The sequence below is a fragment of the Chenopodium quinoa genome, unplaced genomic scaffold (assembly GCF_001683475.1).
Source record: "Chenopodium quinoa cultivar QQ74 unplaced genomic scaffold, ASM168347v1, whole genome shotgun sequence".
Classification (NCBI taxonomy): domain Eukaryota; kingdom Viridiplantae; phylum Streptophyta; class Magnoliopsida; order Caryophyllales; family Amaranthaceae; genus Chenopodium; species Chenopodium quinoa.
In genome coordinates this window covers 2,962,696-3,034,784 of record NW_018743136.1, presented here as the reverse complement: position 1 = coordinate 3,034,784, position 72,089 = coordinate 2,962,696, and the positions used below count along the sequence as shown (strand labels likewise).

The window sequence follows — 72,089 nt, the reverse complement described above, 5'->3', positions numbered from 1 at the left end:
TGATAATTGGTTTTCCCAAATGTTTTAAGAGTATTACTCTTCATAAAACATTTATAGAAATCACACCATATCTAATATGCTTGATTTCTTTCACGCAATTTGTGAATGTTGTCGTTCACTTATTGCATAGGTTTAGTTATAATTACTTTGCAAATCTTAGCATCTTCATTATCCACCATTTTCATAATAATTTGATAAAACTTTGAGAGTGTTAATGGATTACATGTGATTTAGGATTTATTTTCCAAGCAATGGCTCCCACTCATTTTTTCATGATTTGTGACCTTCAGCTTGACAACCTACAATCATCAACGTTCAAAAACAAACTTTCCATTTAACATCTTCTTTATTATTGCCTTTTAAGGCAACAATATTCTCATCATATAACTTAGTAGACTTCTTGATGATGCTTTGCTTGGGTTTCACTCCCAACGGCTCACAATGATTTGGAATACCCTAATTACTTGTGATCATGGAAATTTACCTTAACTTTCCGCATATTATACATGGATGCACATCCATGTTACCATTTCTCAAGCCACGACGCTTTTCACCTCGTGCTTACAAATGACTTCCTTATTAAGGATTTCATCCTTATTTAAGGTTTGTGTTTGCATCATCAATGCTCAAATTATATTTGTTTCCATGCGTCAAGAACTCATCCTCTAACTCATCCAAGTGTTTTGGATGTTCTTGACTATAATGTAATACTTAGATTCAAGTTGATTGGTACTATATACGTACTTCACATGCTCTAAGCAAGTAAGTCGTGTGACAATTCCATATCATAGCTTTACATGATGGATTTAATTGTAGAATGATTCTAAATCTTTATCCCATAAATTTGACATTTTAGCTCATTCAGTTTCACTGAGTCTTTGCTAAATTGTTCGCTATGGGATATGGTTGAAAGTCTCTTACTAGAGTCTTTCTTGTTTGACTTAGTATTTAGCCTAGCTTATACTTAGTTCAAACATTTACTTAGTTTTATACATATGGGTCGAAAGCCTTTCAAAGTCCTTCATGTTTAATATGGTAAATTCCTTTACTCGTTTAAACATTTAATTAAGTCAATACCATAGAACTTAATTCCCAATATGTATAATAAGTATCGCCTTTAGCTTGGTTCATTGTCAAAATACTTTCAAATCTAAACATTTAGCATTAGATAGTTGTTTCATAATAGAGTTCGTAAACTTCTCGGTGGACCTTTACTTTTTCTCCCACTAAACTTCTTATTCATCAGAATTTCTATATTTCTCCATAAGCCAATCCTCTTATTAAATTTATGAGAAAACACGTTCCAATTCCTATATGCAATGCTTCCTTTAATCCCATGACGGATTCCTTGAGCTTGCTTTCAAATCTAGCATTATTTAGATTTTCAAAACCCTTAGACTATTCCATAGTCACTTCCAAAATCCTATTTTGGGAAGGCGAATTTGGTATCTATTTTTCCATATGTCATATGTGCAATTTTGCTAGATCAATCACGAAAAGACTTAAGCATTCCGATTGGTGAATGGGTTATTGTTAAAATCAACTCCGTGAATTTAATTATATCCTTTTTCATCCAATCTTGCTATGTATGCATATACATTTCCACATTTGATAGTTTTCTCCTTGATAACTTATTTGCAATCGATGGGTCTTTCACCCTTCATGCAAATTAATCAAGTTTCAAACATGATTTTCAAACATGGGGTCTGTTTCGAATTTTCATGGCATCTAACCATTACTCGGAATTTGGTTTTGTCGTAGCTATCTTACAATACATTATTCCTTTACTATCTAATAGTAAATAGTATGCTTGTAAGTTTTAGGTTTATTTCTAACTTAATAGAAATTTATAGGATTCAATCCAAGCCTTTGGTGAATTCTATACCTATGCGGGGCAATTGCATTAAACACTGAGTTTCAAGGCGCTTCCAAAGCCCTTTTATTATGTTGATCTTACTCTAACATTTCTGATGTTTTGTGAGTAATGAATTCTCTTTTAAGGCACTTATAAAGTCATTTTGAGTATTCTTGATCAAGCATTCTCACGAAGTCCTTTTAAGGTTTTCCGAGATTCTCAATACTCTCAGTTTTAGTTTGTTGCTAAGCTCGATGGACATCGAGTTCATTTTCCTCCCACTTGTCATTTTGGAAATGTGTTACTTTTCAGAAAGACACCACTTAGAGCAACAAATATTATGTTCTCAATTAGGTTGTGGAGGTAATGCCCGTAGTCTCACTTAAATGCTTACAAAGAGACATGTATATTGTCTTTGGTTAGAAGTTCATTGTGAAACAAATAGTTAGCTCCCACTTGAGCTATCTTAGTCTTTATTGAGCCATTCAGCTCCCACTAATCCACCTAGCTTCACTTAGCTGGTGAACTCCCATTGAGTCACTTAACTCCCACTGAGCCAATGAGCTCCCACTGAGACTAAGAGCCTTAGACATATACTTGAAAAGACGTTTAGAAGTTATTTCTATCCATAACTGAATATGGCGTTCTTTCTTAGCTTCGACATTTCGTTTAGTGTAACATTAGTCATTTGTGCAAATCTTTAAGAACTTTATAGGAAGGGTTGTGAACCATCATTGTTCGAGTCATTTTCAAATGACATCGAGGTCTCCATAAGGACATACCATGTTCTTTGTGAAGTTGTTTTTGAAAAATTTCCATTCATAACTTTGAGATGGTCATGCTTGGCTCAAGCAAACATCGCTCTATCTAATCTAGACGTTTTGATATCTTGCCAAGTCGATTCTGTGCTTCACTGGACTCTTGAGCTACTCAGGTCAAGTTTGTTCACATTTGATGAATATATCCATATTCTTTCAAAATCTTTTGTGAAAATTTGAATTAATTGAATCCTCTTTAGCTTCCGGAGTCAATTGTCTATATCAAGAACAATATCTCTTTGCTTTGTCGGTTTCAACAAGTAAGACTTGCTTGTATTAGAACGATTTTGAATTGAGAAACTATCAAGAGCCTATCTAATAGAGCCTTGAGTACTTTCTTGTCGATGTGACATTGCTAAAGATGTTCGGAACGCAAATCATGCCCATGATTTGAACTTAGTGAGTTTATCATGTTTAGGGAAATGTTTGTTTATAATCAAGCATTTCTTGACTCAACGCTTGGATAACCATGCCATTCAAATAAATTTGCAACTATTACTTTTACTTTGAATGTGAGTCTTTCCGTGTGTAAACGGATCAATTGCTGATTATGGAACATAATAATAACCATTACTTGTTTCAACCTTTTGCTTAAAAGGTCTTTTAACAAAGAATACGACCTTACAACTTATGTAGCTCTCCTTGCTGCATTCTAAGCTTGTAAGTCGATAACTTAGCTTAACTTCAATAGTTTGAGGTCACTTTTAAAGTGGAACACTCAAGCAGTATCTGATACTTGTGAAGATAACGAATTGCTAAGTTAACTACAACAACATGAACTCATGGTTGAAATGGAATCTTATTCCATTTCTTCGTTCCTTGTTTCCAATATTTCTTATTGTATAATATCTCATAACCTTAGTTTAAGAACCATTTCTTTAAGTGCCTTGACTTTTACACTTTGTTAGGCATAATCAGGCACCTAGTGCCCCGTAAAAAAATTTCTATCTTTTCTTTCAATTCACACTTGAATTACTACAACAATGAGTCCTACTCATTTATGTATGAAGCGAAAAGATACGTTGGTTGTCAAACATTGACAATTTGAGTTTGCAACTCAATACTTCATGTTTTATCAAAAATACCTAGTATTTTGAATACATGATGTCCAACCGTCCTTTCGGACTTTGTTGTAAAAGTCATTTATGAGAATTGTATTTTAGAAATGCTTTTCCTTTCTTTGAGAACTATTGTCAAGGATTTCCTTTACCAATCATGGAAACAATATTATTTGATTTAGAGTACTATAAATATAAGTGAAAAGTATAACCATTTATCAAGAATATAATAAGTTTGAAATTTAAGAGCATTCATGCAAATTTCAATCTTATTAAACGTCTTATTCACGCATAAAATTGTCCCTATTTGGCGAGAATAAGGCGATTCCAAGATCCAAGGGATCAACGAGTAATTAGGCATGCTTTGGCTTGTCCTACCACTTGATAACCCAAGGTAAGAAATTCTTTGCTAATGGATCCAAGCCACTCTTGGTTAGATAATCGTCTCATCTAATGCGTCATGACGATATATCTCTTTTGCCACGACATGTATGGATTCCATCACTCATATCGTTGAGTACTACCAAAACCAACATGCACACCCGGTGTGCCTTACTTTCCTTGGAGTAGTAATGGTACCTCGCTTTGGCGTAGCCCACTATCACCCTCATTCGGTGTGCAAGTGTTGTTTTGGAAAGACAAGTTTTACTCAATATTATTAGGGACCTAGGTTTTTTATGTTGAATGATTTAAGTGAACTTAATTAATCATCACAACTTTTTGAAAATCTACACATGCATCTAACATATCATTCATATATAAGAACAAGCATAAATTTATAAAGCATAAGTATAAGATGCATATTGGCAACTAGCATGACCCCTTGAATTCTTCAAGTCTTCAAAAGGTCTTCTCTTGCAATTTCAAGGCTTTGTCTTCCAAGAACCTTCGTCTTCAAGACTTAACCAAATTATGCAATTACTAGTATCTACGATTAGGACTAATCTAAATATTAAGGTACACAAATACTTAACGGTACGCAGACCGTATTTAGATTTACAAAAATACATCACGGCACGTAGTCCGTATTTTCTATCCTAATCGGGTCCTACTAGTTGCCATTTCATAAAACCTGTGAGAGAATATACATTCCATTCATCCATTCACTATTTGTGAATGGCCCATGCATTTTACAACAAACAAGTAATAATGCATTAAACATACGCGCGCACTAGTAACTAATCTAGGTGGTTAATCCGATTAACACGCCTAATTAAAACTAGTCAAAGTTGTTTAACCAATTATGTAATTGACGTAATTAATAATCGAAGCTCCCACTAATTCCGCATCCATCTTAATTAATCCAATTAATTAAGTCAGTAGAACCCAAAATTTGTCAAAATAAATTTTGCCAATGCCGCTCAAAACCGAGGCCTAGCCTCAAAAATTTTAATAAAAAATAAACAAGATTAATTAAAATAAATAAAACGGCAAAATAAACAAAATAGCACTGCCTTAAAATCCGGGATTTAAGTGCCAAGTGTGGGGTTGTGCGCATCGTGCCTCGAGCACGTAGCACACCCACATGCATTCCTTTGCCGCACCAAGCAATACAAAATACACACATTTGCTCAAGCTCACAACAGCCGTGGCTAGCCAAGCATGGCAGCACACACAACGCGCACAACACCATGCTGCTGCTTGCTAGCTGGTGCGCCACGATGCTGGCAGCGAGTAGCAACCACGCAATGTACGCACGCAATAAGGGGGCAGCCTCCTTGGAAGCCACATGCGGGTTGCTATGCAGCCCAGCTAGCCAGGTGAGGTATTTGCCTTGTTTTGCGTGCCATAACCTTGGGATTTCAATCCCAATTTTGCGTGGAAAAATTATTAATTCTAAATTAGTTTTAGAATTAATTCAATGAGCAAAAAATGAAAAATTTAAACAAGTCTAACTTAAATAAAATTTATCAAAGTGCATCCAACCAAAATAATTTCCAAAAACCATTCTTAAATTAAATTGGTTTAACTTGGTGCAACAAAATAAATAAGGAAATTCTCATTATTAATTTAATCAATTTAAATTAATCTTGAGATTTTGACAAAGTAAGAAGCAGTTGGAAAATTATGAACTTTAATGTTCAAATGAAAAAATCCAACTACTAACACTTGTGGATCCTTGAAAAATTATATCTTCCAATATGAAGATAAACAAATTTTTATCACAAAGTTTGAAACTTTATGTTTCCAATCAACCAAAAATGATTAAAACAACAAAGTTCAACACAAAATTCATGGAATTTAGTAGCTTTTAAAGTTTCAATCACTTGACATAATTAAAGATTGAATCTTTAGCACTTTAGAAGCCTCAAAAACAAAAATTTCACACTTAATGCAATTAATTTGCAATTATGTGAAAAAATAAAACCAAGCTTTCAAACACAAATTACCAACAAGTAATCATGCCTAAAGGGGTTTAAAATTACATATAAAATATGCATTGAACCAATTACATAACCACCATAAATATGCAATTAATTTTCAAGGTTAGAAAGACTTAAAATTTTTCGTTAAAACGAAAAACCCCTCTAAAAATGCATTTCTGGTCGTTTTTTTTGGCTAAAAACCGAGTCCTTTAAGGAAAAAACCATTTCCAGAATGCCTTTTCCACCCAAAATTCACTATTTTTATGTCGAAATCTGGGTTTGGGAGCTGAAGTCAGCTCTAATACGAGGTTAAAATGGATAAAACGAGCTACTAATCTAATTAGCAACTTATAACCAGAAAAATTAAGCCATAAAAATACCTTGAAAAAAATATGATAATTAAAAATAAACGAGCGGGGCTCTGATACCACTGTTGGGGTTTGGTGAGTCCCACTCACCGCGGAAAAAACCCGAGCCAAGGATCACGCTCGCAATAAATAATATCACTAATGCATAAATAAACACAAAAGGGAAAAATAGGAAATTTACCTTTGTCGCGTGCTTCGCCCCACAAGTTGGGCTCTTACTTGAGAAGCTTAGCCCCGAAAATACGAGAGCCTCCGACGAAGATCCACCTGCAAAAACAACTACCGACTTTTAGGTCCGTTACCTCGAGGTTAGCGAGGTCTGACCAAAAACCCAAGTATTATATGAGTTTAAGAGTTTTTTCTAATGCAATGCTCTATTGAACTCCTACTCTAGCACTCACCCCAAAAACCCAAGGTGGGTATTTATAGGGAGTAGTGAGAGTTGGGATTTCTATCCCATCAATGTGGGATAATGAAATTCCACAATTTATTTTAAAGTTAAAAAAAAATAAATAAGAAAACTAATAATAAATCTACAAGTGTCATTAATAAATGCAAAGGGAAGTGAGGACCACTTGGAGAGGGGGGAGGGACAAAACTTGCTCCCAACTCCTTTCTCTCCTTGTGCCACATGTCCCTCACACTTAGAGCCTCCCTTCACCTGCTTCCCCTTAGCCCACGGCCCAGCTACCCGCACCAAGATGATGCGGGCTGCTGCTGCTTGGGGGCAGCAAGCCACGCACACCTTGTGCGGGTTACTGCTACTGCTTGCGGCCGTATCTGCCCTTGGCTGCTAGCATTGTTGCGCTAGCTGGCTAGCATGCACCAGCCAGCCTAGGCTTGGCTTGGTGCGCATGTTAGCCACCTATGCTAGTATATTATGCCCCTAGCACTCGGATGCTCGGGGCATTCCGATGCTAGGGATATTTTGGGAAATAATGTTGATTTATTATTATTTGCGCGTCTCGTCTTTTATTATTTTGACTCGACTTCCGACGCTCGGTTTTGACGCTCTAAGATCGAATTTCCGACGTTTAAATGTTTAATACTCAGACGACTCATTAATTTTTCGTGTTAGTTTGTTAATTGCTTGGGTGTGACCCGAAGGGATCAGTCAAGATTAAGCTGTAATATTAATTACGCATTAATATTACTGATCGGAAGCGGCCTCCACCTAGGCATTCCGATCACTTGACCTTACTGAATATATTAGCTTTCTAATAATTCTGAACCCACTATCAGAATAATACACTTGTTCGAAGGACACCGTTCCTTTCAGGATTCCACGAAACCCTAGAAGTGATAAGTGCCGCGGAAAAACCCTAACTGGCAATCGTGACACGGTAATGTCCACCATGGCACGCTACAACACATCGTGTTGCGGTGTACAATTCTGCCAAAAAAATGCGTTCAAATTAATTTTAGCGCTTGAGAGAAAATGCTGAATAAACACGTGAAAACACCGTGATGCGGTGAAGAATTCCATGTCACGGTACAAGGCATAGTGACACGTCAGCTTTTACTGCGACGCGGTGTTTAAGCTGCTGCATGGTAATTCTAGTTTTTTTTACACATTTTTAAAACTATGAAAACTTTTAGTCCGTAACTCGGAATAAGACATATAACATATAATTGGAAATTATAGCAAGTATAATTTCCAAAACAATCGTAATCAGGTCAAAATAATTTTTAGATTTTAAGATATGGCCGTTTTAGTGAAAGGGTATCGATTTTGGGACGAGCTTAGTGATTTGCTCATATCTTTTTCGTTTTAAATTGGAATTGGGCTTATGATATAATGTTGGAAAGATTATTGAAAGGCCTATCCAACTAAATAATATTTGGATTAAAATTATAGGACCACATAATCATATTAAGCTCGGTTTTTTGATGTGGGCATGAAAAGTGGAAAGTTATGGTATGGGGAAATGGGCTAAGAATTGAGTTGGTTTATTGAATGGAAATATGGATTAAGAACTCCAAAGGTTAAATGATCAACTTGATCAATAATGGTGGTGAAATGTTGTTCATCATCGGGTTTGGTTTTGGGGAGACATTTTTAGGTGTCTATAGTATTCTTATTGGTTGATATGAAAAAATTGGAAGTTTATCGAAAATAGAACTCTAAAATAATTTAAATCTATCTAAATTTCGTTGACTTAGCACTATGTGTGTCGTTGTGTCACATTAATGCTTATTTTTCTTGTGAATTCTTAGAATATAAGTACACTAACTCACTGAGAAGATGTACTCTCAAGAACGTTAATGTTCTACTACCTCTGTTTTGTTAATTGTAACAAAGGAATTTGTTGTGTTTCACAAATAATATCCTTTGATTTAACCAAAAAAAAAAGGATTAATTTTCAAAAATAATACAAACTTTGAGTGGTCCGCCAAAAAACAAGTCAAATTTTTAATTATTTCTGAATAATACAAACTTTGGGGGCATCCGCTTTAAACATGATAATTTACTACAACCTAAAGAACCGGTTACATTTTTTTTATATATAATAAATTGTGTTCCAGGTGTGGATCCAAGGGTTCTGCTGGTGTGAGCTGGGTCCCGTTGACAACCTGCACAGAGTAACGCATGTAAAATTCCCTTAGGGTTGGCTCGAGGAACCCCCCTCCGATGCCTAAGTTAGAGTGTGTTTAGAGAGAGAAAGTGTACTTAGAGAGATATAGAAAGTGTAATAACTTGTGTGTCTAACCTCTTTTCCGTTATACTTTGTCCTCTATTTATAGGTGTATGATCTCCTTTGTGGAGAGTCCTGCCTGGTCAACCTTGCGGACTAACTCTATCGGGCTGGTGATCCCCTCATTGTCGTTCTTTCGGCAATGAGTGCGCACCCCGGGAGCTGGGTGATAGTTCACCGGGAGCTGCCCTATAAAACTAGCTCCTCAAGAGGTGGTATGAGGCAACTCATGTCGACTCTTATTTGCGTAGTGAGGCCTTCCTTACTGAGCTCAGCTGGAAGGAATAGCTCAGCAGGAGCTATCCCCTATAACTAGCCCTTCAAGAGATGGCATGAGGTCATTCACGCCAGCTATTCTGAGTGTGTAGCCTTATCGGCCGTAGCTCATCGGGTTTTCTAGCCAAATTACCCCTTACACTCCTAGTCCCTCAAGTCTCTGGATTGGTTATGCGATCCTGAGGCTTGGGAGGTCAGGTTGTAATCTTGGTGATGACATGGTTGTGTTGCTGATTGTTGATGATGGCTCTTCTTCTGCCTATGATGTGCACTATGGCATGCCAAGACTGCCAGGAGGGATTTCAATCACTCTCGCTGGAGTTTGAGAAATGACGAGCTTGCAAAGAGGAATTTCGATCACTTCCGCTGAAGTTTAATAAATGACGGGCTTGCGGGGAGGAATTTCGATCACTCCCGCTGAAGTCTGAGAAATGACGAAATTGCGGAGAGGAATTTCGATCACTCCCGCCGAAGTCTGAGAAATGACAAACTTGGGGAGAGGAATTTCAATCACTCCCGCTGAGGTATGAGAAATGACGAACTTGCGAAGAGGAATTTCGATCACTCCCGCTAACTTTTTTTAGTTTGAAACAATGCTGCATGAGTGGGACACGTGTCGGTCATCCGAGCCGTTAGTTTGATTTTACCAAAGTGACATGGTGGTTTGGCTTTTACTTCTTGCCCAACCGCCCATTTACTCCGTATTAAATTCACTTTCCCCCATTTTCACTTCTTTTACCCTCATCATTTTTTCCTCATCCCTGCCTTCTTTATTTCACTTCAAAAATGTTTGCTCTTCATTTTCTTCTCAGATGCGCATCGCTCCTCCATTGTTGTGGTAAGTTCTTACTTTCTTCATCCTTATCCTTGCTTTACTTTCCTGTTGCATTTTCTTTTTCTTTCCTATATTCTTCTTCTTCACTGAATTGTTCTTCTTTTTTTATTGTAGTTTGAAACTCCATTCTCTATTTGGTTTCTTGGGTCATAATTATTGTGGTACTCTGTTGCGTTTACAACTTTTTGTTATAAAGGTACTAACTTTGTACCTCTTCTTGTATGTACGTGCCTAATTTTGCTTATTTTTTGCATTTTCCTTCATACAATTGCGTTCTTTGGTATGCTTTGATTGCCGCTGTCCAATTTCCATTATCCAATTTTATCTCCTAGTTGTTGTTGTACTTGTATTCTCAATTCTTTCTTCTTATTCTTCCATTGTCTTTGTCCATAAACTAATCTTTAATTTTTGGTTCCCCATCTTCTTCTTCTTCTTTGGGGTTTGTCTTTGTAGATTTTGTAATGTCTGGCGCTTCTAACAGTCAGAACATGAGTGAGCCTCGCGTGGCCACCAAGTCGGACTCTTCTTCTTCCGAGTCCTCTCGTTTAGGTGAGCGCTCTGCGCACATTTTTTTACTTCTCCTGCTTCTTCCCCCCTTCTTATTCAAATGGTTATGCCTTTTGATCATCCCCCCACTACGAGTAGGGCGGGTACTGCATTGGCTTCTTCTTCTCCTCCTAAGCTAGGTTGTAGTCGCCCTGCTGAAAGGAGCGCGTTCCGTCCTTTTTGGCCTGGTCCTCGTTTTGACTTCTTCGACCCTTATTATGAACGAGAACTGATCCAGGACAGGGTGTCCGTGCCCCACCTCGCTCGTTTGAGGAGGCGCGCGATGCGCTTTTAGATTTTGGATAACATGGTCAAGGCTAATCCCCTTGACATTTCCCTTGTTAGCCCCATTCCCCATGTTTAGCCTTTAAACTCTTTTGCTTGGCTTGATCACATGGATGACACGCTATAGTTTTGACCATTATGTAGTACGCGGTGGGAACGCTGTTACAGCTTCACTGTCTCCCTCTCCAGCTGCTGCCTTGGATAAAATGACTGAGTCTCCCAGTGAGCGTGCCTTTTATGATTGTCAGCCCACTTATGTGGTTGAGCCCGTTGAGAAGGGGATATATGAATTCTTTCTGGATGACAAATGCCATGGTCCCAAGAACTGCGTGCTGGATTCTAACTAGCGTAAGGATGCCAGGAGGTTGAATCTTGCATCTGTGGGGCGAAATTTATGGGTTTGGCCAAGGCTATGAGCTAGTCCTTCTTGCTAAAGGTGCAAAGCTGTCTGCTCCCCCTGCTGGTCATATTGCAGTGTTTGCCTCTCAGTTAGACTTAAATTTGAGGTTTCCCCTTGACCCCACTTTGGAGAAAGTGTTTCACGCTTTTAACCTCTGCATTGCTTTGTTGCACCCCGCTTCTCTGCATACTTTGATATACTTGCTGTGGTTTCTGCGGTTTCAAAGGTATCTTGAGTCTCTGCACCTATTCAAGTCTTTAATGAGCTTGAAAAGGTCTGGTTCCGAGTCCGGGTGATACTATGTGGCTCCCAAGGAGGGCAGAGTTCTATCCTACCCGAAGCTTGGTCGCTTTTGGGACTGGACTGACAAGTGTTTTTTTGGGTTAAGGTTCCTTCCTCTTTTGCCGTGCCATGCAACTTCTGGGAGATTCCCACTAATATGGCCAGGGTTACCGTTTCCTCCTCCGAGCTTGCTCGTGAGACTGAAGCTTTTGATTCTTTGCAGGGAGCGGGAACGGGTGATGCAAAGTTTCCGAGGTATGGCTGCCTAATCCCTGTACATTGTAGGCAATGGGCAGCTCTCTACCATGCGTTTGTGCTCCACACATGAGGCTGGCAAGCTTTGTTTTTCTTTTTATGCCTTTTATGAATGCTTTTCTTATTTTCTCTTTTCATTTTTCTTATGATTTTTTGTCTCTTAGCCCCCTGAATTTCAGGTTATGACAAGTTGGACAGGCGCATTCTTGGGTTGGCTGACAATTGGAAGGACCCCCTTACTGCCATCCCTGATAATCCTCTGGAGCTTTTTGATACCTTGGAGGTTTATGCTGGCTCTATGAAGAAGGTGGTGCGTTTAGCTTCAGCTGCGCTACATGCTGTCTTAAGTACAGTGACAGCTACTGACCGCGCAGGGTTTTACCGTGCTGAGACTCAACACTCCTCTTCCACTATTGGGAGTCACCGTGATAGTTGTCCTGCACCTCGGGAAGTTGCTTCAGGGTCTGAGGCGTTAGTGACGCCGGATGCTTCTCCTTGGAAGCAGGCTGCTGCGGCTTTCGGCCAGGAGGCACATCTTAACTCTGTGGCAAAACAACCATTTAGTCAAGCCTTGAATGATTCAAAAAATAATGCTGATGATTTTGCGGATAGTGTTCCTTAAGTTCCCATCCGAGGAGGATGAGACTACTGCCACTGCGGGTGAGAAGCCCACCACTTCTGCTGAGCATGTTATGCTCTTTTCTTATGACGCCGATGCTACTATTGTTACTAAGGATGCTACTGGTCCTTTTGTTGATGTCCTCGATTTTCAGCTCCCTAATGAAACTGCTATGGAGCTTCCCAAAATTCAACCTTGCCCTTTCGAGCTGCGAGGTCATCTGCGTAGTGCTATCAAGGGTGGGAATTCTTAGCCTAGGAGTACTCACAAGTAGGATCAACCGGTCATAGATTTGGAGGATGATCTTGTGACCTCTCCCAATGTCGATGATCCCGCTATTAAGAAGGCTCGTACTTCTTCTGCCCTTGATCCTTTTTCCTCTCACTTTGCATACACTGGGCTTCCAGGTGAGAATGATGGTGTAGGAACTCACACTCAGAACTCTAGTGAGCTTACTGCCGCGTCCATCAGTTTTTGGGCGATGCTTTTGATAACCCACTCTCTGCGACCTTAATCTCCGCTGGGGGTACCTTCCGCCCTACTGAGCCCATTGAGTTCTCTGAGGTGCGTATTAATGTTTCGTTCTGACCCCTGCTGTGCTCTGCTAGAGCTGAGAATTCCTTTTTGCCCTTTAATGAATGTTAGGGCTGATGAATCCTTGTTTGTGGACAATCCCCAAAATGGCGGCACTCTGGGGTATTGTCTTACGCAGGGAGTTCGTCTCCCCGCTGACTCTACTAGCAGCTCAGTTAGCCTTCTTGTGGCCACCGCATGCCATGATCTGCAGAAGGTTAGTTTCTACTCTTAAATTTTTCCTTTTTAGCTTTTGTTTCCCTTTAATGTTTATTCTCTTATTTTATGCCTTGGCTTACTTTCTGCCCTTTTTTGGCTTTAACCTTAGCTTGCTCTTTATCTTTACTTTTTTGAAGCTCGTCAAGTCTATTGGTGACTTGTCCAAGGCTCTACTTACCGTGGAGAAGGAGTACTAGAACCAAGGTCTGACCCTTACTTAGAAGAATTTGGAGGTCCAGCAAGCTCATTATGAGAGGGATGTGATGGCTAGTGAGGTGACTCCTCTGAGAGAGAGGGCAGACGCCCTATAGCTTTAGCTTGGAGAATTTTAATTCATCAAGACCAAGCTGACAGACTGCAAGGAGCAGTTACAGACCTCTCAGGCCAGAGTGCAGACGTTGGAGGCGGATATGGTCGATTTGCGGGCTGGGCAAGCGACTGAGCTTGAGACTGCTAAGAAGGAGGCACTTAGGTCCTTTGTGCTTTTGCTTTTGCCAAGATGCTTGCTGATTGCCATGATGGAGGCTGGGAGGTTGCAGCTTGCTGTGTGAGCAGTTTATATGGTGAGGATGGGGAGCAGCAGGCTCGCTTTACTACGTTTAGGCTAAAGTTGAGGCCGTTAGAGAAGCTGACCTGTTTGATTTTCTTGCTACCCATCCCCATGTTGCTGATTCCAAGGTTCCTGATCATGCTATGATGAATTTAGAGGTGATGTTGTGTCCTGAAGTTGCTGCAGCCATTAGGGTGGAGACCTTAGCTGGTGGGCAATAAAGGTTTTGGCGGCTGTCACCTTCCTTCTCCAGCGGTTCCTCCGAGTTGTCCTCACCCAGGTCTGTGGTCACTAGATAGTTTTTGTCACTATCTTTGGGGTGTATAGTCGTCAAAGATTATGTTTCCTTTATGCTCCCTTATAAAACTTTATCTTTTCACTGCTGGGTCTGTCCAACTTAACTTGAATTTGTATTTTCTTAACATATTCTGCTGAATGTTTCCTTGTCCTGGTGGACAAGGGTTTATCTTTACAGATATTGTAGTATAAGATAGCTCCCGCTGGACTATCACCCAGCTCTCGGGGTGCGCACTCATTGCCGAAGGAAAGACTAAGAGGGACTCCCTTGCCCGGTAGAGTCAGCCCGCAGAGCTGACCAGGTAGGACTCTCCATAAAGGAGATCGTACACCTATCAATAGAGGGTAAAGTACAATGGAAAGGGGTAAGAAAATCAAGTTATTACACTCTCTATCTTTCTTCAAGTACACTTTCTCTTTCTAAACACTCTCTAACTTAGGCATCGGAGGGGGTTCCTCGAGCCACCCCGAGGGCAGTTTACGTATGTTGCCTTGTGTAGATTGTCGACGGGACCCAACTCACCTAGTAGAACCCTTGGATCCATACCTGGAAAAATTGACGCTAGAAGGAGGGGAAATATCATCTAACCTAAGGTTCACCAACTGAGCAAGGGACTAGTTGATAAACCACCATGGCCGGAGAGGAAGCTGTGCCAACACCTGTACCTAAGGCCAATGACGCAAACCAAACATCGCAAAAAGCACCACCAACAACAGTCGATCCAAATTGATCTGTCAAGAAACCTAAATCCACCATCTCACAAAAATCCAATCCCATGGGACCGACGTCTGCTGCAACTGAAGCAGCGGTGAAACAAGTCGATCCGTCGAGATCCAGTTCTTCTTTCAAGTTCGGAATGCCATTGATAGGCACGGACAATGAACTTATCATTTCAACACCAATAACCCAGGATTCGCAACACGTCAACATGCTAGCCATTTTGTAGAACCTCTCTAAGTGTAGTAAGGAGCAGTTGGCAGCGATGACGGCAGTCCTTGGAACGAGCTCACCACTAGTAGCAATAGCTACGGAGCCATCGGTGAGGAAGGCAACGCCCATAACTCTCACCCCTGAGCAGAAGGAGCTCGTCTAGCTGAGGAAGAAGGTGCTGGAGCTGGAGGCTCGGAACCTGAACCGAGATGGGGTGTAGAAGAGGTAGCCCAAGATAAGGGAAGTCCGGAGACACGGGTCGCTCGCAGCAGGTCACCTACCTCTAAGCGAGGGCCGAGTCTGGACAGGGAGAAGCGAGCGCAGATCCAGGTCATTCCAGATGATTCCCCATTTTGCAGGGAGATTTTGGAAGAGCCAATGGAGAAGATAAAGATGCCTAGCTGCAAGTATAATGGGACTACCACGCCTAAGAACCACGTTTCAGGTTTCGAAAACTACATGGTGTTGTACACTATGACGGATTTAGTCTGGTGTAGAGCATTCCCACCAACCTTGGAAGGGTTGGCAACCGAGTGGTATGGAGCCATCTCAAAGGGATCCATGTATTCCTACAATCAGTTGAATAGGATGTTCATGGAGCATTTCATTATCTTGGTGGATCGAACCAAAATGACCATTGAGCTAATGTCGTTGGTTTAGGGGATGGACGAACCCTTAAGAGAGTGCATCACCAGGTCCAACAAGGAGGCAACAACTATCCTAAATATGAGCCAGGAGGTAGCATTACTAGCAATGCAGAGTGGTTTGCTACCGGGCTCACCGTTTAGAGCGTACATGGGGCGCAAGAGCCTCAAGACGCTGGCTGAAGCGTTCGGAAAAGCGCATGAGTTCATAAAAGAATATGAGAATGACAGAGCAATGCTGAGCATGAAGGAACCAAACGATCCAATTAAGCGGGCAGAAGTCACCAGGGATTAAAACGCGGCTAAGGTTGACTAGTCCAGCAAAGCTGAACAAGGTCGTAGAGAGGCGGATAGAGTTGTGGGGGTAAGAAGGTCCAACCCGAAAAGAGGGGAAGACCTGGAAGGTTCAATCAGTATACCCCGCTCACTCACTCGAGATCCCACATCTTCAGCGTAAAAAAAGCCGACGACAAATGGCAAAGGCCCCCAAGGATGGTTAATAGAAACCGTGACCCCAACAAGTGGTGTGACTTCCATAAGTTTCACGGCCACACCACTGACAAATGCACGCACCTGAAGGATAACATAGAGGATCCAGTCAGAAGAGGATACCTAAATCAGTTCAAACAACACTCTAACTACTCCAAAAGAAGAGAGGAAGACAGGGCAGGCCGTGATCGCAGAGGTCACAGGGGTCCCACTGAGGACAGATACAGAGATAGTAAACTAGAGGGCAGGGTGTATGTGATAAGCGGGGGGCCGATACATGGCAAAACTGTGAACAAAGCGCGGGCAGACCTATGGGCAATGATACACCAGATAAACTACAATGAGAAGCGCAGGTGGCCACCTCTTTCCCCGCAGCCACGAGCTATATTCGATGAGCACGATCAGATTGGTATAATATATCCTCATGACGACCCTCTGGTGGTGACAATGAGGATCGCGAATCGGGAAGTAGACCGAATATTGATAGATGGGGGCAGCTCAACCAATATCATATACATCACCGCCTTCAAAGAGATGAAGCTAGATAGGAAGGACCTAAAAAGGGTGGGCATAATTGAGCTTTCAGTCCGAGTAGGAGAAAGGTCAATAAGACGCGATGTTCAAGCAAAATTTCTAGTGATGGACTCTCCTTCACCCAACAATGTGATCATGGGAAGACCGCTCATCCACAAGATAGGCGGGGTGGTTTCCACCTACCACCTTGCCATGGCGTATACAACTAATGAAGGGCAATCAGCAAAACTCAGAGAGAGTTAGAATGCATCTCAACAATGTTACATAACCGCCCTAAACCAACCCGCTAAGGCCAGGAAGCAGCTAGGCTCAGAGCCAAGGTCCACTGAGAATGCTGAGAGGAAGTCGAGGAAGAGGAAACGTGAAGAGTATCACAAGGAGAAGGATAAGCAGAAATTAGCTATGGGAAATTTCGAGCCCACAAAAGAAGAGGTTTCTAGACCGCTTCCTAGTGGGGAGCATGTGACCATCGAGCTCACAGAAGGAGACCCTTCAGGAACAATGAAAATTGGAAAGCACATTGATCTAGGAGTAGGTGTGCACCTCATAGAGTTTCTAAGGAAGAATAAGCACATTTTCGCATTTTCAGTGGATGAGATGCCTGGAATTGACTCGGCTGAATGTGAAAGAGGACATCAAACCAGTTAGGAAAAAGAAACAAAGCTTCTCCACGGAGAAGAATCAAGCAATTAAGGAGGAAGTGGAGAAACTTTTTGAGGCAGGATTCATCGAGCCCTGTGATTACCCGGAGTGGTTAGCCAATGTAGTCATGGTAAAGAAGGAAAAAGGCCAGTGGAGGATGTGCGTTGATTTCACAAATCTCAACAAAGCATGCCCCAAAGACTGCTACCTGCTGCCGCAGATCAAACAGAAGGTAGATTCAACCAACGGGCACGCCCTGTTCAGCTTCATGGATGCCTTCTCAGGGTATCATTAGATCAGCTTGCACAATCCAAATCGGTAGAAAACCACATTCATCACCGAAGGGGGAGTGTACAATTACATAGCTATGCCCTTTGGGTTGAAGAATGCTGGAGCTACTTTTTAGAAGACAATGGACAGAGTATTCATGCACTAGAAGGGTAGAAATGTTAAGTTGTATGTTGATGACTCAATTGTCAAAAGCATCACACAGGCTGTGCATATAATGGATTTAGAAGAAACATTTGCTACCCTAAGTAAGTACAACATCAAACTCAACCCAAAGAAATGTGTTTTCGGGGTGAGCTCCAGAAAATTCTTAGGCTTCCTGATTAACGAAAGAGGATTTGATGCGAACTCGGAGAAGGTGGAAGCAGTGCTGAACTTGTCAGAGCCTAAGTGCATTAAGGAAATCATGTGACTCACAGGCAGAATGGAAGCACTTACTCGGTTCATCAGCAAGTTAGTCGACAAAGCCTTACCATTCTACCAGCTGCTAAAAGGAAACAATGAATTTAAGTGGGGAGCGGCAGAAAGGGAAGCCTTCAAAGGCATCAAGGAGCACCTAACCAAGCTCCCAACAATGATCAGCTCAGAGCTGAGTGAAAAACTACAATTGTACATCTCTGCTTTAATCCAAACAATCGCAGCCGTTCTCCTAGCGGAAAGACAAAAGCAACAGAGGCCAATATACTTCGTGAGCCACCTACTGACCGAGGCCGAGCAGAGGTACCCGTTGGAAGAAAAATTGGCTTTTGCAGTGGTAACGACAACAAGGAAGCTGAAACCTTACTTTGACGCACACACAATTCAAATCCTCACAAATCACCCGCTGGTGAAAGCATTGTAAAAATTGGATACATCAGGCAGACTCTTGAAATAGGCTATTGAGCTCTCTAAGTACGAGTTCAAGGTCAAGACTAGGGCAGCTATCAAAGCGCAAGCCTTGGCAGACTTCATAGTGGAAGCCTCTTTTGAGGAGAAATAGGACGACATTGGAATCTGGAAAGTGGAAGTCGACGGATCATCAGCCCAAATAGGGAGTGGGGCAGGAATCATAATAACATTGCCAGAAGGCAATGTATTTGAATATGCCATCAAGTTCAAATTCAAGGAATCAAACAACGAGGCAGAGTACGAGACATTTTTAGTAGGCTCGCGTAAGAGCATCGCAGCACGAGCCAGGAAGGTCCACCTACAGACTAACTCTCAATTAGTTGCCAGTCAGCTAAAGGGGGAGTATAAGATGAGGGAGCCCACGATGTTGAAATACGCGACCAAAGTAAAGGAGATGGCAGCTCAGCTAATACACTTCCAGATAGACTTGGTTCCCAGAGCGGTAAATTCCCAAGCTGATGCGTTATCAAAACTAGCTAGTTCCACCCTGTAGGGCCTCACAAGGACAGTCATGGTGGAAGTCCTGGAGGAAAGAAACATTGTAGAAAAGGAACAGGTGAACTGCATTGGGAAGTAACGAGCGTGGTTCACAGACATACTGGCATACAAGGTTCATGGCTCGCTACCAGATGATGAGATGCAAGCTAAAAAAGTCAAGAAGGGCGCCAACTGGTATGTGGTAGTGAATGAGGAGCTCAATAAGCAAATTTTTCCATTGCCAACTTTTGTTTATCTTTTTCCCTGTGGTACTCTTCACGCTTCCTTTTCCCTGACTTCGTCTCAGGTTGCTCAGGGAGCCTTCTCTTGGAACCGGACTGCTGTCTAGTTTTGGCAGGCTGCTTCAAGGCAGTTATGTAACATTGTTGGGCTGTCTTCTGGCTTCCCCTGAGCTTTGTTGACCAACCCTCATTAGTTGTGTACGCCATGGCCAGGTGGTAAGTGGATACCACCCCACCTATCTTGTGAATGAGCGATCTTCCCATGATTACATTATAGGGTGAAGGGGAGTTTATGACGAGAAATTTTGCTCGAACATCACGTCTTTTTGACCTCTCTCTTACCCGGACTAAGAGTTCGATTATGCCTTCTGGGGTAAGCCCCGAGCCATTAAACCCAATGACCTCGTAGTTTACCCGCTTCAGGTCTTTTCTGTCCAACTTCAGCTCATTGAACGCACTGATGTATATGATGTTGGCTGAGCTGCCTCCGTCTATCAGTATTCTATCCACTTCCTAGTTTGCAATTCTCATTGTCACCACCAGCGGGTCATCATGAGGGTAAATTATGCCCTTCTGGTCATACTCGTCGAACGTGGCTCGCGGCTGAGGGGGAAGAGGTGGCCATCTACGCTTATCATTGTCGTTTATTTGATGTATCACGCCTGCAAGTCAGCCCGTTCTCTATTAACTGTCCCCCCATGTATTGGACCCCCGCTGATCACGTATACCCTGCCTTCTGGCTTGCCATCTCTATCCTTATCTCCAGTTAGGCCCCTTTGACCTCCTCTGCGGTCAACTCGGCCTGCTCTATCCTCCTCTCTTCTTCTGGGAGGCTCACCACGCTGCTTAAATTGACTCAGGTATCCTCTCCTGACCAAGTCCTCTATGTTGTCCTTCAAGTGCATGCATTCTTCAGTGGTATGGCCATAATCCCCGTGAAAGTCACACCACTTACTGGTATCACGACTCCTGTTTACCATCCTTGGAGGCCTCTGCCACTTATCATCAGCCTTATTTACGCTAAATATGTGAGATCTGGAATGGGTTAGTGGGGTATACTGATCAAAATTCCTCGGCCTTGGCCCTCTCCTTGGATCGGACCTTCTCAGTCCCACTGACCTGTCCGCTTCTCTGCGGTTTTGCTCAGCTCTACTTGGCTGGTCTACCCTGGGTGTGGTCTCTGCCCGGGTGACCTCTGCCCGCTTAACCGAGTCACCTGTTGCTTTCCTACCCAGCATTGCTCTGTCGGTCTCGTCTGCTTTGATAAACTCATGCGCTTTACCCAGCGCTTTAGCGAGCGTTTTGAGGCTCTTACGCCCCATATATGCTCTAAATGGTGACCCTGGCAGTAGGCCACTCTGCATTGCTAATTGTGCTACTTCCTGGCTCATATTTGGAATGGTTGTTGCTTCCTTGTTGAATCTGGTGATGAACTCCCTCAAAGGTTCTTCATTTCCCTAAACCAGGGACATCAGTTCGGTTGTCATCTTGGTTCTGTCCACCAAGGTTATGAAATGCTCCATGAACATTCTCTTCAGCTGGCTGTACGAGTATACAGAACATTTGGGGATGGCGTCGTCCCATTCCGCTGCCAGCCCCTCAAGAGTTGGTGGGAAAGCCTTACACCAGACTAAGTCTGTCATGGTGTAGAGTACCATATGATTCTCGAAAGCTGATATGTGGCTTTTGGGTGTTGTGGTTCCATTGTACTTGTAGCGCGGCATCTTCACCTTCTCCATGGGTTCTTCCAGAATCTCCCGGCAAAATGGGGAATCATCTGGAACAACCTGGATTCGCGCTCGTTTGTCTCTCTCCGGGCTAGGTCCTCGCTCTGCGGCCGGTGACCTACTGCGAGGGACTCGCTTCTCTGGGCTGATTCGAGCGGGAGTTATTTCCTCCACGCTCCATTCCCGATTCAGGTTGCGAGCTTCCAGCTCCAATACCTTTTTCCTTAACTGAATGAGCTCTTTCTGCGCCGGGGTGAGAGTTGAGACTTCCAGCTTTTTCGCTGCGGGCTCCGCAGCTGCCGTTGTCGGTGATGGGCTTGCCCCCTTACCCATATTGGTAAGGATCGTTGTCATTGCAGCCAGCTGCTCCTTGCTGCACTTAGAGAGGTTCTGCAGAATAGCTGGCATGTTCACGGGCTGTAGTTTCTGGGTTGCAGGTGCTGAGACAATAAGATCATTGTTCGCGCCTGTTAACGGCATTCTGTACTTGAAAATAGAGTTGGATCCTGCTGGATCTACTGGTTTTGCCGCTGCTTTAGCAGTGGCTGATGTCGATCCGATGGGGTTGGATTTCTGCGAGATGGTCAATTTGGGGTTTCCGGTGGATCCTTTTGGATCGCTGGTTACTGGGGGTGTTTTTTGCGGTGTTTGGCTGGTCTCATTAGTTTTGGACGTGGGTGTTTGTACATTTTCTTCTCCGGCCATGGTGGTTGGTTAAATAGTCCCTAGCTCAGTTGGTGAACCTCAGGTTAGATGATCCAATCCCCTCCTTCTAGCGCCAATTGTTCCAGGTATGGATCCAAGGGTTCTGCTGGATAAGCCGGGTCCTGTCAACAACCTACACACGGTAGTACACGTAAACTGCCCTCGGGGGTGGCTCGAGGAACCCCCCTCCGAAGCTTAAGTTAGAGAGTGTTTAGAGAGAGAAAATGTACTTAGAGAGATATAGAAAGTGTAATAATTTGAGTGTCTAACCTCCTTTCTGTTGTACTTTACCCTCTATTTATAGGCGTACTATCTCCTTCGTGGAGAGCTTAGCCTGGTCAGCCCTGCGGGCTGACTCTGCCGGGCTGACGAGCCCTCCTTTAGTCGCTTATTCAGTGGTGAGTGCGCACCCTAGGGGCTGGGCGATAGTTCAGTGGGAGCTATCCTATACAATTGGTATTGGGAGGAAAGAGCAGAACATGCTCAGCAGAAGTAGTGGGCTTTATACTCGAAGCGGTAGCTGTCTCAGCCCCCCTAAGGAGGAAACTCAAGAACACTATCCACAAAATCATCAGCGGTATTCTTCAAATCATCCAAAGCTTGATCAAGTGGCTTTCTTACCGCAGAAGTCTGAGGTGCCACCTAGCCGAAAGGCGCAGCAGGCTGCTGTTCCAAGTATGGATCCAAGGGTTCTGCTGGATGAGCAGGGCCCCGTCGACAACCTACACAAGGTAACACACGTAAATTGCCCTCAAGGGTGGCTCGAGGAACCCCCCTCCGATGCTTAAGTTAGAGAGTGTTTAAAGAGAGAAAATGTACTTAGAGAGATATAGAGGGTGTAATAACTCGTGTGTCTGACCCCTTTTCCGTTGTAATTTGCCCTTTATTTATAGGTGTACGATATCCTTTGTGGAGAGTTTGACCTGGTCAGCTCTGCGAGCTAACTCCATCAGGCTGGTGAGCCCCTCGCAATTGTTCTCTCGGCCATGAGTGCGCACCCTGGGGAGCTGGGTGATAGTTCAGCGGGAGCTATCCTGTACAACTAGCCCCTCAAGAGGTGGTATGAGGTCACTCATGTCGACTCTTCTTTACGTGGCAGAGCCTTCCTATCTGAGCCTAGATGGAAGGAATAACTCAACAGGAGCTATCCCCTATAACTAGCCCCTCAAGAGATGGTATGAGGTCATTCATGCCAACTATTCTAAGCATGTAGCCTTATCGGCCATGGCTCAACGGGTCGTCTGGCCCAAATTACCCTGCACACTCCTAGCCCCTCCAGTATCTAGGTTGTTGATGCGATCCGGAGACTTGAGTGGTCAGGTCGTAATCTTGGTGAGGACTCTATCGTATTATTGGGTGTTTAAGATGGCTTTGTTTCTGCCTGTTGGGCGCACACTTGGTCGTTGCTTGCTAAAACTACATGGAGAGATTCTGATCACTCCCGCTAAAGTCTGAGAAATGACGATCTTGTGAAGAGGAATTTAGATCACTCCCGCTGAAGTCTAAGAAATGACGATCTTACTGAGAGGAATTTCGATCACTCCCGCTGAAGTCTGAGAAATGACGATTTTGCGGAGAGGAATTTCGATCACTCCCACTGAAGTCTAAGAAATGACGATCTTGCGGAGAGGAATTTCGATCACTCCTGCTGAAGTCTGAGAAATGACAATCTTGCTGAGAGGAATTTCGATCATTCCCGCTGAAGTCTTAGAAATGACGATCTTGCGGAGAGGAATTTGGATCACTCCCGCTGAAGTCTGAGAAATGACGATCTTGCGGAGAGGAATTTCGATCACTCCCGTTGAAGTCTGAGAAATGACAATCTTGCTGAGAGGAATTTTGATCACTCCCGCTGAAGTCTAAGAAATGACTATCTTGCGGCGAAGAGGAATTTCGATAACTCCCACTGAAGTTTGAGAAATGGCGATCTTGTTGAGAGGAATTTCAATCACTCCCGCTTAAGTCTAAGAAATGACGATCTTGCGGAGAGGAATTTCGATCACTCCTGCTGAAGTCTAAGAAATGAAGATCTTGTTAAGAGGAATTTCGATCACTCCCGCTAAAGTCTAAGAAATGACGATCTTGCGGAAAGGAATTTCGATCACTCCAGCTGAAGTCTAAGAAATGATGATCTTGATGAGGGGAATTTCGATCACTCCCGCTGAAGTCTTTCATTGATAAATTATATTTTATTATTAAATTTTTTTGGGTGGGAACAACATTTGCATGAATGGGACACGTGTCGATCATCCAATCCTGAAGTTTTGATTTTACCGAAGTGACATGGCGATTTGGTTTTACTTCATGCTCAACCACCCATTAACTCCGTATTAAATTCACTGTCCCCCATTTCTTTTACCTTCCTTCATCTTTGCTTTTACTTCAATTTCCTTTCATATTTACTTTTCTCATCTTTGTTCTTGCCTTCTTATTAATTTGCCTTTCTTTTCTCTTGGTTGCAGTTTTGAACTTCACTTCTGTTCGAGTTCTTGTGTTTTCCATTGTTGTAGTACTCTGTTGCTTTTTGTAACTTTTGCTTTAAAGGTACTTACTTTGTACCTTTTGTTGTATGTACTTACCTAATTTTGCTTCTTTTGCATTTTTCTTCACAAAATTGTGTCTTTTGACTCATTTCAATTATCATTATCCGATTTTTACTCCTTTTTTGTTGTTGTTGTTTTAATTGCGCTCTTGATTCCCTCTTTATATTTCTCCATTGTTCTTGTCTCCATAAACTAATTTTCAATTTTCGGTGCCTCATTGCCTTTTTCTTCCTTTCTGTGGGCTTTTTGTCTTTGTAGATTTCAGAATGTCTAACGCTTTTGATAGTCAGAACATAAGTGAGCCTCAGTGGCCACTGAGTCGGATTCTCCTTCTCAATCCTCTCCTTCAAGTAAGCGCTCTACGGACACTCCTCCTGTTTCTCTTTCTTCTTCCTCCACTCCTATACAAATGGTTATGCCCCTTAATCGTCCCCCCGCTGCGAGCAGAACGGGTACTGCTGCGACTCCTACTAATGAATATGGGTCAGGCAGTAGTCGTCCTACTGAGGGTAGTGCTTTTCACCCTTTTTGGCGGGAGCCTCGTCCTGACTTCTGTAATCCTTACTGCGAGCGGGTGCTAGTTAAGGATGGAATTCCTTTGTCCCATCTCACCTGTTTAAGGTTGCGCGTAATGCGCCATAAAATGTTAGCTGACGCCGTCAAGGCTAATCCCCCTAATGTGTCTTTTGTTAGCCGTATTCCCCATGTTCAGCCTTTAAATAGTATTGCTTGGCTTGATGACATGGCTGATGTGAATCGGTTTGACCATTATGTAGTACATGGTGGCAGTGCTGCGACTTCATCACCATCTCCTTCTCCAGACGTTAACTCGAGTAGAATGACTGAGTCTTTTGGTGACCGCGCTTTTTATGATTGCCAGTCTATTTACGTTGTGGAGCCTGTAGAGGAGGGCAATACCGATTTCTTTTTGGATGACAAGTGCTACGGGCCGAAGAACTGCGTGCTGGAGTCCAACTGGCGTAAGGACGCCAGAAAGCTGAACCTTGCTTCTGTGGAACAGAAGTTTTAAGGTTTTTGGTGAGGGCTATGAGTTGGTCTTGCCCGTTGACGGTGCGAAGTTGTCTGCTCCCCCTGTTGGTCATATTGCTGTGTTTGCTTCTCAGCTGGATTTGGGTCTGAGGTTTCCCTTTGACCATACTCTGGAGAAGGTGTTTCGTGCCTTCAACATTTGTATATGTTTGTTGCATCCAGCTTCTCTTCACACCTTGATTTGTCTGCTATGGTTCCTGCGGTTTCGAAGGTATCCTAAGTCCCTACACCTATTTAAGTCTTTAATAAGCCTGAAAAGGTTTACTCTGGGACTGAGTCTGGGTGGTACTACGTAGCTCCCAAGGATGGTAAAGTTCTGTCCTTCCCAAAGCTTTGTCGCTTCAGGGATTGGACTGGTAAGTTCTTCTGGGTGAAGGTGCCCTTTACTTTGCCGTGCCGCACATTTCTGGGAGATTCGTACCAACATGTCCGGGGTTACCGTCTCCCCATCTGAGTCTACCCGTGAGACGGAGGCCTTTGACGCTCTATAGGGAGCGGGGACTTGTGACTCAAAATTTCCCAAGATTTGTCTACCCAACTCTATATACATTGTGGGCAACAAGCAGCTCTTTGCCATGCGTTTGTGCTATACGCATGAGGCTGGTAAGTGTTGCTTTTCTTTCTATTCCTTCTTTTTTTTCCCTTTTTGCCTTGGCCCTTATGTTGTTTTGTCTCTTTGTCTCCCATTTTCAAGTTATGACAAATTGGACAGACGCATTCTTGGGCTGACTGATAATTGGAAGGGCCCTTTGACTGCTACTCCTGACAATCCCTCGGAGCTTTTTGATACTCTGGAGGTGTACGCTGGTTCCTTGCAGAATGAGGTGCATCTTGCTCCAGCTGAACTGCGGGATGTCTTCGGCACTGTGACAACTGCTGATCGTGCGGGATCCAGTCGTGCTAAAGCTGAGCTGTCCTCTTCTACTGTTGGGAGTAGGAGTGAAACTCGTCTTGCCCCCCGAAGAGCGACTGCAGAGTCTGAGGTGTTAGTGGCGCAGGGTGCTTCTCCTGAGAAGCCGCCTGCTGCGGCTTTCGGCCGGGTGGCACCTCAGACCTCTATTGCTCAAAGACCACTTGATCAAGCTTCTGATGATCCGAAGAATACCACTGATGATTTTGCGGATAATTTTCTCAAGGTTCCCTCTAATGAGGTTGAGGCTACTACTGCTGCGGGTGTAAAGCCCACTTCTTCTGCTGAGCATGTTCTGCTCTTTTCTACTGATGCCGATACTATTACTGTTGCGAAGGATACTATAGCTCCTTTTGCTGGGGCTCCTGACTTCTAGCTTCCCGATAAGACTATCTTGGAGCTTCCAAAGTTTTCACCGAGTCCCTCTGGACTGCGGGGGTAGCTCCAAAGGGCCACTAGGGGTGGGCACTCTCAGGCGGGGGGTACTCACAAGCATGATCAGCCAATAATTAATTTGGAGGATGATCTTGTGCCTTCTGTCCTTGCTGAGGATGAGCCCGCTGCGAAAAAGGCCCGTACCTCCTCTAGCCTTGATCCTTTTGTTTCTCACTCTGCTAACACTGGGCTTCCTAGTGGGAATGGTGACAGGGGAGTCGATACTCAGTATTCCAGTGAACTTAATCATTGTGTCACCAATTCCTGCGTGATGCCTTTAAGAACCTTCTGTCTGCTACCTCAATCTCTGCTGGGGGTACCTTCCGCCCTACTGGGCCCATTGAATTTTCTAAGGTCCCCTTTGATGCCCACCTTTGTCTCTTGCTATGCCCTATTGGAGCTGAGAATGCTCCTTTTCGCCCTGAGATGAATGTGAGGGCTGATGAATCCTTGTTCGTGGATGATCCCCAGAAGGGTGGTACCTTGGGGTATCGTCTTACTTAGGGAGTTCGTCTCCCCGCTGATTCTACTCACAGCTCAGTCAATCTTTCTGCGGCTACGGCTTATCATGACTTACAGAAGGTTAGTCCTTGCTTTTAGTCTTTTCTTCTTTGATTCTGGTTTCTTTTTCTTCTTTTGCTTATTCTTTTGTTAATGCCTTGTCTTATTTTTTTCTTTAATTAATTTCTATTCTGGCTTGCTCTTTCGTTTCTCTTCCTTTCTGTAGCTTGTCAGGTCTGTTGGGGATTTATCCAATGCCTTGCTTACAGTGGAGAAGGAGTACCAAAATCAAGGCCTAATTCTTTCTTAGAAGAATTTGGAAGTTCAGCAGGCTCGTACTGAGAGGGATGCCATGGTCAGTGAGGTGAATTCTCTTAGGGAGAAGGCGGACGCCCTACAGCTCCAGTTGGAAGAATTTCAGCTCACCCAGACCAAACTGCCGAGCTGTGTATTTGAAAATTCATTTTGCATACTTGTAATGAAATACTTGTTTCAATAAAAGTCTTACTTTTTCATAAAGAAACTCAATAATCACATATTCAACTTTAATTCAATTCATAGCAAACACTGTCATAGGTACCAAGCATAAAAGGAACACATTTTATCTTGACCCTCTTATCGCTCGTAGATTAGTAACTTGTCTCAAGATATCCTCCAAAAGTATTAACAATTTCCCCAACACATTCATAAATCCTGGTAAAACCTCCTTAAATCGTAATCATTAACTCTTGATCACTTCATAAGTTCATAATACTTTGTTTTAAACATTCAAAACTCGATCATCTTTTCTCATAACTTCAAATTCCTCAATCTGGTTGTTATAGTACATAACTCATCTTTAAGGAAATTCCTTAATACCTCAATGCAATCATTGATTATTCCATCATTAATAACTTCTCTATATCAATTAACTTTGTCGTCAATCCCTTAGAATAAAATCCTTTGAGTAACCATCCAAACAATAATTCCTTTAACTAACTTCAATAAATCCCTTCACAAGATATTATTTCTTCAAAATAAACTTCAATTTAAAACAAATACCTTTTATCTCAAATACATCCTTTCACTTGAATTGACTCAAAATCCTCTAACTTTTGTATTAAGTTTCTTCAGAGATTCAACCATCATCCATTTTACTTTAAATAATAACCATAATAGTCATCCTCACACCATATGGATACTTTCCACCATTAGATACAAACTATCATAAATTAATGCTAATATCCAATTCGTATCTCCCAAAAATAAACACCTTACTCCAACAACTATATAGAATTAGTTGAACTCATCATTACGTACCACAAATAATATTTCCTTGATCAACATAAATCATATTCCAAAAATTAAAAAAGACTTGATAACATAAATCCTCCAAATATTCATGATAACAATCCAAAATAACTCCTCATTTATCCCATAGTAATCATCAAATCCTTTAATTCAAAAATAACAACTCAACCATACTGACCACATGTAACACTCGTATGATCAAAATACTTGCCACATATCACATATCCAAATTATACTTCACATAAAGGATTAAGGCTAGAGTGAAAATTCCGGCTATGAACTCACTAACTGTGATTCCATTATCTTTCAAGTAATTCAAGTTAAAGTAATACTGTCTCATTTCATCAATCACTTCCATTTGTTTCACACACACATGCAAAACAATTAATTAAATGTCAAATCAACAAACAATTCAATTCAAAATCCATTTGCAATAAGCAATGCATAATTCAATAAACCAAGCATAATTCAAGATCACCCAACCATGGGTAATAACTCCAAAATTTCGGACCTCTTGACCATTCCCTAAGGTGTTTTAACACCAACTTTAATGCACACATAATCGCATACTCAAGTTTCGAATAATTTCATTTTTTTTATTTTCAAAAATAATAAATATGTACTTGAATCATGATTATAGGACAGTCGAGCCCGCGTCTCCAAGGAAAGTTACCTACGACGTTGAGGCGAGCCTTTCCTAAACAGAGAGTCGTACCCATTATAGGCCTCCGTAGAGAACTCGAGCATACTTTTCTCATTCATCTTTCCACAAATAGGAAAATAGTTTATATAAAAATAAAGCTTTTGACTCTCACACAAATGCGAAACTCTATCTATCCTATATGCCCTTCTTAAGTCTACCCACAATTTTTATCATTACTCTAATTTTAATCTTTTTAGGACCGTTGAAACTGATACCACTTTGTAACACCCCCAAATATCCCTCTATGGAAATACTAGTATAATATGTATAATTATACCGTAGAGATAGACTTGGGCGTATTACCGCCGCGTGATTACGCAAGGCTACTCAAAATACTTAATTCAACAACAAAACTTGCAGCGGAATCTCAACTTTCTTTTATTAATACTTATAAAAATAGTAACATTGTTATGAGTATTCAAAAATAAAGACAAGACCAACATTCATAAATTAGGTGAAGCAAAACCCGGGACTCCCATATGCTCATTCATGAATCCACCTGAAAATAGTCAACACTGCTTACCATTACGGTAAACAGGGCGAACCAAAACAAATAAGAAATACGTATTAGCAAATCATGCTGTGCAAGATAGTGTAAACTCAATTTATTTGCAAACATGCTTTTAAACCGATTCCAATAATTAATCCAATAAATTCATAACTCATGATTCAAAACCGATTATAAAAATTCCAATATCAATAATCAATAAAATCAATACCAATTATTTTAAAAACCAATTCCTCATATTAAAACCAATTCCTCATAATAAACCAATAAAACCAATAAAACCAATTAAACCAATTCCTCTCCCAAGTGTGCACACCCCCCAAGCTAGTCTCCTTATATTACAAGGCTATTCTTGAGGAAAGTCCCAGTCATACAAAGTCCAAGACCTTATCAATAAACCAAATCCGCATAGTGGGATTACTAACATGCTTAAAAAACTTTAATAATAATAATAATAATTCAATGGTTCAATAAATCCTTTTAATATCCAATAGTTCCAATGTAATTCAAAATCCTTTTTAATTAATTCCACATTCTTTCAAAATCAAACCTCGTAAATAAATACTTGAGAATAAAATCTCATATTAATAACTTTTCAAAATCAACAACTCTTCCTTTAAAAACCTTTATTTATTCAACAAACCTTTTAATATCAATTCATTTACTTAAACACGATAAGTAATCCAAACCATTCAAAACATGATTTAAAAATCAATCATTCAAAATACTTTTATTAAAATAAATACCTTCAAACATAATTTATTTCAAATTCATAATTCAAATCAATTTAATTTAATCACCAATCAAATCATGTAAAACATGTTATTCAAACCAATCACTTTCAAAGGTATCTAGCCACCTAAACGTACATTGATCCTTCACATCCTTGCTAGAAAAACCACACAAAAAGAACCTCAAGAACCTTGATTGAACACACCCTACATATAAATATAACCTTAATCAATATAAGGTTAACAAAAAATTAAAAACCCCCCAACTATATGTACATGAACCTTTTAAATTAATTTCTCATAAACATCATTGAAAATCTGATTTTATATAATTAAAACTACTCATAATAATTATTTATAAATCCCCCATAGTAATAATAATAATAATAATAATAATAATAACAATATTAATAATAATAATAATAATAATAATAACAATAATAATAATAATAATAATTGAATAAGAGAAGAGAATAAGAAAAAATAAGAAACCAAGGAAAAGAGAAGAATTGGATTTACGCTGGAAAGAATAGGCAGAACTTGCAGAGCCTATAACTCCTTCAATATAACTCCGAATTGGGTGATTATTGAGCCTTAACTAAAGTATTTTTCGAGAGAAACAATCTTTTGTGAAACATCAATAACCCAAAAGCTGACTAAAAGTGCCCCAAAACTGGCTTCAAAGATAAATGGGATAATATTTGTATGAAAAGAGGAGAAGAAAAGCATGAAAATGTTTAGGGAAAAGAAGAAGAAGAGAGAAGAAGAGAATCAGGTTTTTGGTGTGAAGAATATGAGAGGTATGGAGGGTATTTATAGGCTAGCTCATGCAAGAATTATGGCAAGAGAATGTGGGAAGAATTATGGCAAGTAGGGTTTATGAGATTACTTGGAGAAGTGAGTAAAAGAATTAAGGAAAGTTTTGATATTAAGGTAATTGTGTATAATTGAATATGGAAGGTATGTATGTCATGAAAAATAATAAGGAAATTAGAATTACTTGGGGAATAATTAAGAAGAATGAATGGCAAGCAAATATGATGATTGGATATTAAAAAGATGGAGAATTAGAATTAAGGAAAATAGGAGATTTTGGGAGATAATTAAAAATATAATTTTACCAAATAAATTCCCCTAAAATAATTCATGAGGGCCGAAAATATTGAGCTTACCATAGCTCAAATATTCGAATTCCTCTCGATATATTTAGGAAGATTTTTCTCGATTTTAAGGAATAAAATAATATAAAAATATAGAATAATAATTAAAAATTAATTAATTAAATACCAATTATTTACCATAAAATAACCAAGAAAATCAGATTTTCCATTCATGGAAAATTCGAAAATCTTTGCTAGTTATTAGGTAATTTCGGCCATAATAATTAATTAATTAAAATATAATTTTTGCTTTAATTTAAATATCCGAAATATGTAAATAATCCGATTTTTAAGATAGGATAAATGGATAATATATCTTATCCAAAATAATGATTAGTTTTCAAAAAACTTTTGGCGCCAAAATTCAAATATTATTTTGGCTCCAAATTATAAATTTTCTAAAATACCCTTTTTATAAAATAATTCTTAATTAATTAATTAGGAAAATACGGGGTATTACAATAGCTGCCAAAGATTATATTTTCTTGTGTCTTCTCAAAATACTTTATCTTTTGTTGCTGGGCCTGTCCAGCGTAACTTAATTGAATTTATGTTTCCTTAACTTATTTTGCTGAGTATTTCCTTGTCTTCGTGGACAAGGGCTTAGATTTGCACGTATTGTAACTGACTTGCTCGATGTTTACCCTGTCCTGGTGGGCAGGGGTTCAGCTTTGTGCTTTATGTACTTGATTATTTATCTGCTATTTCGTCCACTGATTGTTTTGTGGTCTGCGTGCTTGTTTGAACCTGCTGCTGAGCCAAGGTGTAGTAGTACCTAGACCTTAGCATTGCAACCCCTTTGTTACGCTCAGTGAAGCCTCGTAGGTTAAGCCTCCCATTTTTCCTGATTTGGCTATTGAGGGCTTTCTTGTTTTATTGTCTTCGGCTATGTTTAGCAGGGACTTTGATGAGCTTTGCTCTTTCTGCCCTGTTTGCGTTGTATGCTTGTGATTTACGTACTCTACTTAATTTTTGTAGATACTTGCGTGCATATTGACTAGTTTATTCAATTGTTGCTTGTTTGGCATCATTCGGTCTGCTCTGCTGAGACTTATTCGTGTCAACCAGCTTTTGACTATTCATTTTATGTCATCCAGCTTATTTCGCTGTGACTTGTCTGTGTTGTACAACTTGTTTGTATTACGACTTATTGCTTTGTGCCCCTTGCTTCTCTTTGCAAGGGCTTATCATTTTCCTATCCCTTCCTCTCCCCCTCAAAGAGGTGAGCTGGGTGGGACTAAGAGGACCTTAGTGTTGCCCGCACAGCTCACCCTTCTTCTTTTTCTCTTTTTTTTTTTCAGACCTTCCCTGCTCAAGTTGAACGTGTCAGGCCTCCCCCTAAGGCGTCCCCGAGGTGATGCCCTGTTTTACTTTGAGCATGTAAGGTAAAATTTTATGGAGGGATGCCCTTTTGTCGTGTAACGTCGTTTTGTTGCGCCATGCTATGAAGCTTTCTGTCTTCAGCACTTACGTGTTATTATTATTTTTTTTCTGCATGTTAGTACATGATGCTTAAGCATAATATATTTAGCCTAGTTTATGTACTATACTCCTCACGAGAGGCTCGTATTTCATTGAACTAAAATGGCTTGAATGCCTTAATTGATATAACATGAACTAAACAGGGTTCTTGCAAAATTGAAACAATTATCCTCAATTCTATTTAACTTTTTGCCTCTTTAAATAAAATATTTATTTAGCACATCAGCATTGAAACTATTCCTTAAGACCTGACCTTCTTGATCTGCGAGGAGGAATGCACTAGGTCCTACCTGCTCATGAATGATGAAGGGGCCTTCCAAATCAGCTGACAGCTTTCCATAATGGTTTCCTCTTCCCACTGCTGATATCCTTCTGAGGACCAGGTCTCCTGGCAGGAGCTTTAGGAAATCTTGCTCTTCTGAGCTGCCAGCTTGAGAGCTGCTTTTAGCCTTACTTCCGGCAGGAAGTCTAGATCCTCCAGCATGCGCTTTTCATTTCCCTTTGGCTCATAGTGTTGTATCCTCAAGCTGGGAATTTGCACTTCCACTAGGACAACTGCGTTAGCCCCATAAGCTAGAGTGAAAGGGATTTTTCCGGTAGATTCTTTTTCAGTGGTTTTATTTTCCCATAACACCTCTAGGAATAGGTCAGCCCATAAGCCTTTGTGTTCCTCCAGCTTTCTCTACAGGGTTGTTAAGATCAGCTTGTTTGCCGCTTTGGCTTGACCATTACACTGCTGGTGACAGACTGAGGCACTTGCATATTTGGTGCCCATGTCCTTTAGGTAATCCTTGATGGTGTCACAGCCGAATTAGCATTCGTGGTCAAAGACTATGCACTACGTCACCCTGAACCTTGTGATGATGTTTTTCCATATTTACGTCCTCACTTGAGTTGCCTTTATGTACTTAGTGGGCTCGGCCTCTATCCACTTGGTAAATAGTCTACTGCCACTATGAGGTACTTCCTGCCCGCTGACCCAGTGGTGAAGGGTCCCAATATGTCCATTCGCCACTGAGCTAACGGGATCGGGGTAAGGATTGGGGTAAGATCATTTGCTGGCTGGTTTATGAATGGGGAATACTTTTGGCACTTGTCACACTTTTTCACATATGCTAGTGCATCTTGCGTCAGAGTTGGCTAGTATGCACCCCTTTTGAGAACTTCTACTCCTAGTGCCTTTCCACCAATGCGGTTGGCACATATTCCTGAGTGTGCCTCTTCCATGATTTTCTCTTGCTCCCACTCTGGGATACACCTTAGCAGTGGTTTTGAGAAGCCCTTCTTGTTGAGCTCCCCATTCATCACCTAAAAATTCTACAATGTCATTCTTTAAAAATGACACCATAAAATGCTGACATAGAAAAATCTAATTGGATTGCATTTAGTATTTTTATTTTGAATTATTTTTAATGTCCATAATGTATTGAAATTGTATTTATATCATGTATTCTTTTTAATACATGAATTTATATTATGAATTTTTTTTGTTATAATATTATTTAATTATCATAATAATACTTATAATTAAAAATCACAATTATTTAGAAAGAAAAAACACAAAATTAAAAGTGTTCATCACTGTTCTTCATCAATGTTATTCATTCACAAACATTTAATGTATTTTTCATCAACGTTCTTCATTCATCCACCCAGTCCCAAACATTCTTCTTGAAATTGACTAAATTCAATCCAAAAACATCACCAAACTATCTAAGAACTGCCACGCCAAAATTCCAATGATGTCGCATGAAAATAGCTGCCTAAACCCTTGTAAATTTTCCTGAAAGCCGCTAGAAACACACCCCCAAACTTCTTCACCAAAAATCAAACAAACCACCAAGAAATACGCCGGTAAAACGCACCAAACCTACTCCAAAAACGCACTGAAAATACACCTGAAATTGCTTAAAACTCGCCAGAACCTTGAACTACCGCCGCCGGATCTTTGTGCACCGAAAAACCGCCACGTTCTGCACCCTTATTGCTACCCTAATTGCCTATAAATCCATAATCACATGGGAGAGACAAACAACCTGGTTTTTACATGAATTATAATTATCGAACCCTAAAGCCGAAAATTGTATACAATTAAAGAAGCAGATTTGAAAACCTAATTAAAATATGATCTTTGGATGAGTTGTTGGTTAGTGTTTTGATTTGAGTTCCGACTAAGATTTTGGGGTTGGTATTACAAATGAAGAATAATGATGAACAATCAAGAACAACAATGATGATATTTGATTTTCTAAATTTTGATTATATAATTAAATTTTCTGGATGATTTTTAAAAATAAAAATTGATTTTTAATGTATTCTTAACAAAAAATACATGTATTTTCAATTATACATGTATGTATAATACATTTTGGCTTTTCAAAATAAAGGAAAAATTAACCAATAATAACATGCCACATCAGCATATTATGGTGTCCTTTTTTTGAAGAATGACATAGTAGACTTATCCTTCATCACCACGTACCAGTTAGCGTCTTTCTTCACTTTCTTAGCTTGCACTTCATCATCCGGCAGTAAGCCATGAACTTTGTATGCCATTATGTCTGTGAACCAAGCTCGTTGCTTCCCGATGCAATTCACCTGCTCCTTTTCAGCGATACTGCTTTCCTCTAGGACTTCCACCATCAACGTCCTTGTGAGGCCCTACAGGGTGGAATAAGCTAACTTTGATAGCGCGTCAGCTTCGGAGTTTCCCGCTCTCGGGACCAAGTCTATCTGGAAGTGGACTAGCTGAGCTGCCATCTCCTTTACCTTGGTTTCATACTTCAGCATTGTAGATTCCCTAATCTCATAATCCCCCTTCAGATGACTAGCTACAAGCTGAGAGTTTATCTGCAGATGAACTTTCTTGGCCCCGACTGCGCTACTCATACGCAGGCCTGTCAAAGCCGCCTCGTACTCTGCCTCGTTGTTTGATGCCTTGAATTTGAACTAATGGCATACTCAAATACATTTCCTTATAGGGATGTCATTATGATCCTTGCTCCGCTCCCTGTTCGAGCTGATGATCCATCTACCTCCACCTTCCAAATTCCAACCTCATCTTCTTTCTCCTCGTACGAGGCTTCCACGATGAAGTCTGCTAGGGCTTGCGCTTTGATAGCTGCCCTAGGTTTGACCTCAAACTCATACTCGGAGAGCTTAATGATCCACTTCAAAAGTCTGCCTGACGCGTCCATTTTTTGTAATGCTTTCTCCAGTGGGTGATTTGTGAGGATTTGTATTATGTGCGCGTCAAAATATGGTTTCAACTTCCTTGCTGTAGTTACTACCGCAAAAGCCAACTTCTCCACCAATGGGTACCTTTGCTCGGCCTCAGTCAGCACGTGGCTCACAAAGTATATTGGTCTTTGCTGGTTTTGTGTTTCTACCCGGAGAACAGCTGCGATTGTTTGAATTGACGCAGAAATGTACAACTGTAATTTTTCTTTCAGCTCCGGGCTGATCATTGTTGGGAGCTTAGTCAGATTCTCCTTGATTCCCTCAAAGGCTTCTTTTACTGCGGCTCCCCACTTAAACTCCATGTTCCCTTTCAGCAGCTGGTAGAACGGTAAAGCTTTGTCGGCAGACTTGCTGATGAACCTGGTCAGTGCGGCCATTCTGCCTGTCAATCGCATGATCTCCTTAATGCACTTAGGCTCGGGCAAGCTCAGGACTGCTTCAACCTTCTCCAGATTTGCATCTATCCCTCTCTCGATGATCAGGAAGCCTAGGAACTTTCCCGAGCTTACCCCGAAGACAATTTCTTCGGGTTAAGTTTGATGTTATACTTGTTTAGGGTGGAAAATGTTTCCTCCCGATCCATGATATGCCCTGCCTACGTGACGCTCTTAACAATTGAGTCGTCCATGTATGCCTAAACATTCCTACCCTTCTGGTGCATGAACACTCTATCCATTGTCTTCTGAAAAGTAGCTCCATCATTCTTCAACCCGAAAGGCATAGCTATGTAATTGTACACTCCCCCCTTAGTGATGAATGCGGTTTTATGCTGGTTTGGGTTATGCAAATTGATTTGATGGTATCCTGAGAAGGTATCCATGAAGCTTAACAGGGCGTGTCCGCTGGTTGAATCTACCAGATGATTGATTCGCGGCAGCGGATAACAGTCTTTTGGGCATGCTTTGTTGAGATATGTGAAATTAACACACATCCTCCATTGGCCATTTGCCTTCTTCACCATGACCATGTTGGCTAGCCACTCCAGGTAATCGCAAGGCTTAATAAATCCAGCTTCTAGGAGTTTTTCCACTTCTTCTAGAATTGCCCGATTTTTCTCCGTGGAGAAGCTTCGTTTTTTCTGCCTTACTGGTTTAACATCTTCCTTCACGTTCAGCCTGTGGACCATGACTTTAGGGTTAATTCCGGACATCTCATCTACTGAAAATGCGAATATGTCCTTGTTCTTCCTCAACAATTCTATGAGGTGCACCCCCATTCCAAGATCAATGTCCTTTCCGATTTTTACTGTTCTTAAAGGATCACCTTCTGTGAGCTCAACTGTAATATGCTCCCCGCTGGGAAGCGGTCTAGCCATCTCTTCCTTTCCAAGCTCAAAATTTTCCATGGCCAGCTTTTGTTTATCCTTCTCCCTTTGATATTCTTCGCCCTTTCTTTTTCTTGACTTTTTCTCAACTTGTTCAACGGATCTTTGCTCTGAGAGTGGCTGCTGTCTGGTCCTAGCGGGCTGCTTTAGGGCAGCTACGTAACATTGTTGAGCTGTTTTCTGGCTTCCCTTGAGCTTTGCTGACCGCCCTCCATTGGTTGTGTAAGCCATGGGAAGAAGATAGGTGGAAACCACTCCGCCAATCTTGTGAATAAGTGGCCTCCCCATGATCACATTGTAAGGTGAAGGAGAGTCTATCACCAGGAAATCTGCTCGAATATCGCGTCTTTTTTACCTTTCTCCTACTCGGACTGAGAGCTAGATTATACTTTCCGGGGTCAATCTAGATCCGTTAAACTCGGTGACTTCATAACTCACCCTTTTTAGGTCCTTTCTGTCTAACTTCAACTCTTTGAACGCGCTGATATATATGATGTTGGCTGAGCTCCCCCAATCTATCAATACTCGGTCTACCTCACATTTTGCAATTCTCATCATTACTATCAGAGGATCATCATGAGGATAGATTATGCCCTTCTTTTCATGCTCATCAAATGTAGCTCGCGGCTGCGGGGAAAGAGGTGGCCACCTACGCTTCTCATTATGGTTAATCTGATGTATCATTGCTCGCAGGTCTGCCCACGCCTTGTTCACTGCTCCCCCATGCATCGGTCCTCCGCTGTTCATATTCACCCTACCTTTTGGCTTGTTGTCTCTATCCTCAGCGGGACCTTTGTGACCTCCTCTGTGGTTACGGGCTACTCTGTCTTCTTCTCTTCTTTTAGGGGGATCAGCCTGCTGTTTGAACTAGTTCGGATACCCTCTTTTGACTAGGTTTTCTATGTTATCTTTCACGTGTGTGCATTCATCAGTTGTGTGGCCGTGGTCCCTATGGAAGTCACACCACTTGCTGGGATCACGGTTCCTATTAACCATCCTTGGAGGTCTCTGCCACTTGTCATCAGCTTTGTTCACGCTGAAAATCTGGGATCTCGAGTGAGTGAGCGGGGTATACTAGTCGAACCTTCCAGGTCTTCCTCCCCTCTTCGCACTACGTGAAAAAACGAATTTGGCACCGGTTCAAACCTGGCCTAAGGCACCGGTTTGAACCGGTGCCAATGTGGGGGATACCAAAAAGGGGTTTAAAAAGGCACCGGTTCAAACCGGTGCCAAAACTTGAAATTGGCACCGGTTAACCGGTGCCAAAAGTGCCAACATAATAATTTTTTTATTTTTTACTTAAAAATTAAATTTGTATTAATATTAATATAATTAAATCTGTTCATTATAAATTACAGTATAATCAAATCTTAATAATAACCAAAAGTGCCAAAATATTAATATAATCAAATCTGTTCATTATATATATATAATAAAAAAAAATTACAGTATAGAGCAAAATAAATTACAACAGCTAAATCAAAATAAAAAAATTACAACATATAAATAAAAAAAATTACAATATAATTAAAAAAAAAAAAGAAAATCAGTTGATTCTTCGATTTAAGATCAATATACTTGCATGTTGATTCTTCAATTTAAAACTAAATCCATATAACTGCACCAATTAAACCAACCAAAATGAATCGATTAACATGAATCAATTCAAAAACCCAGAAAATCGAAAAAAAAAAGAAAATCGAAAAAAAGAAACGAATAACCCAGAAAATGAAAATGAAAATCAGTTCAAAAAAGAAAACGAATCGGAAAAAAAAAAAAAAAAAAAAAAAAAAAAAAAAAAAAAACCACAAAAATCCAAAAAAAAAAAAGTTCAAAAATCCAAAAAAAACCCAGAAAATCGAAAAAAAAAAAATCAGTTCAAAAACGCAGAACATCAATTACAACCCTGAAAATCAATTAAAACCCAGAACATCAATTAAAACCCAGAAAATAAAAAAAAAATTCGACAAAAAAACCCAGAAATTAAAAAAAATTCGAATTAAAATAAGTTTAAAAATTGATTAACCAAACTAGAAAATCGAAAATCACTTAAAAAACACAAATTTAAATCGATTAAAATAAAAAATAAATCAATAAAACAAATTTAATTCGTGGTGGATTAAACAAGTTTTTTTTAAAGAAACCCATAAAAAATTTCGAAGACACTCATCAAATCAATTAAACCCAAAATCAACTTCGAACAAACCCAAATCAACTTGATGTTACGGTGGTGGCGGCGGCTTTGCGGTGTTGTTGTTGCATGTTGTTGTTGCGGTTTATTATTGCATGTTGTTGTTGTTGCGGTTTAAAGGAGAGCAGAGGAGAGATCGAGAAGGTGTTGTTGCGGTGGTGTTCGAAGAGAAAGAGAAGAGGTTCGAAGAGAAAGAGAAGAGATTAAGAGAGAGCAGAGGAGAGAGAAGGGAGAGGAGAGAGTGAAAGAGGCGGACTGATAGGAGAGAGAAGGAGCAAGCTAAGCTTTTAGGGTTTTAAGGAGAGATAAGGCCGGTTTTTTTTTAATAATAAAAGGTCCGGTTCACAAAGACTTCGGTTTAAACCGGTGGCCTTTATGATTTTGGAACCGGTTTGAAGTGAACCGGTGCCTTTTACTCTAGTTTACCTTCCCACCAATTTTGTAGGCCATTTTTGGCACCGGTTTTGAACCGGTGCCAATTAGGGGGTGCCTTTTTTATATTTTCTACTAGTGTCGGGTCTACCCTTCTCACCCCAATAGCTTGATCTGCCTCCCTATCACCTTGCTCAGCTTTGCTTGGTTGGTCAGTCCTTGCTGTGTTTTCTGCCCGGGTGACTTCTGCCCGCTTAACTTGGTCGGTTGGCGCCTTCCTGCTCAGCATTGCTCTGTCAGTCTCGTCCTCCTTGATGAACTCGTGCGCTTTACCTAGCACTTCAGATAACGTCTTGAGGTTCTTACGCCCCATATGCGCTCTTAAATGGTGAGCCTGGTAGCAAACCGCTCTGCATTGCCAGCAACGCTACCTCTTGGCTCATGTTTGGGATGGTTGTTGCCTCCTTGTTGAATCTGGTGATAAACTCCCTCAGGGGCTCATCTTTCCCCTGAAATAGTGACATTAACTCAGCTGTCATCTTAGTTCGATCTACCAAGGTGATAAAATGCTCCATAAACATCCTTTTCAGCTGATTATATGAGTACACAGAACTCTTGGGAATGGTTCCATGCCACTCCGCTGCCAGCCCCTCCAGAGTTGAAGAGAAAGCTTTGCACCAGACTGAGTCTGGCATGGTGTAGAGCGCCATGTGGTTCTCAAAAGCTGAGATATGATTCTTAGGTATTGTAGTTTTGTTGTACTTGCAGCTTGACATCTTTATCTTCTCCATCGGTTCTTCTAGAATCTCCCGGAAAAATGGGGATTCATCAGGAATAACCTGGATCCGTGCTCGCTTCTCCCTATCTAGGCTCGGTCCTTGCTCAAAGGCTGGTGACCTGCTCCGGGCGACTCGTCTCCGGGCTGCCCTTAGCCTGGGTTATTTCCTCCACGCTCCATTCTTGGTTCAGATTCCGATCTTTCAATTGCAACACCTTCTTCCTCAGTTTGAGTGAGGGTTGATGGTGTTGCCTTCTTCACCGCTGGTTCTGTAGCTGCTGCTACTGGTGACGAGCTCACTCCCTTACCAAAGTTAGAAAGGATTGTTGTCATTGCTGCCAAATGCTCCTTACTACACTTAGAGAGGTTTTGCCAGATTGCTGGCATGTTTACGGGCTATGGTTTTTGGGCTATGGGTGCTGAAACAATGGGTTCATTGTTTGCGCCTGTCAATTGCATACCGTACTTGAAAATTGAACTAGATCCTACCGGATCGAATGGTTTTGACATTACTTTAGCTGCAACAGACGTCGATCCAGTGGGGTTGGATTTTTGCGAGACGGTGGATTTGGGTTTCTCGACAGATCTTTTAAGATCGATGGTTGCTGGTGGTGTTTTTTGTGGTGTTTGGTTGGCGTCATTGGCCTTGGGTATGGGTGTTTGTACAGCTTCCTCCCCATCCATGGTGGTTTGTCAACTAGTGTAGACACCCAAATGTGTCTCCCCATAAACTAAACCCAGTGATGAATACCTTTCGCGTCGAACCATAATCGAATGAAGTGAAAGTGTGGAAAATCTAGTGTTGCGGTTAGTTTTTATAAAAATCTTTCTTTCTGTTTTCGAAACTTACTCTATTTTATGAAAATAGTCAATACACTTTATTTTGGACCATAACAAGGGTCCAATAGTAGTGTAGTTGGATTGGGCTCAAAAAGAGCTTTCCAATGATATATTATAAGCCCAATTCCGATGAATAATGAGGAAGTTATGGCCAAATTACTATACTGGGCCCGGTTTGATCTTTATATGTGGCCCAATGTTCTAGAGGAGGGCCTACTATGAATTATCATTTCTAATGCAATTAAGATTGATTATAGTCTTCTAGAATCTTCTAGAAGGTTCTTTTGCATCCTAATGTGATTAAGATTGATAATTAAGTTTTATGAGTTTTATTTATAATAAAAGAAGTGTTTTAAATGAAATTACAATTTTACCCCTTGTACAGACTTTTATGACTTAATTTTATCAAAAAAAATATAGAAAACGTGTGGAAAAATCGTCTGCAGCGCCAAACGTCAGGCTATCGCCTCGCGACATATCCGGACTGTTTTCATTATAAATAGCGTCCTTAGACCTTTGTTTTTAATCGTCAATTCTCATGAATTCCCACCAACTCTCATTAAGAAATTCTTGATATATTCTCTCTCTCTTTCTAAACCAACTTTTCACAAACAAAATTCCGCATTCACGAGATCTAAACACATCTAGCATAATTCGAAGTTTCCTTCGCCCGGCCTAGACGTGAAAGGTTTGGTATTTCTGAGGGTCTGGTCCCAAATCTCTATAGCAATTAAATAATTGCTTTGATTTATTATTTTCCTTGAATTTACTAACGTGTGTATTTTGTTATTAGAAAGAGGTACGAGGCATCCAAGTAAGTGGTTTAATTCTTTAATTGATATTATGATATAGATATCATGTTTAGGTTGTTATTTTGATTCCTAGTATCATGTTAGGATGCTTTTCCTAGTATCATGTTAGGATGCTTTTCTTAGTATGATGTTTAGGGTAAAGAATAAGTTCCTTGTATCAAGTATGATTTCTATGATGCTTCATATTTTCTTTCTTAATAGCATGTTATTATCATGTTAGGGCTAAAACTTTGATATTTATTGTTTAGTGACATGCTAGGGTTTGTTATTAATCTTGTTAGTATCATGCCTAGGATCTTGCTATTATTATGCTTTAATATGAATATTTTAATTATGATTTTTAATTATGGTTATTGTTATGCTAATGTTTCTTGATATTATATATTGTTATTGCTTGATCACACCTTTTATGCATGTTTAAAGGGAATTGGTACTTGTAATCACGCTTAATAAGATAATTAATAATCTTGTTTAGGCTAATATAATTATAATTCAAGTGATTGCCAATAATAGATTTATTTGTGTATTAATACTCAATCAACATAGATTAAACAGGTTTAGGGTTAATTTAATGATTGCATGTTAGTCAGAAAGTGCACATGAATACGAGAAGAATAAAGTAGAGGCATATTATTAGGGCAGGTTCTTTCTCTTTTAGATTGGATTTGTACCTTCATCCCCGAACTACCAGCTTGGTTCCAGACCTATTGGAGTTATTGATCTCATGGATCGTTAAGGGGTGTAACCTTCACCCTGTTAACGGTTTACAAGTTCCTAAAACTTGTTGACGTCTCTTTTGCTCTAGCTTCCTTCCCTTTAGACGCCACCATGCTTAAGTATATGATCACAGTGGGGTTCAAGTTTGGGGTAATGCTTGAAATATTCCCTACAGTTTTTTGCGAATCCACTGGGGAGGATTTCTATTTTAATTCCTGAAATTTATTTCGGCAATTATTTAGAATGAGTGGATGAGAATCGAAAAGTTCTTAGTATTTCATGTGCGTAATTTTGATTAACATTATTGTCATTTTAAATGTAAATTGGCAATGAAGATGTTCTGCTATGTTCCAAACATTTGAGGGATTGGATACTTTTTAAAACTCAGTGAACAAGATCCATTATGAAATGTTTGATGTAAGAACTTTCAAATTTGTGCATCACCATGTAGCATATACATTTTTCATAAATAGTTTCTATGAAAGGAACTATTACTCATATGAATGTACTTAACTGATTCTGCCAAGTGTAATGTTAAACTTCTGCTGAAGTATGTGTGCATTGTCTCTTTTTGTGACTATTGACATCTATGCTGCCACTTTTAGTAAAATACATTATCATAATCAAATGATAAATTTATGTGCGTATGTGATGAACTGATGATATTACCAATACTGCTCTATTACCGTCTCAAATTATTGTAATTTCTTATATTGACATTACCATTTATATTTTTTCTTTAATAGGTAAAATTTGCCATCCAATACATGCGAAGAGCAATCATGAAGAAAGCAAAATTTGACATTATGGACCTGAACACCATTAACGTTCAATGTGCTTTCATTACATCATAAATTTGTTGCAATTTGACTTTTTTGTTCAACTTTTTTGCAATCTAACACTTTGTTTGTATTGATGGAAATAGAAGGAAAGGAAGGGAAGGGAAATTGAGGGATAGATTGTCTTTTATTTGGATAACAAATGTGGAAGGAAGGGAATTGGAGGGGAGAGAAATGGAAGGATTAAATTGTAAGAATTTAATCTCTCCAACAATGGAGAGATTTGGAAGGAAAACTCCTATTTCTTCCCTCCCCCCCTCCCTTTCTCTTCCATCCCCTGCACCTCCCTCCCTTTCTTTTCTTTCCCATTTCTTTATCCAAACACACCCTAAATGTAAATTCTTTCTTTCTACTAAATACAAAATCTACTGTGGTGTTAGTCTCTTGCACTGTTTAATAAATAACTCAAAACACTCCATTTGAATGAATAACCTTATTACTGAGTAAAAGGTACTACACAGCCTAAAAGAATTTTGTATATGTAATGTTTGGAAACATTCATGTGTCTTGCATGAAGGTAGATCTTTGCTGCATTATGTTAAAGTACTTTATGTGCTAGTTGCCAAAAAATCATTGTTAGGTATCTGGTCAATGCATTAGAAAGGGAGGTTGATTCATGATGTGTTGGAGGGCATTTTCTTTGATTTTTGTTCCTACATTATAATTTAGATGTCCTAGTAGAAGAAGCTCTTTGACTTTGGTGCTGTTATGAATGATTTTGATAGGTTGCAAAGTCTTCCTTTGTTCCGGTGTTGTTTGGCCATGCAATTGACGATGATTTTATACAGCCTCACCATTCTGAACGCATACATGATGTTCACATGGTGAGTTTAATGTTTTTCTCCCTTTTAAGAAAGAAACTATCTAAAACCATTAATGGTTCATAATTGATCTTTTATATTACTATGATAAATTCTTATATACTTCATCGTAACTATGTATCTCTTACTCTTTGTATCTATTGGCTCAGTTGAAACATTTATGCATGTGATACAGCTGAAGTTTTCCATGTGACGACAGTTTTGTGCTTTAGATAATTGTGAATAAATTTTTTTTTTACTATGTATCTGTAAGCCTATATATTTTTATCATCATTTGAAAACTTCTAAGTCTTACAGATGGTAAAAAAATATAGGCTTACAGATAACAAAAAGTTTTCTACTTAAGTTTTCTCAGATAATAAAAAACTTTTAAGTCTTTAACTGTATATTGTTGACTATTTTTTGGTGACACTCTTATTTTTTATTGGCGGAGTATTTACTCCTTGACATCTTTTTGATGCTGCCAGAGATTTGATTTCCCTGTAATGTTGTCATATATGTAGTGTCCTAGTTTCCTAGCTGGCAAGAACTACATGTGAAACAAACAAAATAATCAAGGAAACATTTGTGACAAAAAAAAGCTTTGTAATTGGAACAACCAAATACTACAGAATAGAAAACTGTCTCTTGTTACTTGTTAGCAGGATAAAATGGTGTAATCCAATTTTATTGTAACTTTAGGATAGTTTCTTTAATTTGGTAAGGAGAATTAAACTATCCATGTTAGGATATACGTATTGATCAGCTATTGTTTGCCTGCCTATTTCATCCTAAAATATAGTTGTACATATATTTCTGCGCTTATTAATCCAGTTTTACTTTGATTCCATAAGTATATTTTTCAATAATGTTTTGCAACCTCAAGAGGATGATGTTCCGGCAAGGTTATTTGATCCAGTGCATGAATACATTGACAAGGTAGATTTAAATTAATACCTGCAAGTATATGGATTTACTTTAGTTTTGATCCAACTTAGATGGCTTAATAATCTTCAGGCTACTTCGAATGCATTGCATGGAATGGGATTCTCTAGTAGCAATTCCTCAGGTGGATCTAGAGGCATGCCTGTAGTAGCTTATATTCTTTATTTAGAATGGGTGCTAAACTTTTGATCTCTTAAATGCTAATTGTTCTGTAATTTATTTCTATATCTTTTGTTTATGTAGAACCTGCCAGGAGTAGCACTGGAGATGCTATTGAGCAGCTCAGATCTAAACGACCCATGAGCCGAATGGAGGTTAGTTTTGATAGATACCTCTCGTATTTAATTAACACCTCATATGAAAATGGAATTCTAGTGGGTGGGTCTTGAAATGCGTTAGTATATCTATATTTAAACAGGAATTTGAGTTATTTGACATGCTGCTTGTCCCCATCCTATCACCTCCTCCCACTTAGTATTATAACTTTTTATTTTCAGTGTTGAGTAATTAGGTTTTGATGATTGTAAACTAATGATGATTATCTATCTAACGTGTTTGTTAAGTTATGCATAGAAAGAACAAGTTATTCTTAGAACAAGATACAAGGAACCTGAGCAATGTCACATATATATATATATAAGGAACCTGAGCAATATATGATAAGCAATAGAGAAACAAGAACAATGATGAGTGTTATTATGGTTGATAAACATGATGATGGCTAAAGAACCATGAAGGTAATTATGTAAATAAGTGTTTGCATATGTTAGCTTCATAGGGTAAGTACACTATGCATACATGAGTTGTATATGTGTAGGAGTATTTACATAAGCTTTAAGTTTAATTAGTTCTCTCACTTGAAGTTTGTTTATGACAAACAAACTTCAATATAATGTTTCTCTTAAGTGTTTATGTGAAGACAGAAGTGACTTAGGTGAAGTCAATGGGTTGGAACATAGAAGACTTCAAGAGGAACAAGAGAGAATGAATGAACCTAAAGCAGGTTCTCCCACAAGAACCAAACCATGAAGGAACCAGAAGATATTCTCTAACGAGATGCAGAAGGAACCTTTGGCAGGCTTTCCCACGAGAGCCGGAGCATGTTCCCTAACAGGTACATGAAGAGTTCCATGTTCCCTAACAGGTACATGAAGAGTTCCCTAACAGGAACTTAGTTCTCTAACAAGAACTATCTAAGTTCCCTAACAGGAACTTAACGTTGCCACGAGATCTAGAATACATCAATACTACAAGATTCTAGAAAAAGAGTTTCAACGAAACAACATGAAGAAGGAGAAATCGAAGTATATCACTTTAGGATTCATGTAAGTATGTTGGACATAAAAGTCAGTCTGGAACAAGTCTAAAGAACCAAGGTGAACTCATGATAGTCAATGAAATAAGAGTCACTGACTTGTCAGGAACTTAGAGACTATCAGAGTTCCGAAACCTAATCGAAACTTAGGTCTGCACGACGTTAAAGGTCGCAGGTCGAATTTAATGATATAAATATTTACCTAATACGTGCATATCTTTTAGGGATTTGATTTTACAGAATAAAAATATTTATTTTCTAATAAATCCCTTATGGAAAAAGATAAGTTATTTTTGGAAAATATTTTCAATAAAATAAGTTTTAAATAAAATCTAATTTTATGGCAAGTATATCTTTTGTTAAAAGATTTGGTAAATATATCTTTTGTAAAAAGATATGGTAAGTATATCTTTTATAAAAAGATATGGCAAGTATATCTTTTGTAAAAAGATATGGTAAGTATATCTTTTGTTAAAAGATATATTAGTATATTTGGAAAATATAAGATTTAGATAAAATCTGATTTTATGGTAAATATATCTTATTATTATTAATAGAATATATTCTTAACAAAAGATATATTTTTAGAAAACTTATTTTTGGAAAATATCTTTTATGTCTATCTTTTAATAAAACTTATCTTTTACGAAAAGGATGATTTGGGTGTACTATAAATATGCTCATATGTATTCATTCAAAGTCGAGGCTGATGAAGCTTAGTGGTCGTGCTTAATGGTTTCATCCTTCACCACGAAGCTAAGTCAAACCTGCAGGTCGAAGTTCCAGTCAGGTTCCAGTTACAGATCGTCCAGTAAGTTCCAGACAGATCTCAAGTGTCCAACATATTAGTTTTATCTCTTTATTCATTGGTATGTATTTAGAGTTATTCTTTGAGATCTTGTAATTGGGAAAAAGGGTTTTGAGTGTTTTATGTATTGGGGTGTGAGAGTTCGTGAGGATTCTCATTATAATTGTATAGTAAGAGTAGTTTGTGTAAGCTTCTAGGTGAAGCTGTGAGTTTTGTACTTAGGTGGTACAAGTAGTTGTACTTTGGCAGTACGTGTAGTACTTTGGTGGTACGAGTGAATCTAAGTGTGATACTTAGATTGGGTAGGATAGGGTCCTATCAAGTAGCAAGTCCGGTGAGGAACTTGTGAAATAAAGGTCTGTGTCTAATAGGTTGTAACTTGGTGTTTGCCCTATTATAGTGAAGTGGTTTGTGTTTGAAATCCCTAAAATAGGGTCGAGGTTTTACTTCCAGTTGGGCCCTGGATGGTTTCCTCGTAAAATCCGCTTTGTATAGTCTAAGTTCCTAACAGCAATCAGTTTTATATTTCGCGAAAAGTAGGCACTAGGAACATACTACAATTCACCCCCCCTCTTGTAGTATATCATCCAAAATAACATTCAGTAAAGAACCCATTACAACCCCTCCTCTTCTCATACTTTTACCTTCAATCATCCAAAATTTGATACATCACCACAAATAAGAATATTTGATGAAGTTTTTAATTGTTGACCCATTATTTCACCACATCACTTGTATTTTGATATTCAGCCTGTGCTTGATTCTTTTAATGGAGTAAAAAATATAGCTCAGTGTGAAACATGTGTTTAAAAAGTAATGGAACATCACTAAAGCATTGCTGCAAGCTTTATATTATTTACTAAATTTTTTTTATGCATAATATATGGTTGATTTTATTTCTATTCTGAATGTTCTTAGGTACCCCCAACAATGGCTGACGAAAATGAACAATCTGAAGCAAAGGTATGTTGATTTCTTTTGGCTGCACCTTAAAGTCGTAGTTGTTTCTTGCATTTGTTGTAGTTTCAATATGGAGCATAACGTAGGACAGCTGTTGAGAATTTTGGGGCAGGGGAGGTGAGTTTTCATTGTGTTATGTGGAAAAGAACTTTGTATACCCCTGAACAAGTTGTACCTTTCTTGATGAAACATTGACCTTCGAATAGGAACATCCACTCAGGTTTGATGAAATATCAAGATAGTTATGATTAATGAATGGACTAAAATTAGTATCTTTAGTGTAAGATAACCATCTTTTGGTGCATTTTGTACTCTTCCATGTACCATTAAACCTCAATGGCCCACCTCATTAAGCTAATTCATTTTCTTAATGTTTCTAAGTATGGTAAGTGAGATACAAATTTCACAAAGCATTTTCCGATCCTCCAAACTATCCACCAAATTTATAATGGGAAATGATAAACATAGCCCTAAGGGCTATGAATAAGAAGCTATAAAAGGAAATATTGAGGATAAGTAACATTAATTACACCGATCTGCGCGTGATTTTGTCATTAATTCCCAACTTAATAGGAAGTATATTAAATGCTTATATATAGCCCTAAGGGCTAAATATATCATTACCCCATTTATAATATATGAAATATTTGGATACTAGGATTTCATCTAGAATTGGGTAAATCTATTGTTTGGATTCCCAAAGAATTTCAAATTTGAAATAGGTCCAATTCAATGAAATGTTCTTAAAAGGGCCCAAAATCAAAGGTTTTGAAATGACAAAATAACCTTGTCATTTGTAATTACCAGCCTACCCCCTAACTTACCACTCCCTTGATCTCCTTTTCTTTCCATCCCCTTTAGTTTACGTAAAGAGAAATACAAGGGGATGGGATTACAGATTTATTTGGTACTGAAATTCTAGATCTTAAATTCCAGAATCGGATTCAAAACATTCAATATAAAGGTATTCAAATATTACCTTTAAAGATATTTAATTCCATTAACAAACTTCAGAATTGTACTAATAATGCCCAAAACAAGCAAAACAAATACTTCAGTCCAAAAAAAAGCTCTACTTACCTTTGTATCAATTCTTGTTGATGGACTGTCACAAAGAGTTGTCTTCGTGTTTGTGACGAAAAAGGAAAAGATCATAACTAGGGTTCTTTTAAGGGAACATGCATAAAAAAAAAGGTTCTCATTTGAAAGACCATCCGTAATGAGTAAAAAACATAGGATTTTTACACGTAGGAAACTTGAGAAATATCTTTCACAACTAGAATCGAAATAATACTGCAAAAATTAGAAAATTCTAAGAACACAGACAGCTGCTGAGGCATGTAGAAACTGGCGTCTAGAAAACAGAGCCTGTCGCTGAAGATATGGCTCTGTCGCCTAGCGACAAGGCTCATATCCTGGCGACAGTCTCTTTTGGCTGGCGCTGCGTTCTTCCAATACCGAGCCAGAAATCTGCCTTCTTGTTTCGACCAGCTAGCACTGTTGGCTCGATTCTACTTCCTGATTGAGTTTTTCTCACTTTTCTAAAACCCATATGTGTTCTACATATGGACATAACCCTATGAGAATTCATGCTCCATCTACCTGTATACAAGATTTTTAGTGGGAGCTATACAGTCTTCTTGGTCTAGTATAAAGAGCCTTTATTCATTGCTTGAAGAGTCAAGTGGTGGGTAATGTATTTTGTATGAAAACCTAGAAGAGGAAAATGAGTAAAGTTAGGATTCAAGATCTATAGAGATAGGTTTTCAATTATATTTGAGCTTGGTTAAGAAACTTGTATTGATAAGATTCTTATAAGGTTCAATATTATATTGAAAGGAGTTTCAATCCCATGTAACATGACACATTGATTAAAGATTTAATGCTTTGAGAAAGGTTGATGAAATTAATGTTTTGAGTGATGCTCCTTATGCAGTTCGTAATGGATGCATCATGCATATCATGGACTATACTCGTCTATTTAATTCACGTGTTTTAAGAACAAGTGATGATAGATTTCAATCAAAATCCAATGTAACGTTGGAATACAAATTAGAAATTCCTAAGTTCCTTGCAAAAGGACGAAGGAGAATTCTTAGTGTATGGAGATAAATATTATTATAAAATTTAGAAGTTGCAAAATTCATGTTTATGAGAATGTCTCATGAACTCTACTTACTAAAACCCTTCCATGACCAAGGTATGAGAGTCATACTTAGGTTCTTGGATTGAAGCAAGTTATGTAATTTAAGTTGTATATGTTTTGAGAAAGCATATTACATAAGTAATACATCAACTTGAAGAATTATGTTTATCAATTGAAACAATCTTTCAATCTTATTTAATTATGGTTATGATATTAAATAAAATGTCCAAAATAATTATGGATTAATGGTCTCATCAAGTCGATGACCTGGTGAATGAAACCCCACGGGTGAACAGAACCCATATATTATTTAAGTTCCTAGTTCTGAATCATTAAATTGGACATAAATGATTTCATAAATTGGATTAGCATGTAAGGTTGATAGGACAATGCAGTTTCATGAGCTATAGGGGCATAGTGATAATGCTCGGTCAATCACATGGATATGAATGAATGATGCATGATCGAACTATAAACCTACTTTAAAGTTCAAGTATAGAGCTTCGGATATATTAGTGGATTCCTTTGACATGAGTGGAACATTGATTTCATTCAATGATTGATTTAGCTATGGCACACTCACACGTCTAGCCGCATCTGGAGATTATAAAGGGTGTTTCCTGGTTACTTCATGAGTTGGGTGGCAGCATTAGTTGCCACAAGATTTGATTGAGTCTACCTATTTAATTAGGGATGTGTCTTGGCCCCTTGAAGAGGGAGAATTCAAAAAATGCATAGCCGTGCTCAAATGGATTACATAGTAATCCATTGCTTTGTAATTCTAACTTTGATTTCAAGAAAAGATTTGTCGAGTAATATGATCATGACATAAGATGCAATCATATTATCAAATGGACACACATTGACTTAAGGAATTTGAATAATGCGCACTTGTCTCAGACAAGTGGGAGATTGAAGGAGTTCTGTCTTCGATAAGTGCAATTACTAGATATATATAGGATCACTATTATGAAGATAATAAGTTTTTTCTTTTGGGTCGTCATTATCTATTGCTAGACTGTGATCAATGATCTTTGGGCTAGTCAAATAGTCCAAAGCCCACTAGAATGGATCCTATGAGGTCACAAACAAGGGTATTGGGTTAAGCAAGTTAGAGGCCCATTTATGGGCCTCATCAGTAAGTAACTAATCATAAATTATATTGGGCTAGCATAGTTAAATTAGAGTTAGGTTTTGGGCTTGGTCATGGACACTTATTTAGAGATGAGATCTATAAATAAGATCCATGCCTAGGGTTGTAAGAAACAACATAATTAACTGTTGATTGTGAATCAAGCAACCGAAAATCCCAAAACCCTCTCACTCTCTCTCTCTAACCCACGGCTCTCTTTCTCCTCCCCTTTAGACTCACGGTCGGCCACCACTAGTGACGCGTGTGGTGGTTTGTGGTGGTTCGTGATTGGTTTGTTGCCCGTTCTTCTCCTTAGAAGGTCAATTGAAGGGTTCAATTGCAACTAACTAGCATTAGTAAAGGTCTTAATTAGTGCTCGTGGACCAAGTTGAGGAATCACGTTTGAGGTTCTTTGTCTCCCTTGTTCTTGTTCGATGACACGTGGAATCACGCTATAAAGGTATTAATTCTAATTCTTTATGTGTTATGCATGATCTTGGGATTAGGTGCTATATGAATGTGATTCAAGTTTCTGCAATTTGTACCTATAAACTCTTACAATCACTCGGTCTGCTTGATTTGTAGTCTAAGTAATAAATTCAATTCTCTCATCATACTCATCTCAAACTCACCACTCATGAGTTCAGTGAAGTACTTGCACAAGACATCATTATTTGCACATAAAATAATAGCATCCACATAAATTTGTACAACTAAAAGATCAGTTCCATGAGATTTTAAAAACAAAGTTTTGTCCACTTTTCCTCTTTTGAAATCATTTTGCAAAAGGAACTTAGAGTGCCTTTCATACCAGGATTTTGGAGCTTGCTTAATACCGTAAAGGGCTTTATCAAGCTTGAAAACATGATTAGAAAATTTTGGATTTTCAAAACCTAGAGGTTTTTCTATAAACACATCCTCCATCAAGTAACTATTGAGAAAAACACATTTCACATCCATTTTATAGAGTTTGAAAACCCATAAAAGAAGAAAAGGCAATAAGTATTCTAATAGCTTCTAATCTAGCTACTGCTACAAAGGTATGTTCGAAATCAATACGTTCCCTTTGATTGTAGCCTTTCACAACCAAACGAGCTTTATTCCTCACTATTATTCCATATTTGTCCAGCTTGTTCTTGAACACCCACTTGAGTCCAATGACCTTCTTGTCCTTTGGTTTGACATCAAGATGCAAGACTTTGTTTCTTTCAAATTCTTTTAGTTCCTATTGCATGGCTATGATCCAATCAGAATCTTCCAAGGCTTCCTGATAATTTTGAGGTTCTAGATGAAGAGAAATGCATTGAATGCGCAGAATTTCCTCATCTAAGATCTTGTCTGGGTTCCTCTACTAATCTCTGATGATGAGATCAGTGGGATGAGATCAGTAGGATGAGATCCTTGATATTTGAATGGCTTAGGCCAAAATTCTCTTGCTGAAACTCCTATATAAGGAGTTTTTTACTCAGTTCATTCACCTTCTTCTTCAAATGCTGGTTCCTCATTATCTTGTTCTTCTGGAATTTCATGTTGAGGAACTTTAACATTTTCTAGTTGATTTTCTTCTGGAATTGTTTTCTCTTCTCTGGTATGCATTTGAATTTCTTCTTTGTCCTTGTTTCTTATCAATATAATTTCAAAATCATTATCCTCTTGTTCCTGTACATTCTTAAATGGGTTATACTCATCAAAGATAATATGAATGCTTTCTTCAATGCGCGAGAGTTCTTGTTATAAACTCTGTAAGCTTTGTTATTTGAGGTATAGCCAAGAAAAATAGCCTCTTCACTTCTCTCGTAGAATTTTCCTAGGTTTTCTTTACCATTGTTGTGAACAAAGCATTTACACCTGAAGGATCTAAGATGAAAGATATTTGGTTTCTCCCCTTTGAACAATTCATAGGGAGTCTTGTTTGTTATTTCCCTAATGGTTTCTCTGTTGATGGTGTAGCATGATGTGTTGACTGCTTCAGCCCAGAAGTTCATTGGAAAGGAGCTTGCAATCAACATTGTTCTTTCCATATCTTCCAGCATTCGATTCTTCTTTTCAAATACCCCATTATGTTGAGGAGTTCTAGGAGTAAAGAAATTGTGATTTATGCCTTGTTCCTTGAAAAACTCATCAAACTTTGAATTTTCGAATTTTTACCACGGTTAGATCTTAAATGAATTATAGAGAATCCACTCGTTTCAGCACATGTTTGGCAAATGCTACAAATTCATCAAAAATTTCATCTTTACTTGTTAAAAATATCACCCAAGTAAATCTAGAGTAATCATCAATAATAACCAACACATATTTCTTGCCACTTCTACTCTAAAATCTCATGGGACCACATAAATTTATATGATTTAATTCTAATGGTTTTGAAGTGCTCACCATCCTTTTAGATCTAAAGGAGCTTCAGACATGCTTTCCTTTTACGCAGGCATCACAAATTTTATCATTTAGGAACTTGATAGAGGATAATCCTACTACCATGTCCTTTGACCTGAGTTTATCAATTAAAGAGTAGCTAGCATGTCTGAAACGTTTGTGCCAGAGTAGAGAGTCATCTTCAATAACACTTAAGCATGTGAGGCTACTCTTTGGGATTGAGTCAAGGTCTACTATGTAAGTATTTCCTTTTATCGTTCCTTGTAGAATAATCTTTCTTGATTTTTTATTGAAGATATGGCATTTATCTGAAGTAAAGCTTACCAAATTTCCTCTACCACATAATTGTTATATATTGAGAAGATTGTGCATCAAGCCCTCGACCAAGAACACATTTTCTATTACATGGGAGGTGGACTTTCCAATTTTTCCTTTAGCAATGATTTCTCCTTTCTTGTTGTCTCTAAAAGTCACATTTTCTCCTGGATAGGCCTCTAGTGAAAAGAATTTTAATTTGTCTCCTATCATATGCTTTGAACAACCACTATCGAGGTATAAAAGGTTGTTCCCCCTCACTGGGACCTACAAGAAAACTTAACATTAGTTTCATGTACCCCAGGATCCTTGGGTCCTTTGAAGTTGAATCAATATTTTTTTAATTTACTCACACTTGTCTAACATTTCTTTTAGCATGTTCCATTTTCTTTCTATAGTCAAAATGCAAACGTCCCGTTTTCCCACAAAAGGTACAAACTTTACTACTGGGTAAATCTACAATTTTTTTTTTCTATTTTCCTTTCTCTTTAGACTCATACCCAACTCCTTCACTTCTCTTAACTTGAGCATCCTTGATCCATTTAGGAGTAGCCGTAGGATCAATACTTCTATTTTTTCTACCCTACAGTTCCTTTTCAAGGCGATCCTTTAGAGTTTTTAAATATTTAGCTAGAGTTTTCAAACCCAACATTAAATTTCTACATAGGAACATTAGAGGAACTGCTAGAGCTAATGTCAGTATTGATAAGTTTGTATTGGGAAAGCTCCACATTTAACATGACATTTTCCTTTTTAATTCTTTCAAGCATTTCAGTCATTAGAAGATGTTTGTCATATAGTTCACCAAATCTGGTCTAGATATCATCTCGTGCTATTTCAAGCCAAGCACTATGATCTTTCCAGATTTTTTTGAACCTTTTGACATTCATCATTTTGCATACTTTCATCATTCAAATTTACTTCCATTTCAATTAATAAGTCAATCAACACATCCTTAGACAAAGTTCTAAGCTGAGCAGGATTTAGTTTACTTTCACATACCTCCTTTTCCAGTTCCTTGAGATAGCCACGTTTGTCATCTGACTTAACCATCAAGCATAGGTTTGCAGTTTCCTCTTCAGGTGGATCCTCACATTCTTCACTTTCATAGTTTCCCTAGGCAATTATCATTGCTTTCTTGACATCAGTCTTAGAAAAAGGAGTTTTGTACTTTTCCTTCCCTTGTTCCTTTTCCTTGCCTTTTCTTTTCTCTATATCCCACTAGGGGCAATCTCTGATGAAGTGATCTGTTGATGCACACTTTTGACAGCCATAGTCAGGTTTGGTGTATGAAGTTTTCTTCTGGAAGTTCCCTGTGTTTCGATTGTTCCTGTTGAACATTCTCTTGAATCTTCTAGCCATCATTGAATTTTCTTCTTCATCCACTTCAAAATCCTCTTAGTCAGCCTCTAATGCCAACCCTTTCTTCTTGTTACCTTCACTGTTGCTAGTTCCCAGATGAAGTTCGTGAGTCATAAGGGAACAAGTAAGTTGTTCTTTATTTAACTTTGTGAAGTCCTTTGTTTTTGAGAGGGCGATCACCTTAGCTCTCCAACGTTCATCTTGAGTTAGGCTTCTAACACCTTTCTCACCTATTCATCTATAGGAATTTTTCTACTAAGAGATACTAGCTCATTAATAATGTTAATGAATCTAGCTAGTAAGCATTTCCTAGATAGATTCTTTGGGTTAGATCTCGAAGCATTCATATTTTGACATAAGCAAGTCAATCTTTGAACGCTTCACTTCATTGGTTTCCTCATAGGTAACGTGAAGTAAATCCCAAATTTCTTCAGTTTTCTTGCACCCCATAACACGGATGTGTTCATGTGGTCCAAGTCTGCAATGAAGTAACTTAACTTCCAAGGCATTAATTTCCATGTTGTCGAAATCTTCCTTTTCATATTAAGACATTAGTTTAGGAACTACCTCATTTTTAGAATTGGTTTTGGTTATTTTGATGACTCTCCAGACTTGATAATTGTTTGCTTTGATGAAGATCTGCATCATGTTCTTCCAGTGTGTGTATAACTACCCATTAAACATAGAAGGTCCTTGAGTAGAGTATCCTTCTTCGAGCTTTTGGTGAGTATTCATCTTATGCCAAGATGCTCTTCTTCAGGGTGTCCTGATTTCAAGAGCATTAGGCTCTAATACAAATTGTTACTTTAGAAGAATACTACAAGAGGGGGGTGAATTGTAGTATGAAGAGAATTAGCCAACTTTTTACGGAAATATAAAAACTAAGCTAAAGGAACTAAGAGTCACACAGAGAGATTTTAGCGTGGAAAACTTCTTGGCCTCAATTAGAAGAAAAACCACACCACTTGAAATTTTAGGAAATATTCTTTAGTAGAATAGTGCAATCAACCTATTACAAGATAGACTTTATCTCCAAGTTCCTCAACGAACTTGGAATTCCCAACAGTAAGTCCCTCAACATATTGCTCTTCTCTTCTCTTTCTCTTCTCTCTCTTTTTCTTCTGACTTCTCTTAGAGTTCACTCAAACTTCCAATCCCCAATTACAACTCTTAAAAGAAATACTCTAATGAAAGTAAATAAGAAAGTTATCTACTTGAAGTAGAATGCGACTCTTAACTCATTTTAGAAAACAAATAAGATAGAAAATATGATTGAGCAAGGGTGAAGTTTTTGTATTTATAGAAAAACTTAGCTTGAAGAAAACACCATTACTCCCTTCACTTACGCCACTACTGATGCACATCACACCAATTTCCACCACTTCCAATACTTGAATCGTGTTACGCCACTACCGCTGCACATCAACGCCACCGGTCTCCACCACTTCCAATACTTGAATCGTGTCCTAAAGCTCAGAGCACATTGAACCACTTGGAAGCAACTTCCTTGTTTAGTGGAAGACTTAATCAATCACCAGAAGCGCAAGTTTAGGAAGTTAGTTGCAATCTCTTTAGAAAGATATTTCTGAAAAATAAAGATATATATTCAAATATCAATCACCAAAAACTAATTTTCCTATAATTAAGCAACCATAATATTATTGGATTATGTGCATTCTACTAAACATCCAACTTCAAATTACTTTCACTTACATAAAACCCAAAAATATAAAATAATTTAGACTTTATATATAATTTCTCTTAGGAAGTCATTGCTCCGAGTCTTCATTCTCCTGCTTTTACTCTGAAGCTTTTGTTCTTTCACAGGAACACTGCTACTGATCTTCTATACCTTTAAGCTCTAGTTCCTTTGTCTTGAATAGCTCTACAACTTGACTTATTAAACTACACAACTTATCAAGACATTAGCCAAATCATAAGTTTGACTTTTGTTATCATCAAAATATCAAGGGTAACATATATGCTTACCCTCACGTTTGAGAGTGAGAATAATCTTCCCCCCCCCCCTCTCCCTTCTCCTCTCTCCACCCACCCACTTTCAAAGTGGCTAACCTGTTAAGTAAGGGAGGATTAACCTAAGGTTTCAGATCGGTATATGAACGCGCGGAAATTATGTCGTTGACTAACCTCCTCATGGCCAAACAAAATTTATTATAATACTAAACTAACCCCTAAAAAAGTCTTGTGGTAAGTTGGGAGTCGAACCACAGGGAACGGTAATGTTAGATTATTCTGAATATAATGCTTAAGCTACCCCAAAGTCGGTTTATGGATAGAGGACACTACAACTACACTAACACACATATAAAGAACAAGATATTATAAAGTCTACTAGGGGAAAAGATCCACTTTAAACAATTAACAAGTTAATGAGAATGCATTTAATAATCAATCATGCAAAGAAAGAATTAAAATGGGAATTAATTACACTCAAGAGCAATCTCTAATATTCCTAGCCTAGATCCCTCATTAACTAGGTGCATAAAAGAAATTTACCCAAAATGTAATCAAATATATCAATTCTAATTCACAATCCCTTGTCAAACTAGAACTAATATGCAATTAAGTTTGATATCATGGGAGATCAATCCAATCTAAAACAAACAACATGCCATCATCAATTCAATCAAGTTAATCACACAATTATCATCAAATTTATCTCAAATAACTCAATTACCATTACAAAGCTTCACTCAAAACCTAGTAGAAGGAAATCTACTCAAACATGATCAACAAAGCAATTAAAGAAAGCATAAAGAGAAAAGAGAGTAAGAATGCTAAGTGATATAAGTTGCAGATCTTCAAATTACCAAATTCCACCTTTGATTATCCAAAATCCATGAAAACCATTGTGTTTCTCACTTTCTCTCTCTAAATATTGAGAGTTTATCTCTCTAAAAACCTAAACCAAAGCTAAAAACTACTGGAAAAAATGAATTTCTCCCGCTAAAATGAGCAAAAAATCTATTTATACTCCTTACTAAATTGCCTAGGAAGCTCTGCAAAATGTCGAGCAGCACGTATAGAAGTGGGAGCTCCAAAGGTTGTGCACGGGTGCTCCTATCTTCAGTAAAAATAGACAGAATCGTTCCAGAAAGTTTGGAGTGGACGCTCCTCTTAGACTGCGCGCCCGCTCCTACACGCTAGACAATACTACTCAGCTTCAAACGATCATAAATCCTTCATTTTACATTGGAATTGAGCATATGACCTATCGTTGGAAAGCTCTCAAAATAAGATTTCATATCCAATTAGAACCACTCCAAAATGTTTTATAGATAAAAAGATATAGGCGTTTGAAATTTAATCTTTGCAAATCGAGTGCACATTTCTTCATTACTTGTTCTTTTATGTTTTATACTTCTTCAATCTTGAACAATGACCTTATCCAAGTGTTCCTAAAAATAAGAACAAACAATAAAGTTTAATCTAATGCAATAAGCAACAAAAATATGCAAAAAAAAAAAAGCCAAAATTGAGCAATAACGACATTTCACACGCAAACATGACAAATGTAATAAAACGTTATTAAAACCAAGTAAAAAGATATCAAAACTATGAAATACTAACTAGAAAATCCTTAATCAATAGTGACATAAATGAAATTTATCAAATTCCCCCAATCTTAACTTTTGCTGGTCCCCAAGCAAAACAAAACCAACCCAAGGGAAAGCGATACATTTTATTTAATTAAAGAAAACTATATAAGAGAAAGAATATACACTAACTCACTTTCGTAGGAATCACGAATACATTTAGTGTATGCATCAAGCACTTTAAACCCCTTAGATTGCTCTAGATGACGAGTATGCTCTCGTAAGGGTATCCTAAGAGTTTAATCCATAACTCTTGGAAAAAATTAAGACAAAGCAATAAGTAAATAAAATAAAATAAATCAAAGTAAAAGAGAGGTCACAAGCGTTCTAGAGTGGACTTTTATGATGGAACAAGCACTAATGAATGTCAATATTTCATAAATAATAAAGGTATGCACGTTCTAAGATGTCCAAGGATGATTGAAAAATAACATATGCTAAGCATAGAGAACTAACGGAAACACATTCCACCTTTTGTTCCAACCAATCAAACCATGTCCTCTCTACAAGTTTCAAATCCACCTTCAAGTTAGCTTCTCATGATTCCACAAGGGAACCGGAAAATAAGTAAGAAATTCAATTCAAAACATGAGAAGGTTACCTGATATCTTCGCTATGCAAACTCGCTCTATAGGCTTGATTTATATTTCCCGCCACTATTAAATGACTCAACCCATTAGGGTCAAAAGGACTTTCAAGGATATAGCATATAGGCTAGGAGAGTAAAGGTGTGGAAGACTTTTGAAATTAGTGTTAAACCTACATGTAAAGCCTGGGTGGAACTTTTCCCACAAGATCCAAACCAATCCAAAACAAAAGTACCAACTATGCTCATAAAATAAATTTCCCCCAAGCTTATTTAACAAAAAATAACAAAAATAGGGAAAACAACTATAACAAAATCTTTTTGTGCTTTTCTTTCTTCTTTTACTTTTTTTAATTTTTTTTTCAAGCTTTTGCTTTTTTTTTTCATTTAATGTCTGTTTCGGGGTTTTCTGATGTCCTGCGGGAGAGTTACAATTCCGAGACTGGAACCGGACGCCTGTACCTGCAAAATAACGGAGACTCCTGGGAGCTCCGCCTCCAATGGTCAAGTTAGTACTTGATTAAGGAGTAATAAATGCGGAAATTAAAGTGATTGGGTCTCTCTAGGTGAGAGTGTTTAATGTAGGTAATCTGCTTTGTTAGCGAGATCAGCCGGTTATTACTGTGTGTAATTAATGTGTTTTTTCGTTATCCCCCTTAATGAGGATTAAGGGAGGTATTTATAACCTTGGGAAACGTGCCCATCCTAGGTTTAGGTTAACCTAGGGCCGATTGGGCTTCCCTCGGAAGTTGGGCCTGGGTGGCCGGTTTCTCCATTAGGCATGGAGTAGTCCACATGTCATGACATAACAGGTCCAAGGTGGACGAATAAGCGCGTGCCACGTGGAAAGCCCTGAAAGTTCCAACTGGGGGACACTTGGCAGGACATGATTGGCCCACGTGGCGCATTCCGATTGGTAGGAGCAAAATCCCCTAATCATTTTCTCCTCACAGGTGGCACGTGATTGGTCACGTGTTACCTGTGACAAGTGTCGCACTGTAACAGGCGGCGACCTTCTACAGGTGTCAGTCGGCGAATGGACGAGAGATTTTCCCGCCCAAATTTTGAATTCTGAAAGTGACCCTTCGCCTTCTCACTTCGCCTATATAAGGAAGGATTGTCTGGAGTCATTTTCACACTTTGAGAACTTTTTGAGAACATTCGGACCCCTGAACTTGCTCTGACATTTCGGACCTTTTCTGCCTACCGCCTGTTCTGACAAGCCGACTGCACAGGATTTTCAGAACTTCATCAACCGTCACTCGTTCAGGTAACTGTCAGTTCTCTTACTCCTAATTTTCTTTTTATTTTTTGAAATGGCACCACGGAAGCACACGACACGACCTAGGTTAGTGATCAGCCGGTCACCGGGGACGGCTGAATCTAGGACTAGGAGTGCCGCCTGCCCTTTTCTGGACCCATCTTTGCCCTTTATACAAAGTCCGACTGTATCTGTGTCTATGCAGAGCAGGATGGCCAGAACGAAAAAGACTGCTAGGATCTCAAATTCAGACGGCTCCTCCACAGGGTGCCGCTTAGTGAAACATCTGACCAGGCGCCAGATGTGGAAGTGAAACAAGGCGGCCTGAAAGCCGGCAGTTCTGAGGGAGGAGTCATAGTGACCCCTTCCCATTTAACAGTTACCAATTCTGCTCCTTTTCAAAGAGAGGAGGCGGGCCCCTCCGGGAGAGGGGAGGAGTCGTCCTCTTCGGACTCGTCAGAGGACGATTCCGAGTCAAGCTCTTCTGGCCATGCTTCTTTGGACACAGAAGAGAAAAACAGCCGCCTGCAAGAGGCGAGACTTTCTCACGCAGTTGAGAAGGGGGACAATTGGGCGGAGCCATCCGCCTCTCACCGAGAGCTAAATACCCCCTATTACTGCACGGTACCTCGGGGCCGGATCACAACCATGCAAGAGAAAAGTGGAGAGCTTTATTGCAAACCACACCATGGGCCCCGACTTTCTAGTGTTTGTGCCGGATCTAGAAGACACAGTCGTCTGGCCGGCTGGTTCCAGTTATGATAGCGCGTGCTTTGGCTGCTACGAGGCGGCCATCAAGGCAGGGCTGCGCTTCCCATTACATCCGGCTGTTTAGCGGATCTTGGATGGGTATGAGTTGGGGTTATGGCAGTTAGCCCCAAACTCCTAGGTAAACGTACTCGGCTATGTGGCCGGGTGCGAACTGCACGGGGTGGAGCCGATATGAACTATCTCAGCCAGACCCCTAAGACAGGTGGTACCGGCTGGTATCAATTGACAAGCCATAGGGGCTACCTCATGACGAGAGGTAAAGCAAACGAGTGGAAGGACTGGCGGAGCACCTTCCTCATCATTGAGAGTTCAGACATTGAGCTGAACAAGCGCTTCAATAGGTGGAACAGGAATCCGCCCCTTCTTGCAGGCGGCCGTAGCATGCCGCCTGTTCCCCCCAAGGCTAAGAAAGAGATCCTTGATAAAGGACTCTTTAAAGTAGAGTCGAGGGTCGACTCTACTTCAGGGGTACGAGAGCAAGTACCCCTGCACTGCGTCCCGAGCTTCAAATGGCTCTACGACGAGTACTTTTTGGCCGCCTGTGGCCTCAGCAGTCGGTGCTCAAGAGGTAGTCGGCCTGTCGAATACTCTGTTGTTCCATACATTTGTTGTTATCTTTTATTAACTTTGCTGTTTGTTTTTGCAGCTGACGCCATGAGCAAAATCACCGCCTCCAAGACTGCGGCGGCCATGTTGCGGGCCTCCATCATGCAACAAACTTCAACCGACTCCCCCAAGAAGGGGGCACCCTTGGTGAGCTCCGAACCTTTCACCCTCTTTTTGGAGTTGTGTTTATGCATATACTGACTTTTTTTTTTTTTCTTCTTTTTTAGACGGGTGCTCCAAGAGCTTCATCTTCCCAACAGCCGGACCCCAAGGCCCGGAAGACGACTGTTGGGAGCTCTCCTGGTTCTGCCAGGAAACATGTGGCGGCTGAGAAACAGCCGGCCACTTCTTCTAAGACTCCAACTGGGCCGCCTAGAAGTAAGAAGTTGTCCTTGTAAATTTTAGACTCGCTCCCTTTTTTACTAGGTCTAATCCGTTTGTTTATGCTTGATGCAGCCGGCCCTCAGGAGCCTGACTTGGTAGAGATGGCCAAGTCTATGATCAGGGCAGTTCCTCCAGCTGAAAGGGAGGCGGTCAGGGGTGTCGGCACACTTGACCTAGACGGGATCAGGGGTCCTTGCTGAGGTATACTTAGCATATTTTTGAGTATTTGAATTTATGGACGCCTGTTTTCTTTTTGTTTGGAAACTGACGCCTGTTCCTTTGTACTTAGGCCCTGCTCCGAGTGAACGGCCTTCGCAAGCCGCTTGATCGGTAGAACAAAGAGGTAAAGGCTGCAAAAGCTATGGCCGCCTCTGACTGTGATAAGGCAATGTTTCAAATTGCCCAAAATGAAGTTCTGACCATTGATATTCTTTATTATCAGGCGCAGGCTACCGCCGCTGTTCGGGCTCAGTTAGAGGCGGCCCAGAAGAGGAATGACGAGCTGGAGGCGACCATCACCAATCTCAAGGCCGAGCTGAAACCTCTTCGCCTAAAAATGTACTCTTACGAAGCCTTAGAGAAATCCTTGGCCAACGTAAAGGAACGCCTGGTGACCCAGGAGAAGAGTCTTACTCAGGAGCTCTCGGAAAAGGCCGAGCAAGAGAAGAAAGAGCTGGTCCGGGAGATGATGGAAGACTCCGCTCAAATCCAGCGCATGACTTGGGGCCGTCTCTTCCCCAATGCCGACTTTGCCTCTTGGGAAAAAACGTACCGCCAGTGTTCTGATACATATTATCAGGAGATCCTGGCGGCTGCTGAGGAAGAGGCGTTGGAAGAAGCGTTGGAGGAGGAGGAGCCGGTAGTGGCGCTTGTGCCGCTTGGGGGTAAGGCATCAAAAAAGGATGCAGCTGAAGCCGAGTCCAGCAAGAAGAGTGCTGACCAGGCGGCAACTGCTAATATTGAAGATCTGCCCCCTTCTTAAGCTTTATGTATTCTTTCCACGGCCTGCGTGCCGTTTGTTTTGTATTTACCCGGCCAGGGGGCCGGGGCTTTGAATATTTTGCCGGTCTTTGATGACCGGCTTCTTTTTAATGAATTTTTGTTTTGCCTCAAATTTGTCTAAGTATTCCATATTCTAATATCCAATTGTTCACTAGACCGACTGTTTTGCATGGCCGATAGTTGTAGACAGGTACGGATAGTTAGTCACGCCGCCTATGCCCCTGGACGACTGGTTGTCTGTTTCCAGGATAGACGATCAGTCGGCCATTTATCCAACCGGCACTCGAACTATTTTGTCTGGATCCTTTTTAGGCAGGCGGTCCTGTCATTTGTAAATTTAACCAAGTAGGAAAGTGGTCTGACCAAGTAAACATGAGTGTTACCTAGTTGCCAAGAAACTCAGTAGTAGAGATAACAAGCGGCGGGTACCGGTTGTTTCCCTTTATTCCCCAATGTTTGTTGGCTTTTAACTCATAATTTGTTAACCTAGCAGGAGTAGTGGTTGAGAGCCCCTGTTTGCTAAAAACAGGCGGACGACTCATACCTTTTAGGCTCCATACTAAGTTTGAGGGAGTGACTATAAGTTAACATAGGAGTTACTTAGTCTCCGTCACACTCTAGATTGAGTAGTAGAGGTACCAGGCGGCGGAGGCCGGCTAGACCCCTTGATTCGCCAATGTTTGTTGGTTATTAACTCAAGAGGTACCCCCTGCATTTATCCCAAGTAATACAGGCGGTCATCTGACTCAGATGTCAACTTCTACCACTGGTTTGGTTAGTGATAGAGCTATCCTTGTCTCAAAAACGGCTACGTGGTTGCCCTTGGGGACAGTCGTATAGGTGCCGTGTAATTAGTTTATAGAACAATGTTCCACCCAAAAGGGAGCTTCTCTCTGCGACGAATTTCATCCGGAGGGATGCCGCCGGACGCCTGCTATGTTGTTGGGACAGGTCGTATTAGTTTTGTAGATTTGATCAGTTGGCTTGGCGCCTGGTCTGATCATTCGGCCTGTGGCCTTGGTAAGTTCTTGGTGAACGTAGGTGCTAAGTAAAAGGAGGGTAGCCGCCTGTTAGGCACAGGGTCGGCCAGACCCTAATCTTTTTAGCTAAGTATTAGGGGGGTGGCTATGTGTTTGGAACCAGTCGGCCATCTTCTTATAGAGAGTAGCCGACTATATGTCCAGACGACATGCCCCTATTGCGAGTAAAATACTCAATGGAGAGTAGCCGACTGTAAAGGTACAGACGGCATGCCCCTCTGAAGATAGAGTGAAAAACTCAATGGAGAGTAGCCGACTGTAAAGGTACAGACGGCATGCCCCTCTGAAAATAGAGTAAAATACTCAATGGAGTAGCCAACTGTAAAGGTACAGACGGCATGCCCCTCTTAAGTAATAAAAATTAAACATGGAGAGTAGCCGACTATTTGTTAGTAGGCATGCCCCTCTTAGTACAAAATTGAATAGTAAGTGCACTTTTATTAAGTAGCTCTTGACTATTTACATCATTCAAAAGAAATATTTCTTAAGATTATCTACATTCCAAGTTCGAGGCAACGGTTGTCCGTCTGATGTTTCCAGACGGTAGGTACCGTCCCTCACTTCCTCATAGATTCGGTAGGGTCCTTCCCAGTTGGGAGTTAGTTTGCCAGACTCATTAGCCCTACCAACTGCTTCCATTTTTCTAAGTACAAAGTCCCCTACTTTGAGTGGACGCCTGTGTACTTTTTTGTTGTATGATCTAGTCATTCTCAGGCGATAGATTTCATGGCGCAAGACAGCATTGCCCCTCTTTTCAGGAAGTGAGTCTAATGTCAGGCGCATGGCTTCCCAGTTTGCCTCTTCGTCATATAGCATTACTCAAAGAGTCGGCTCGTAGTGTTCTATTGGAAGAACAGTTTCCGCACCGTAAGTTAGGAGGAATGGAGTTTCTCCAGTCGCCCCTTTTTCAGCCGTCCTAATGGCCCAGAGAACATGTGGTAGTTCATCCGCCCATAGGCCGCCTGCTCGTTCAATCTTTTTCTTGAGACCATCCGAGATGATTTTATTAAAGGCTTCTACCTGGCTGTTTGCTTGTGGACGGCCGACAGATGCAAAGTAGTTTGCAATTACTTGGTCACCCAACCAGCTTTTGAGAACAGGCGTCTCAAATTGGGGACCATTATCAAAAACCATAGACATGGGAACCCCGAACCGAGTGATGACATTTTTCCAAATGAATGAAATTACATCCTTCGTCTTGATTCCCTTTACAGCCTCCGCCTCTACCCATTTAGTGAAGTAGTCGACGGCAACAAGTATGTACCTCCTTCCGCCTGTAGCAGGCGTATATGGACCCAGAATGTCCATGCCCCACTTAGCAAACGGTAGTGGGCTATGAATGGTAGTGAGGTCAGTAGCCGGACGGTGAATTAGTTTGCCAAACCTTTGGCACTTGTCACATTTTTTCACCATCTCTATTGCATCTGCTTCCAAAGTAGGCCAAAAGTAGCCCTGTCGCCTTGCCCTTTGAGCAAGCGTCCTACCGCCTATATGAGAAGCACAGTAACCAGAGTGAAGATCGTCTAGTATCTCTAGTCCCTTTTCTGGAGTAACACACTTTAAGAAGGGTTGAAGGTACCCCCTTTTGTGAAGTTCTCCCTTTATCATTTCAAAACAGGTGGCTCGTTTTTTCAGTGCTGCCGCCTGTTGAGGATCATCCGGCAGTGTACCGTTTGTCAGATATGCCCTGATTGAATCCATCCAGGTTGAGCTTCTGTCTAGGATTCCAATAGGGTTTACCTCGATGCTTCTCTTTTCCATTACTTCCCAAAAAACAGTTCGAGGAGTATCAGAGGAGGCGGATGATGCTAATTTTGACAGTGCATCCGCCTGGTTGTTTTCTGATCTCGGCACTTGGATCAGATGGAAATCCTCAAGGGAGCCGGCTGCTTGTCGGACCGCCTGTAAATACTTGATCATGGCCGGATGGGTTGCTTCGTATTCGCCATTGTACTGACTCACTATCAATTGTGAATCGGAACAGGCGTCTATTTTTCTTGCCCCTGCCGCCTTGCACATGCGGATCCCGGCTAGTAAAGCTTCATATTCTGCCTCATTGTTTGAAGCCTGAAAACTGAAGCGTAGAGCATACTCGTACCTGTCGCCCTCTGGCGACTGACATATGACGCCTGCTCCACAACCATTTGAAGTAGAGCTTCTGCCACATATACCTTCCATACTTGGTCTGGAACTTGAGAGTCAGGAGGACGAGTCATCTCTACAATAAAGTCAGCAAAGGCTTGCCCCTTCACTGCTTTTCTAGGCCCGAAAGTAACTTCGAGGCTCTGTATTTCTATGGCCCATTTGATCATTCGGCCTGACGACTCCATGATGGTAAGTGGCCGCTTGATAGGTTGGTTTGTATACACGACGACTGCATGTGCCAAAAAGTAGGGCTTCAATTTTTTAACAGCCATGAAGAGTGCAAGACCAAATTTCTCCACTAGGGGATACCTCAACTCGGCATTTTTCAGTACGTGACTGAAAAAGTAGACCGGGAGCTGACAGCCGTCTCTTTCAGCAAGGAGAACAGCGCTTAACGCATGATCAGAGACGGCCAGGTACATGTAGAGTACTTCTTTGGGCAAAGGGCTGACCAGCCTCGGCAAGGAATGCAAGTGAACTTTCAATTTCTGGAAGGCGGCCTCAGCATCCGGCCCCCATTCAAACCTTGCCTTTTTCTTAATTGCCTGGAAAAATTATAGGCATTTGTCGCCTGATCGGCTTAGAAATCTTCCCAAGGCCGTCAGACAACCTGTTAACTTCTGAACCTCTCGGATGGTACGAGGCGACTTCATGTCAATGAGCGCCTGCACCTTCTCAGGGTTCGCCTCTATTCCTCTCTGATTAATAAGGAATCCGAGAAATTTCCCAGACTCAACTCCAAATACACATTTCTTGGGATTGAGCATGACATGGTGCCGCCTGAGTGTGGCGAAAGTTTCTCGGAGGTCCGACATATGATCTTTCTGAAGTTTAGTCTTGACAATCATGTCATCAATGTATGCCTCGACGTTTCTCCCAATCTGATCAAAGAACACAGTGTTTATCATTCGCTGGAAGGTAGCCGGGGCATTCTTAAGACCAAACGGCATGACCGTATAACAGTATAACCCCTGATCAGTGACGAAGGCCGTCTTCTCCTGATCTTTCTTCCATAAAGGAATTTGATGGAAACCAGAGTAGGCGTCCATAAAGCTCATCAAAGCATGGCCGGCTGTTGAGTCGACCAGATTATCAATTTTAGGCAGAGGGTAACTGTCTTTGGGGCACGCCTTGTTTAAGTCTGTGTAGTCTACACACATTCGCCAGGTGCCATTCGGCTTTTTAACAAGCACCACATTTGCAACCCAGTCTGGGAAGTAACATTGCCGAATGAACCCTGCATCAAGTAATTTTTTAACTTTGGCGGTTGCCGCCTGACTTCTTTCTTCGCCATGGTTCCGCTTCTTTTGCCGTACCGGCTTCTTTTTTGAATCCACGGCCAGTTTATGCACCGCCAGATCAGGACTAATGCCTGGCATTTCATGGACTTCGAATGCAAAGATGTCCTTGTATTCTTTCAATAGTTTGTGAAAGTCGTCACCAAGGTCTCTCAGAGCAGTCGTCCCAACTTTGACTGTTCGGTCAGGACGAGAGTCGTCTAAGATCAGGTCCGCATGCTCACCAGCCGGCTGAGGGCGGAACTCATCCGACCGCTCCTCTGCCACTGATTGCTATTTTCTTTCTTTTCTTGTGGCCCCTGTTTGGGATGCCTTTCTCTTCTTGCCGCCTGCTTCTTGAACAGGCGCACTGTCCTTGACATTGTCAAGGTATGTTTTTTCACCGCTTGACCCAGTGGCCATAACAGTGGGCTTGATATCCGAGAGATAGCACTCTCGGGCCATCCTCTGATCTCCCCTTAGGGAGCCGACTGTTCCATTATCTCTCTCAAACTTGAGCAACATAAGAGACGGGATTATAACAGCCTTGGAATTATTCAGGGTTGGTCGACCCAGAATTATGTTGTAGGCCGAGAGTTCTTCTACTACCAGGAACCGGACAACCATGTGTCGTCCTTCCCCTTTTTCGCCCAGGCGGATGGGTAAATCCACTCGTCCCAGTGGGTGGACGACTCCTCCTCCAAACCCTACTAAAGGGTGGGAGGCCGGATGTATGCAATCAGTCTGATATTTTAGTTTCGACAGACATTTGCTACTGATGAGATCTGAGGAGCTTCCGGTATCTATGAGGATTCGGTCAACTCTCTGGTTGGCCACTTTACATTCAATAACGATAGGGTCGTCATGCGGCCCTCTTACCCCTCCTAGATCTTCTTCAGTGATGACAATCTCAGGAAATGAATATTTGGACAGCCGTTCTTGGTGAACGGAATTTACATCTAACCGCCTGATATTGTCTTTGTTGCCCCTAATAGTGGGGTCGCCTCCTGAGAAGCCGCCTGCAATGGTGTAGACGACTGCATCATCTGTATCGGAGCTGTCGGCCTGTTGATTCTTTTTGGCCGACTGCTTTTTTGAGGGAGTGTTCCCTGTAGATTTCTTGACATAAGTGTCAAGATCACCTTGCTCAGCCAGGCGGTCCAGATACCGCATGAGACTGATGCAGTCATTGGTGTGATGACCAACATCATCATGATAAGCACAAAATTTATCTTGGTTCCGGTTGTTTGCAGAACCCTTCATGGGGACCGGCTTCTCAATTGAGATCCTTCCCTTGATTTCTTTTAGGATAAACTGGTTATCCTTGTTAAACGCATACTTTGGAGAGTATGGTTTGAATTCTTTTTTCTTTTTCTGGGCCGGCTGTTTAGAGGAATCAGCCGCCCAGACCTCTTTTCTCTTCTCATCTTTGTTTGACGACTGTTTCTGTCGTCCTTCTCTTTTGTCGAACCTTTTCCCGTCCGACTGTTTTATCGTACAAAGATCAGTCGCCTGTATATAGGCTTCTGCTTCAATCAAGGCCTCTTGAAGAGTCGCCACCCTCTTTCGAACCAAATCAAATTTGAAGGTAGACCCGTCTTTGAGACCTCTGAAAAAGTCAGTATAGGCTACCTCATCCGGTAACCCTTGAATCTGTATTCTCATCAGGTTAAACCGCCTGATGTAAGAACGAAGTCCCTCCTTCTCGCCCTGCTGAATTGTTCTTAAATCAAGGGTCGTTTTCTTCGCAGGGATGTTCATGGCGAAGTTGGAGGTGAATAAGTAAGCAAGCGTCCTGAAGCTATTTACACAACCAGTCGGCAGGTTGTCGAACCATTGTTGTGCGATTCCTTTGAGAGTCGCTGGGAAACACTTGCACCAAGTGGGATCATCCAACCCTTGAAGGTACATCAGGTTGGTGAATGCCATCAGATGGTCTTCTGGGTTAGTAGTGTCGTCATAGGCGCCTACTAGTACATTTTTCACTTTGGCCGGCTGAGCGGCTTCAGTAATTTCCTTGGAGAAGGCCGACGGCTGTTCACCAAGTCTAAGCAACCGTAGCTGCCAGTCCATAGGTTGGACGTTTTTTGCTGCAGGTCCACCAAACGGAGGTGGCTGCAAAAAATACTGTTGTTGCGGCACAAATGGTAAGTTTGGTACCGCCTGGTCGCTATGAAAGCCGGACTAGCGGGAGGTGCCGCCTGACTGACTCTCATGGTACGACTAAGTATGCCTTATCGAGGCATTTTGCAGACTGTCTTGAAAGTTTGAAGTAGAGGCCGACTCTGACAATCGGTCACTCTTCTTCTGCTCTAGCAGTAGCCGAGCGTCTGTGAATGTTTGCTTCGACCCGTCCGCCTGAATATGACGAACAGGTTTCCTATTTCCTGTAGGAAAACGGAATTTTGTGAAATCAAGGGCAGGTGGCTCCCGCTTCCTAGATTTAGGATGAGGAGTCGCCTCTCGCCCTTGAACTGGCTTCCTCTTCAGTGAAGTGGAGGGTTTCTTAGCCGACTGCTCCTTGACTGGAGCAAGCGGCTTCTTGTTGATCAACTCTTGAATCTCTCCCTTGAAGTCCCTCATGAAGGTCATGAGTTCGTTCCTTGTGATGGGAGCAGACCCATCAGTCGGCTGTTGCCGAACAGGCGGTGCGCCTGCTGGCTCACTTCCAGTTTGAAGATGTTCCCGTTCCCTCCTTTCGGTATGACGGGTACGTCGGGCCCTTAGGGTCCCGTCTGAAGCTGTGTGAGCTTCAACTTCAAATTCACTCTCGGTATCATGGTCCGATTGAACTTGAGGGTCGTCTAGGGGACGCCTCTCTTCAGGAGTCGGTACAGACTTGGATGCCATCTCAGAAGTACTCTCCCCACAGACGGCGCCAGATGTTTCGGGGTTTTCTGATGTCCTGCGGGAGAGTTACAATTCCGAGACTGGAACCGGACGCCTGTAC

The 72,089-nt window shown here is 40.4% G+C and overlaps 1 protein-coding gene and 1 long non-coding RNA gene across 2 annotated transcripts; one reads left to right on the top strand and one right to left on the bottom strand.

The window, feature by feature from the left end:
- Positions 1–40,667: 40,667 nt before the first annotated feature.
- On the bottom strand, positions 40,668–41,096 carry LOC110732102. Its single transcript, XM_021912017.1, has one exon. The coding sequence runs from the start codon at positions 41,094–41,096 to the stop codon at positions 40,668–40,670; it is 429 nt and encodes a 142-aa protein (XP_021767709.1).
- A 5,018-nt stretch (positions 41,097–46,114) lies between these two features.
- Positions 46,115–49,100, top strand: LOC110732023. Its single transcript, XR_002513417.1, has 3 exons — positions 46,115–46,160; positions 46,280–46,350; positions 49,078–49,100. It is a non-coding gene; the product is annotated as an uncharacterized LOC110732023 (long non-coding RNA).
- The last annotated feature ends 22,989 nt before the right edge of the window (positions 49,101–72,089 follow it).

Excerpts from the sequence above, each read along its gene's own strand:
- LOC110732102 (XM_021912017.1), bottom strand. The coding sequence starts at position 41,096 with ATGGAGAAGATAAAGATGTCAAGCTGCAAGTACAACAAAACTACAATA.